Source organism: Ursus americanus, chromosome 8, assembly GCF_024610735.1.
Source record: "Ursus americanus isolate L20-20 chromosome 8, mUrsAme1.1.p, whole genome shotgun sequence".
NCBI classification, from domain to species: domain Eukaryota; kingdom Metazoa; phylum Chordata; class Mammalia; order Carnivora; family Ursidae; genus Ursus; species Ursus americanus.
Window position 1 is genome coordinate 67,282,116 of NC_142134.1, and position 72,089 is coordinate 67,354,204.

The window sequence follows — 72,089 nt, forward strand, 5'->3', positions numbered from 1 at the left end:
TCTTTGAATATGATGAGATATAATTCCTGTGATTATATTACATGTTACAGCTGACCTTAAAATAAGGAGATTTTCTGCGTGGATCTAATCTAATCACATGATTCTTTGAAAGTATAGCGCTTTCCCTAACTGATGGCGTAAAAAACATACCAGAGAGATTCAAAGCATGAAAAGAACTCAATATACTGTTGACAGTTTGAAGATGGAGAGCCTCATGAAGAAAGGACTGGGGGACAGACAGCCTATAGAAGACAGCAGCCCGAGAAGAGATACAGCCAACAAAGAAATGAGGACCTAGGACCTGTAACGACAAGGTACTGGGTCCTACCAGTAACCTGAATGAACTTGGATGTGGATTAGTCCCTAGAATTTCTAGATAAGAGTCCAGGCAGCTGATACTTGGGTTTCAGCTTTGTGGGATCCTCAGTAGACAATGGAGTCTAGCCTGCCCAGACTTCTGACTACAGAATTGTGAAATAGTACATGGATAATGTTTTCAGCCACTACGATTTTGGTAGTTTATTATTCAGAGTTATAAAATGAATACAATATCTTAAAACTTTTATATGTGTGTATGTGTGTGTATCTATTTATCACTATGTCAGTGACACCCTCTTCATATGTTAAAGCTGACACATTAGCTCTGACAAATCATACATAGACTTTGCTAGATCGCTATTTTTAGACTGACCTTGGAGTTTACTTAAGTCAAGTAATCTTACCCTTGTACAGAAGCAGATGTAGAGTTTGTGGGATCTGGAGCTTTTATACAGTTTTAGGATTCCCTTTAAGAAAAAGATGATATGGGTAAAATATAAAACTAAGTACAAAGTAGTGAAATTTATTTAGGATGAAAAATTACAGATTTCAAAGTTATAAATTTTAGAAAGCTGACTAATGACATAAATATAAAAAAAAACTAAAACAGGAACATTTTAAATATATTACCTGCCTTCTTCATCTGTGTGATATTTTTCTTAATGTTTGCTTGTATACTATTTGATAATTTTGTAATATTTTTATAGAGAGAATACAAAGACAACTCAGGTTTATAGCAGAGTTGATAGAAATTTATTTTTTATCATAATCAGGAAATTTCACTTTTACTTAGCAACTCATGTATAATAGTATATAAATTTTCAGATCATTGTCAAATATGAGATAATAGCTATTGATTTTCTTCTGTAAGTTGTAAGATTTCATGATATTTCAAACTTTGTTGTGCATTAATATTAAATCATCATTGAAGTGACAGTATTTATTAACAAGTTTTTCACTGGTATTCTCAGGTTAGTCATGTATTAAGAGTTACCTTTATCAATATCAGTAATTTCTGTCATTTTAATGTGAAATTTAATTATTTTTTCCAGTGTATTCATTTGATGCATAATTCATTCCTCTTCATTACTTGACTTATCAATCCAAGAGCCCACACATTACTTTTAGTCAAAATATATCTCTTCTACTAATGACCACTCCTTTTGTGTAGTCTAATTTTTTGGTATTTTCTTCATGTCAACATAATTTCTAAATTGATAGTTTCACTTTTCGTTTTTATCACTTTTTTACTGTGTATAATTTGCCCTTAATTTATTTTTATCGAGATATAATTGGCAAATAACATTGTATTAGTTTTAGGTGTACAACATATTGATTTAATTAATGTGTATATTGGGAAATGATGACCATAATAAGTTTAGTTAACGTTCATCCTATTATATTATTTTGTTTTAATTTATTTGAAAGAGAGAGAGTGTGGGAGGAGGAGCAGGGAGAAAATCTTCAGGCCGACTCCCTGCTGAGTGGGGAGCCTGATGTAGAGTTCAATCCCACAGTCCATGAGATCATGACCTAAGCTGAAACCAAGAATGTGATGCTCAACCACCCAGGCATCCCTCATATTGTATTATTTTTATCTAATTTTCTTCCATTTCTTTAATATGTCATTCTATAAATGACAACAAAAATAATTTCATATACATACTAATCAACACATATAACTTCTTGCTGTTTCATTGAAATGTGCTACAACATGTTTTCAAATTGCAATTAGAGTGGCATTTTGGAATTTCTCATGCTTTTGAATATTTTACAAGCTTGTTTTTTAAGTTTTTCTTGCAAGTATTTAGAAATATATTTTTGATACCTAAAATATCTCTGAACCCAACTTGTAAATTAAGTCTGAAACAGCTTTGTAATGACAGTCCATCTAGTATCCATATTCTTCCAGCACTGGGGACTGCCAGAGATGTTCATATCACCTTTGGGTCACCTTTATATCAAGACATCAAATGAGTTCACACATTGGGTGGTAGTCAGCTTTGAGGAAGCCATTTTTACCCTAGGAGAGTCATCTGTAACTTAACTACACATAAAGAGTGATCATAAACCACACAAATAAACCTAAGGTTCCCCTTAGCTGGATTCTAAAAATGATCATGGTTGCCCCCAGGTCTGAGAGATGTAGGAGAAAGTGTGCCATACAAAAGTTGGAGTGGAAGGGGTCAACAGTGTTAGCTAATTCCAATTAAACCATCTTGCCTTCTACATATCAGAAAATTATATGACTGCATGAACATGTTACTAGAACCCATGGATGGGGTGAACCATGTGAGGGAGGGGCCTGAAGCCTACGTTTCATTGGCTCCACTGTAAATTTAACTCTTCAGGTAGGTGTAGTATTTGTTAAATATTGCTTCTTGATTTTTTTGTTTTTTTCTAACAGTGAACTCTTTCCTCCTATCACCACCACCCTCTTTGTAGACAGGTTACGGATGGAGGCTTATATTTGGGAGTAGAGTAGATGTTTTCTCAGGGAAAGGGAAGAGTAGGAAGGAAAGAGGTAAAAAGTTCAGCAGTGGAGAAACCCCAATAAATCAGAATAAAGCAAAGCACAACTAATCACAGGGTGGAAAAGCTATCAGATTGTGGCACAAGTCAGGATGGTATGATAGTTAAGTGTCTTTGAAATATTTGAATATTAGACCAGAATCCTTTAATATCTTTCTTGGTGGTCATGAGTGATGTTCTAAAATACTCTAATAGTGGCCTCAACAGAAGGATTGCAAAAACCCCTCAAGACCTACAGCAGAGCCTTTGAAACATTGTCCACTGAATGTTTGTGTCTTGTGAGGTGATAATATGTATTCTTTAAAAGTCAGATCCATAGTTTTGTTTGGTAAATAATGGATTAAACAAGGTTAGACTAGTTTTTCTTTTTACAGGCCTTAATTTGAACCTTTAGGAAGCTATTAGGATTTGCAAATGTCTAAGAGTAGGATAAAGTAGTGTTAGTTATTATTTGCAGTAGTTATGTTCTGTAAAGTCATGGCAAACACTGAATTAGCCAACACTGAGCTGTTGCTCTCAGAGGATAGAAAGGGTTAGGTTCTTATGAGCCTCTGGTCACAAACTTTTTATCAACTGATCAATATATAGTCTTGTTCTATGTGTGTTTCTCTAAGGAACATTTTTAAAATAAATACTATTCATCACAGACAACAGCACTATACCTCGTGTTTGAATCAAGTTTATCTAACAAACCTGTTTTCTCCATTAGGCACATTGCTTTCTTACGCTGGGGCCATTTTAAGCAGCAGGGTCACCAACAAAACCTTTTGAAATGTGAAAAACCTGGTCTGAATATACCATAAAGAGGGCTCTTGTTTACATTATGAGAGCTGAGATAAAAAGGTAAAATGTCACCTCCACACTGGCTAGGAATGTGCTCATTGGATGACTCAAAATTTTTGGTGCTTGTTGCGTGCACAAGTCCATAAATAACCACAACAATACCCGAAATATTGATTTGGATAATGCATGTAAATTTTAGCAAGGAGGTTTATTTGCAAATATAGAATCTTTGAATAATGAGAATGAACTGTATAACTTAATTGCATTTATGTATTCACTTATTCATCCAACCACTCAATGAATATTTATCAAGAGCCTCCCATGTGTCAGGAATTGCCGAAGTTCTGGGACTCGGGAGTTAAGAAAGAAACATCATCCTTTGTGTTCATGAAGTGGACAATTTTTATACCATTTTAGTGTTTTATTTCAGATGTAGGAAGTACATGCTGTGTACAGAACAGTGGCTTTGCGTTAGACAGACCTTCACAACTCACCTCTTTCAGGATCTTCATGAACTTGGTTGATTCTCTTAGTGTCTGGGAATCTCACTTCCCTTTTCTGTAAAATGGGGGGATAATATTACCTTCCTCATCAAGCTGTCTTAATGGTTTTTTTTTTTTTCATTTGAGTATAGTTGACACATTATGCTACGTTAGTTTCAGGTATACAGCGTAGTGATTGCACAAGTTTATACATTATGTTGTGCTCACCACAAGGGTATCCACCATCTGTTCCCATACAACACCATTACAGTATCATTGACTATGTTCCTTATGTGGTGCCCTTTATTCCTATGTGTCTGTTGGCCATCTGTCTTCTTTGGAAAAATGTCTATTCAATTCCTCTGCCCATTTTTTAAAATCAGTTTGGGGGCTTTTTTGGATTTGAGTTGTATACGTTCTTTATATGTTTTGGATATTAACCCTTTATCAGATATATCACTTACAGATATATTCTACCATTCAGTAGATTGCCTTTTTGTTTTGTTGATGGCTTCTTTCACCGTGCAAAAGCTTTTTATTTTGATGTAACCCCAATAGTTTACTTTTGCTTTTGTTTCCCTTGCCTGAAGAGACATCTAGAAAAATGTTACTATTGCTCATGTTAGAGAAATTATTGCCTGTGATTTCTTCTAGGATTTTTATGGGTTCAGGTCTCACATTTAGGTCTTTAATCCATTTTGAGTTTGTTTTTGTGTAATTTGTTAAAAGGTGCTGCAGTTTCATTATTTATATATAACTGTCCAGTTTTCCCAGCACTATTTATTGAAGAGACTGTCTTTTCCCCCATTATATTCTTGACTCCTTTGTCATAGATTAATTGATCGTATAAGTGTCGGTTTATTTCTGGGCTCTCTGTTCTGTTGATCTATGTGTCTGTTTTTTTGTGGGTGCCATATTGTTTCGAATACTATAGCTTTGTAGTATATCTTGAAATCTGGGATTGTGATACCTGCAGCTTTGCTTTCTTTCTGAAGATTGCTTTGGCTATCTGGGGTCTTTTGTCATTCCATACAAAGTTTAGTATCATTTGTTCTAGTTTTATGAAAAATGCTGTTGGTATTGTATTAGGGATTGCATTGAATCTGTAGGTTGCTTTAGGTAGTATGGACATTTTAACAATATTATTTATGAAGTGGACAATTTAACACAGATTAGAGGTAGGATGACTTAAAATCCTTTTCTGTTTCCTTGACAAAGTGCATTTTGGACCCACATGTAAATAATTTTGTACTTGGAAGTTTGTTGATTCAAGAATGTAAAAATATTTTCTTCACAGTTTTGAGGTGAATTATCACTCTTAGCTAAGCTTACCCCTATGAGCAGAGCTATTCAGTATTCTTCATTATTAGATGGTTTTACCTTAGATCAGTGTTATCCAAATATAACCCTGTACCCAAGTGTGTCTTTTCACCAGAGATGTTAATCAGTGTTAAATGGGTGGTGGGGGTGTGGCATTGGGAGACAGAATCTTTGCCTGAATTACTTTTGGAAACCGTGAGTTTAACATCTGCCTTTAATGCATGGTTTTTCAAGAGTCTTTAACATGCCAAAGCACATCATAAATTTCCTACAGTGATAGAGAATGCAGTTCCTAAAATTTATTTGACCACAATAACTTCGTGGGGAGTCAGGTGTGCAAAACGAACTTCTGAAGACTTAGACACCCAAAGATTTTCTTGGAGCACTCTTTGGGTTTGGCAGGTCTGTGACTGTCATCCTGTTCCTGTCCAGACACCTCTCAGGTATCCTGTTCTGGAACACACTAGCTCCAGGGTCTCCACGCTCACTGACTCCTGTGTTCCAAGCTACTCTTTTGATGTTGAACTTTTTGTTTGCATCACATTTACATCAGAAGGTCCTTGATTTCTAGGGGAAGCCTCTGATAGGTGCTATAGCTTCTTTCCATACTCTTTGACTTCTGATTATCCCTAATGAGAGAGCAGCCACTTCCTAGCACATATTCACCTGATGTGAGCCTTGATGTCAAAGTATCAATACTCACAACTTTAGCTGTGTCTCATTGTTGGAAAACTGCAGCTTAATTGCTGTGTATGTGTGAAGTTGTCTATTTTTGTTATTTAAGGTTGTCATGCGGCAGTGTGATTTTATACTATAAACTGTAAGACTTCTTTTCTTATTTATTTGGCCATGTGCCTGTTCTGTAAGAGTAAAAAAAAGACTCCTCTCGTGATAACATGTGCCCTAGGCGTTGTGTGAAAATGTATTTGGGGAAGGCCACATGGTTTGGTGCAAAGAACATTTGGAATTTCAAATCTGAAGGCCCAACATCTCTATTTATTGTAATAGTGTATGGCTCTATACAAATTATTAATACTTTGTGCACCTTGATTTCATCTTGTGTATCTGAGCAAAATCACCAACAAGATTCTTATAAAGCATATAGGAATGTTTCTGGAGCAGTGTCTGAAATGGCATAGACACTCACAAATGTTAGCTCAATCTGAATATTAATGTTTCAGTTCAATCTCATTTTCTATAAGGTCTGATATGGATATAAACACAGTCATTGGACATTATGTACAATTAAAATGTTTCATTAATGGATAACACCAAGGAAACCGATGTTTGGAATCTGAAGAATCCTTGAAATTCACTCTTTATCAATTTTTTCTCTCTTTTCCCATTTGTCCATCCTTCCTTCCTTCCTCTAAATGGGGCACTTTCTGGTGGTTCTTTTAATTTTAGAAGCTGCTTAATCCTATAAAAAGTGGTCCCAGAGTTTGAGAGGAAATGACTCTTCAGTTGATGTGATGAAACAGGTCAAACTGGAAAACATGGAAGGCCCGTGGTATGTGTGACAGTCCAAATGCTGTTTTTATGCGTTGGATGATTTGAGAGCTATTTGTTTTCAGATGTACTTAGTATGTGTGTTTTTTTTAATTGGTTTATTCGTTTTTTATGTAGGCTCCATGCCCCATGTACAGCCCAATGTGGGACTTGAACTCAAGACCCTGAGATCAAGACCTGAGCTAAGATCAAGGGTCAGATGCTTAACTGACTGAGCCACCCAGGATCCCCCCTACCCCCTTTTTTTAATAATAATTTTGGATCTTTAGTTCTGCCACATTCATGCTGGGCACACACCTGCATTACAGAAGCTTGAGTGAGACTGCCCATAACTCAGGTCCTGGGACACAAGGCTTGATAAAACCAGCAGGTAATATGGTGCTCCATGTGGCGCATGTGTTTCTACCTCGTGCTATTTTATTCTGTTGCAGGAAAAACGCAGTTGTAAGGCATGAAATGTTGTAAATAGAAGGAAATCCTAGGAACTCCACTGGGTAAGCTGTAGTTTGTGAGCCAAGGAATAATGAGGAAGAGGAATAAAAGGAACAATGGCTTGTGGCTCTTTAGAAGTAACACGCTAGAACTAAAAGGGAGAAGCACAATTTGTGTCTTCCTCTCCTACACCTGCAGGTGCTGATGTGTCTCTCAGATGCCAGGCTTGTATTTCTACTGCTCTATATTCTCAACATTGAACATGGAACCTTGCATATCATAGGTGGTATTTATAGAAAATGTCTCAGTTTCCTAGAGGTATATAACAAAGTACTATCATCGGGGTGGCTTGAAATTTATTGTCTTAACAGTTCTGGAAGCTGAAAGTCCAAAATCAGCATGTTGGTAGGGCCATATTATCTCTGAAGGCTCTGTGGAAGATTCCTTGTCTCTTCTAGCTTCTGGTGGTTGCTGGCAAATCTTGGCATTCTTTGGCCTGTAAATGCATCACCCCAGACTCTGTCTTTGTCTTCTCTTGGCCATCTTTTCTGTGTCTCTGTTTCAGTGTCCAAACTTCCCTCTTCCTATAAGGACTCCAATCATATTGGAGTTGGGGCCCACTCTCATCCAGTCTGATCTCATCTTAACCGGATCCAAACTGCGAAGACCCTATTTCCAAATAAGGTCATACTCATAGGTTCTGTCTGAGTGGACATGAATTTTTAGGGGACACTCTCCAACCCAGTACAGATGGTGATTCTCATTTGTTTGACTGTTTTGGCAGTATGCCAAGAGCTGTGCCAAACACACACGGGTTGATAAGCTTCTGTACTTTAGGATATAAAGTTTAAAATACCCTACTTCTCTTTTAGTACCATGGACTTTAATGCATAAACAATGCTTAATGATGTGCAGCAATGTGATGTGGCACCATTATCCGTAGCTGCTGTTTGATAACCTGTTAGAAGCAACCTTCAGCAGGATTCTGTCCAATCAACTTTGATGTACAAAATACAAGTTTGTGGGGCACCTCGGTGGCTCAGTAGGTGAAGCACCTGACTCTTGATTTCAGCTCAGGTCATGATCTCATCAGGGTCGTGAGATCGAGCCCCGCATCAGACTCTGTGTTGGGCATGGAGCCTGCTTGAGATTAAAAATATATGTATATATACAAGTTTGAAAGTGACAAGAAAATGTTAAGTAGTTTTTACACTAGCCAGAATCTCGATTGGCAGTAAAGTTGGGGCAAAATAAAGGATTATTTGAATCATCTGTGCCCATTTCATCCTCAAGGAGTGGCACTCAGGGCAGACCCTGATTCTTCACTGAGTGGACAGACCCTGTGACCACAAGGAAATGAGACTGTTGTGTGACCTTGTCAAAATTTTCTGTCATTACGATGTGGCCTCAGTGTAATTTTATAGTTGTTTTCTTTAGATGATAAGTAGTTGAGGGGAAGAAATGGAAGCAACCTCATGTACCAGGGAAAACACACGGATTCATTCACTCATTCATTCATTCATTCACTCATTCAGGTATTTATTTTACTTTGGTTGTAACAGGACTCAAGATCCAGTGCTGAGATGTATTGACCTTGAATAAATTACTTAACCTCTTTTTGCTTTGATTTTTTTTAAATATAGGGATTAACAATATCCTTTTCTCAGAACACTGTACCAATTAAATGATGTAATAACAAATGTAATCATAGTAGATGCAGAGAGGGTGTTCCATTTTCTTTCTATCTCTTGGTTACTTGTCATTTGTTGCAATCCAATTTAAGATACAAAGGAAAACAAACAAAACAATACTAAGAAAACAGAATGAGCAAATGCAGATATGCAGTAGTGAATGACAGTTTCCTTTTCTGGTATCACAATCTATAGAACATGTGTGATAATATATAACATGCATAATATTGCCTAATATTGCCTAGCTTGCGAAATCTCAAATACCCAGCCTCAGCAGGACACCAACCAGGCCCATGGTTATTAGCATTTATGTTCTGTTGGCCAGTTGTTTTCTTTTCTTCTTTTTTTTTTTTTTTAAAGATTTTTATTTATTTGACACAGAGAGAGACAGCCAGCGAGAGAGGGAACACAAGCAGGGGGAGCAGGAGAGGAAGAAGCAGGCTACCAGTGAAGGAGCCTGATGCGGGGCTTGATCCCAGAACGCTGGGATCACGCCCTGAGCCGAAGGCAGACGCTTAATGACTGCGCCACCCAGGCGCCCCATGGCCAGTTGTTTTCTTCTTGACTTTTCAGAATTAATGAAGCATTTACCAGTCAATGACTCTCCCACACCTGAGCCTTCTTTGCTCTCACAGTGCCTGATCTGTGAGAGCTGATTTAGCTGAGAGCACCAAGAAGTCTCTGTCAGGCAGGTAAAAAAAGCTCCTGGCACCATCCCTGGGTTTCATCACTACTGCAGTGGATTGCAAACGCTGGAGAGCACGAGTCACTGAGAGAGATGATTTGGAGACTCTGGGGTACCAGCTCCAAAGATTCGGGTTCTTAGGAATGGGGTAGGATTCATGAATAGACATTTAAAAAGCACCCCTGAGATTGCTAATTTAGATAATACACAGACTTATTGTTGAAAACCTCTAGAATTGAAGCGAAGATACTATGTAGTCAGAGCAGTGAGAGACCCGAAGATTGGAACACATCCCCCAAAGTAAGGAACAGCATCAATCATTGAGCTCGTTTTGTTTCTTCAGTCAATTCATATGGAAGGATGGTTTGTAAATCTAGGGTTAGGAAAACTCTTGGGGGGGGGGGCGCCTGGGTGGCACAGCGGTTAAGCGTCTGCCTTCGGCTCAGGGCATGATCCTGGCGTTGTGGGATCGAGCCCCACATCAGGCTCCTCTTCTATGAGCCTGCTTCTTCCTCTCCCACTCCCCCTGCTTGTGTTCCCTCTCTCGCTGGCTGTCTCTATCTCTGTCGAATAAATAAATAAAATCTTTAAAAAAAAAAAAAAAGAAAACTCTTGGGGTTTCTCAAATCTCTATTAACATCAAAGAGGATGTTACAGAAAAGTAGAAAATGCTTACAAATGATATGATGATGTTTGCACTCCATTTGTCCTAAATAACTGAGGTCATGGTAATTTACAGAAAGGAGGAATTGGCAAAAATTACTGAAAAACCTGATCCATAATAAAATCTAGCAGTGTTGCTGTCATACCTTCAGGAGAAAAGAGAACTCCTACTTGAGATTACAGACCTGGGGTCTTAGTTTGGAGTCTCACTAGCCTAGCAAAATACCCCCTTCTAGTTTTCATGGTTCCCTGGAAATGTACTCTGAAAACATCTTTTTTTCCTCATGAATGAAGTCCTCAAGAATGAAGTCTTTTGAGTAGATTTTACCTAGTAATAAGAGGAACCCTGTGACCAAGTCTGGTTTTAGAACCAGGAGTCTTTATTTTCTCCTATACTCCATTTCGCAAATTGAAATATGTTATGAATTACTAAATTAGTTTTTGGCCTTGTAAACCTATCTGTGAAATGAAGCTTGGTCAGCCTGAGAGCTCCTTGAGAGCAAATTCTAATTGTATTCATTTTTGTAGCAGCAGTTGCTTCTTAGAGATTTGCGTGGGGTAAGTGGTCAATAAGCCTGAATGGAAGGGATTGGAATGGAGTGGAGGGGTGTGGAATGGACTGGAATATAAAAGAATAGAATGGAATGGGAGGGAAAGGTTGAAATGGATGGAATGTGGAATGGAATGAAATGGAATAGAGTCAGTGGACGGGCGTAGTTAGGGTTGGATGTGTCAGAGTTTTGACTTGATCAATCCTGGATGAATCAATGGCATCATGTTTCAGGGCCATACAAGTGAAGAGCTGACTCTGAGCAATGGGTACTTCATCAAACTTCTGCCCTCATTTGCAACCCTGCCTGCAGGTGCACCACCATTCCTGGCGGCCCAGGGCCATCTCTGAGGTTTCAGATGGGATGTTGCTCCGCGTCCCCACGGTCCTCCGGCTCTGTGCTCTGTCAGGGAAGAGGCTTTGGGATGATGCACTTGCTGGCTGTCACTTAGCCGTCACTTTCATGGACCAGAAACTTTAGGAAGCACTCTGACCAGCCTCCAGTTACAGTTGTCACCACTCTAGACCCGTCCCACATTATTCCTTAAAAAGTCACCGTAATGTCATTGTCAGGAGTGTGGGCTTCACACCAGATAGCGTGGTTTTCAGTGTAGACTCTACCACTATAGCTGTAAATTCAGGCAAGTTATTAAAGTTCCCTTAACCTCTCTTTCCTCAGCTGCGAAATGGAGATAAGAGTACCTACATCAAAATGTTGTTGACATTAAATGAAAATAACATTGACGTAAAAAGCCCTTAGCATAAGCCCTTTCATGGTCAATGCTATATTAATGTTAGTAATTATTTAAAGGACAAGATGTTACTAAGAGGACTTTCTAATGCACACTGGTGTTTCTAAAGACAACATGGAACTCTCTGTATGTGTTTGCACTACAAGACACAGCGATCTGTTTGTCTTCACAGAAATCGTTAGAGCTAACATTCTTGATTATTGTAAACACAGGTCTATGCATAGTGCTTTATGTGTACTTAGGCATTAAATTGTCACAGATTCTATGCAATGGGTCCTATTCCCATTTTACGGAGAGAAAACTCAGTGCAGAGATGGTAAATAACTTACCCGGAGTCACGTATTTAGCGTGTAGTAAAGTCGTAATTCATAAACTCAGCAGCCTAGACTCAAAGATCATACTCAACTGCTATTCTATACCCCTGTCATCATCGTTTGAGGGGCTTTGGCTTTTCAGCTACCATGAAGTTTGCTACAGGAGTCATCCATGCTATGTCTGCTCGATCTGCTTCCAGGACTTTCCAAAGCTCCATGGCTACTCAAGGGCATTTGCTTTATTATGAGTTTTTTTTTTTTCCTTGTAATTTCCTAATGCTTTGTAGAATTTGTTCCAACTTTCATTCCTTTTGCATCATTTTTGTCTTCCCAGCTTCAGCTGAGTGGTAAATGGGTTTTATAGGATTCCCTGAGGAATAATGCAGTACCTAGCTCATCCACGCCTGTAATAAATGAGGCACATTTCAGAATGTTTTTCTGCTTTCTCCTTATTATCCAACCGTACTAAACCCCAAATCAATTTTAGTCAATTTAAAATCAACATGATTTTCTGGTCTCCAGAAAGTCATAATTGATTATGATATCTTCTCATTGGTTATTAAATTTGTGCTTGGATAGAACAGATGAAAATGATCTAAAATGAAGTAGGACTATTAAGCCAGTTAGTGGGCTAGACAAGCTACTGGTCCTGGGCCACTTTTTGATGTCATCCTCTGTTTACCTTTTTTTTTTATTCTTTAAAAATTAGTCGATCAAATAAGTGATTTGTTTTCAAATTAGTAATACTTTAATAAAAGAGGAAGACTTAGAAAAGCAAACAGGGCAGGAAAGAGTAATGTAAGCATTCGGCAGCCACCTGATATAATAAGACAAGCATAACTAAGCATGACTTTGGAGTCAGATACACTTGAGTTTGGATCCAGGATCTCTTTTTTTGCTGATTTGAGACTTTTTTTTTTTAAAGATTTTATTTATTTATTTGACAGAGTAAGAGAGAGCACACACAAGCGGGGGAGGGGGGCAGCAGGCAGAGGGAGAGGGAGAAGCAGGCTTCTCTCTGAGCAAGGAGCCCATGCAGGGCTCGATCCCAGGACCCAGGGATCATGACCTGGGCTGAAGGCAGTTGCTTAACTGACTGAGCCAGCCAGGCGCCCTTGCTTTGAGACTTTGTACAAGTTACTGTTTGCTAGGTCCGGTTCATCAGAAAAGGGGAAGACAGGAGAGGAAGATCAGTGTGTATTGGTGTGCTTGGTGATATTCCTGGTTTTACTAGGGGACATCCGACCCACCAGGAAACTCTTCAGTGTCAGACAAACAGGGATGGTTGGTCACCTTGCAGAACTGTTACGTGGATTTAGTGAGATGACAGTGTGAAATGCCTATAAACTGGGCTTTGAGCAATTCTAAGTATTATATTAATTACTTTGGCATGGAAACCTTATGTTTCGAGTTAAGTTTTGCCAAATCAAAGCCTGAGCTGGGGATTCTGGTGCAGTCATTTATTGTGAGTATGCTGAGGTGAAGCCATGCGGGAGGGAGGGAAGCCGAGTAGGTCAGGACTGGGCAAAGGGGACAGCTCAGCTGAAGTTCAGCCTCAGCCTGGTGCTGTGGAAAATTCTGGCTTGTGAATGGTGCCACAGAGTTGTCCTACTTTGTGACAAGAGGTACCCCACATCATTCAGCCACTGGCTGTAGGCTTTGCCGGTAGGGTATTTTTAACCAAGGGAAATTCTTAGGAAGGGAGCACGGCTATGCACTGTTAAGACCAACGCTATGCTCTAGAGAATGGGTGTGCCAGCCTGTGAAGGAGCTCTGGGAAGGGGCCACCAGTAGCTGCTACAACTGCTGAGGAGTTTTCTCAAAGAACATTCTAGCAGTTAGTTTAAGTGAAGGAACCCACATTCGTAACATGCCACTACTTCCGTGCTTTCCATTTTGATATTTAGCTATCTTACCACCTCCCTGATTTACAGACACTTTCAGCATTTATGATTGGTCATCTAAAAAGGGATTTTCAACTCCTTTGGAAGAAGATACTACACAGTTATAAACAATGTTGTTGTTTCAGGCATGTGTAGAAGAGGATACCTTTTTTTTTTCTTTAGTTCATTAGCTTCCAATGAGAAATCTAACAAATGTGAGATACAAATTACAAAATAAATGAAAGATGATTTAAAAATCTAGGATAATATGATATAGCAGATTCCTGTAAATTAAAACAAACGCCAAGGTTAAATAGAATGTATCTTCTCCAGAGATCCATATAATTTGGAAAATGTTTCAATTAGTCAGCAGGCTTAACATTGCTGATTGCCCATCAGCAACTGGGGAAAAAGACAAAACAAAACAAAACAAAAAACCTTAAAGGCAAAGGCAAAGTGGTAAATTTGTTCATCAGCAAGTTGATACACATAGATTGATTTTAACCTCCTCAGATTTAGAGATTTTCCAAAAAGAAAATGATATCAAGTATTGATAAATTTTTCTTAGGAAAGTATATGCTGACTTGTGAGAATAGAGTTTTGGTCGTATATCTGATATCCAGTTTATATTTCTAATATTTCCCCCCACCCTACATATTTTCCGCTTCAATTTTTTTTTAAGATTTATTTATTAATTTGAGAGAGGGAGAGAGTGCATGGGAGCAGTGGTTGGGGCAGAGGGAGAGGAGAGAGAGAATCCCAGGCCAACTCCTTGCTGAGCGCAGAGCCCAATACGGGGCTCCATCTCAGGACCCTGAGATCATGACCTGAGCTGAAATCAAGAGTTGGACTCTCAACTGACTGAACCACCCAGGCACCCCTAAAATAACATATTTTAAGTAATGTATTTCTTTACAGATTTATTTTATTTGAGAGACAGAGTGCTCTCAAATAGGGGTGAGGGAAAGGGAGAGAATTTTCAAGCAGACTCCCTGCTGAGCTTGGAGGCTGATGCGGGGTTCATTCTCAGGACCCTGAGATTATGACCCAAGAGTTGGACGCTTAATTGACTGAGCCACCCAGGTACCCATCAATAATGTATTTTTGATATAACATTTAGAAACAGGAGACAGACAAAAAATCCCATCCCACACAATAACTGTCTTTTTTATTTTTTGCTGCATTTGCCATCATTATTTTTTTCAAAGGCAGGAGTCCCACTGCCTCCTAACCTTTGGGTAATGACAAGCTAAAGAAACTGCAGTTTTCAAAACCACTTTCCAGTTTCCTCTCTCTTCCCTCGAATTCTAGCTAAGGCAAAACAAGCAGGTCAGTCAACATTCACTTGGAAGCCTAGGGTAAGAGAGTGGATTAAGGCTCCAGACTCTGTCAGAACAATTTGACTATCCCTCTTCTGCTCATGGTCACGGTCCTTATGCTGGCTCAGAGCAGTGTGCCTTGACATGAGCCCTCAAATCATAGTTTGCAGGGATTTCAGTCCCGACCTGTAACCTCTGGACCCGAATGTACAACTACTTCGCAGCCTCTGGGAAACTGTCTCTGGAGTTTTTGCCTCCATCCAGACCAAATAACCCACTTTCTTCCCTATGAGTGTAACTCTTGCCTTTGCTTACCTCTGGTGACCGGTAGTGTTGCCTTCAATTTGCTGAACACGGGCACAGCTCCTGATGGTATGTAAGCACTAAGAAATAGATTTAGTGGCTGTCCTGTGAAAAATTATCAATACATATTTATTGAATGAATAAATGAATGAATCTACTCATTTTATTGTGATCTTTTAATTGCCTTAGAGGCTTTTGATAACCCTTTACTCAATGATCTAGAATCATGAGTCCTGTGACTCTTTTAAGACATTTACAAAGAGTTGAGAGAGCTCATGTTCCATGTACTCCCTCCCCCATGCATTAATTTATTATCATACCAATAATTATTTAACCAAATTGTCACAAAATGGTTGCTAATACTTCAAATATTATTGGGATAAGTTATGCTATATTTATACAGACTGAAGCTATCTAACCCTATCGATATATCATAATATATAAAGCTAAGACAAGTATTTAAAGAATAGAAATTTTAAAAATCGTTACTAACCAAAACTGAATTGTAAAGAAAATATTTTAAAGAATAATGCCATCACGTTGGTGACATTTATTTACTCTTACTTTCAGGTTTGTGTAAGACTCAGAGTGGCACATAGGACTGCATGACCTCAGTGCCCAAGGTACATTATATATTTGCCAGCAGATTTTTGTCCGACCAAAATTACACTGAGAAAAATGCTGGCTCCAGAATATTCTTTGAGATCTATCAGTGCCTCATCTAAATGGAGGCTTAGAGAGGTCAAGGAACTTGTCCTTTGTCACCTAAGATTCTGTTTGAAAGATGAAGGTAGTAATGACATCTCATATTGGAGTTGCAAGGATCAAATGAGCTCAAGTGTAGGCACAGCATCACATGGGGCCAGATACTTCATCAGTGATCAGTGTGTATTGGCTATTAATTATTACGTGGTGGATTGATACCTAGAAGAGAAGACTTCTGAATTTTCTGACAGTTGTGAATTGCAGCGATTAGACCGAATAAAAGCTCAGTCGTCTCTGTTCACAGAGCACAACCAAAGTGCAAGTTTCCGGGACATGTCAAGAGGCATTTAATGTGTAGTAAGACCAGATAGCCTCAGATTCACAAAGCTGTAGCCCTCTTGTCTTGTATCTCCTAACACCTAGGATCATACATCAGAGACAGTAATGTGAATGCTAATGCCTCTCTTGATGGTCATTCCCATCTCTTTCCACTTAGCACCCTGCAAACCAGTCTCAGGATTTATTACTGACCAGGTGACATTAAAAAGTGTAATGAGCCTGGAAGGACACCTGAGAATATTTCATTATAATAAACCTTCTTTGAGAGAAAATAGGAGATGAAAAAACCAGAAAGATTGATTCCTGTAAAATCACAGAGCGCATTCCATTAGTCCTGGCTTTCAGTCACCCCTCTCTTCTCAAAACAGAGTTCCCTCAGCTCTGCTGGAGGCTTTTCCGGTTCCTGAACTGAATTGAGGAAACGTGCTTCAACCCCTTTCTTAAACTTACAAAAATTCTTCTTGCTTTTCATCCTGTCTCTGAGTCAGCTGTGAATGCTGGGGTTCTAGGAAGTTGTAATGTCTTTTGCACCCTTTTCCCCTCACTCTGTTTGCACAGTTTTTGAAGATCATTTCTCTTCCCATTCCGGGACAGATTGTGACCTGAACCCGACTCATTTGTCTACAGTATGTTCAGCAGACAGAAACTGTGGGGCTCTAACCCTGTCTTCATTCTGTCCCAGGCTTCAGTTTTCATCCTCACAATCCCAAGAGAGCTCCTGTATCCTGCTTTCCAGGATCTAGCAGGAGGCAGGAACAGAAGCAATATGGTGGAAGTGGCAAAGCCTAGGAAAGGACAGAACACATGTTTACAGAAATCCAACAGAGGCTCCTACTTCTCATTGGCCAGAGCATGTCAGGTGGCCACTTGCAAGGGCAGCTGGAACAAACACGTAGTGTAGCTGGGCACCTTTGCCATATCCCCAAAATCGAGCTCTTATTTCCATGGAGGGAAGCAAAACATGGATTTTGAGTAGTCAGCAAGGACTGTGTAATCATTAAACAAACAAACACACTAAACCAAATTATTGTATTTGAGCTACAGATGAATTTCAAAAGTAAGACTTGAATTAAAGCAATGCAAGGGGAGAAAAAAGAGGGAGAGAGAGAAAAGAAAGGAAAAAATAGAGTAGGCATGCAGAGCTGACTAGTCTAAAGAACCATCGATCCGGGATCAGTGAAAGCAACGATCTTGAATAGCTAGGGACAGCAGAGAGTACCATCCAATTAAATACTCCCATTCATTATTTACAAAATTAATCCTTAGTACTTGATGATAATGTATTAAAATTAAGTGCTGATTAGGCCTGACCCCATAGCAGTTTCTTCAGAAAGTTTAAAAAAAAAAGATTGTTTTCAGGCAATCTTTTGACCCCCTTGATGGGAGAATACCTAGGATGATACCTCTAGGGAACAGAAACATAAATAGAAGCAGACGATGGCTGGGCCCTGTGGTACAGGGGTTAACAGATGCAATGTAGCCTCACTAAGGTAGACTAATTAGAGAGAAATGCAGATTGACTTTGAGAAGTCTGATTGTGTAATGCCTCAAGTGAGTGTCCTGCTTTTATATTTGATCATTATACAAGTATGGTTTGTACATCTTATGTCGTAGAAATTTCAAAAGCATTCTGAATGATTTCTGTTTTATCTGTTACAATTTTCCTCTAAAACTGATATGATATAGAAGTAATTCAATAATTTTGAGCACCTACTGTGTGCCCATTGCTATGGTAGGCTCTTTACGTCCATCACGTACTTCACGTTCATAGTTATCCTGGGAGATAGGTTTTATCTAGGTCTTACTGGTTGAAAAACAGAACATTATAGGGTAACCCTATAATGGAAATATTGGGGCCAGGATTTGAAATCTTATGCTGCACCACCTTCAACGAGTATGTAATATGTAATGTATGTCAAGGGCTCCATGGCTCTGTATGGTAGGAAGGATTACCTCTTTTGTCCCTCTCACATTGTTTATTTAAATATATATTTTAGGATGAGGAGGTGAAAGATAGAGGAAAATCAGAGTGACTGAGGGACTATCTTAGAAAGTTCTTTTCAGCTTTGTATTTATTTGTGTATGTTCCATATACCAACTTAAACATGTCCATCATGACCTTAGGAAGTGCACATTCATTAACTACCATTGATGGCAACTTTTCCTGGAAGGAAACTGCAGCCTAGGCAATTTAGGAGTACCACAGCCCTTGAAAGAAAGACGTCTTACTAAATGAGATTCAAAATGCTGTAGTTCAAATTCTACCCTTTTAGGTACACAGATCTATGTAAGAAAAGCCTAAAGTGACATTGTCAGCTTAAGTGCAGAGCTAGTCTTGTCCCCTGAAGACACTTAAAAAAAAATCCTTTGTGATTTGTTATGGGTTATAACCCATAAGGAAAAAGCATCTCCCCAAATTGCTCAGTCATTTCACTGAAATGCATCTGATAGTGGAAGAATGAGTTGCTAACATTTTGTTGGCAGCTGGGAATCCTCTTTACATCCTTTAGTAACATGTCTGAAAAGGTTGATGTTTGCTTGTGGAAAATCCATAGAGTTGAAAACCAGGCTATAAGCTTAGTTTCTGTAAATATGACCTCCATTATGCTAGAATCTGAGCCCCCAGATCTCATAGAAGTCTTATTCATATCTCTGTCTCATGTAGCATGGTGTTAGGGGTACTGAATGATTCAGGACTGTTAAAATGAACTCAAATCATGTGTTCAATCAAGGAAAGGCACATACTTCAGTTTTCTTGCATATAGATGAGAACGTTATTAGATGCTTATTTATATATTTTTCTGTGTATCCTTCCTTCCATACATTCGTCTATCTACTCATATATCCATCCATCGAGAAAACGTACCAGTAAAAAATAATTGGCTAATTTCTTGCTTTAGGAAGATGAAAAGTGCTTTATTTTTCTTTGTACAAATATCATTTATAAGAGTAATATAATTGAATTTTCAAAACAAGAACAACTCTTTCCTGATTACTAATGATCGTAAGGATTAGACAGGAAATAATTACTGCTGATTTACTAAAATATGTCACAATAACTTAAGGATTGAATTGCTATTAATTAATTCAATTGTATATAAAGTTCTCTCCACTTAAGAAGCAAAGAATCATGTTCTGTGATTCCTTGCTACATTTCCAAATCCCCAATTTAGGGCAACCACAAGCATAGGAACACACATTTCATAATGATAACTATTACCCTGGGGATAACACTATTGTATTTGTATTGTGTAAAGAAAAGAAGAAAAAATACCTTCTGGAAAATGAGGGGTCTCCATATCAAAGACTAACTACCTAGGGTACTGGTTATTTTGTGAGGCATCCTTCCTTTTTCTATGTTTATGAGGATTTAGGAAGTGGTTGGGTATTTTCCCTGAAGTTAAAAATTAAGCCTCCCTACTCTTCTTTCACATTTGAGTTTATAAGTAGGACAGCATACGTAGTTTACTTCTTTTATATTATATCCAGTGTCTAAGATAATAGTATACATAATATAAGAGCTTAAAAGGTAATTCAGCAGCTATCTATGGATTATCTATAAATTATCTAACTATTACTAGGCATTTTAAAGAATACAAAGATTAAGTTAGAACTTTTAACTTTCAGAATCTTTCTGTATCATTGGAAAGATGGACTACACAAAACCGTATAATGGCAGGAGTGTTTTTTCATGTGTTATGCAAGATTTACACATAGCTGTAAAATTTGGCATAGAAATCTGCTTTTGAGATATTTGGGGTTATATTGCTCCTGTTATAAATAAATAGTTCATTGCTGATAGTCTCTTTGCTAGTTATTTGTCAGACGGGGCATGGGAATTTATAAAGCTGATGGAAGGAAAAGATGGCTCTCTGATGGTTTCAAGCTGGGCTGCTTGCTACTGGGTATATTGGAAAACAGTCTCTCAGAGGGCAAGGGCACATAAATAACTTAGCAAAGTACCTTCTTTGTGCACAGTATCTGATAAAATATGAACTCTTGTTTAGTTCACTTAAGACAGAAGTCAGTCATGGATTCAACAAGGATGTGTTGACTTCATTATGTGTCAGGCACTGTGGGTGGGGCTGGTTTGGTCAGGCAAACCAGCAGTGTCTTCCCTTTCATGGAGCTTATAGACAGGAAATGGTTCAAAAAATAAGTGACAGAAAAAAATGAGATACTGTGAGAGAGAATAGGAGGGGGCTTAACTGAGAAGGTTTCTCTGAAGAGTTGATATTTAAAATAAAACCTAAAGAAGGAAAAAGTGTTAAGTACGTGAAGAATGGAAAGACAGAGGAATAGCAGTCATAAAAGCCAGAAATGGAAAGGAATTTGAATTGTTTACAGAATTATGAGATGGAGGAGGAGGGAAAGGGGGAGAAGGAGGAGGGGAAAAAAAGGCATAGTAACTATAACATATATAAGAAAGGAGCATAAAGTACAATTTAAGAGCAGTCACGTGCAAGTGTATTTTACAGTCATGTGAAAATTTCGAGGAGAGTCTCCAAGAGGTTACTCAGTCAATAGCACCTCATCCCTGTCTGAATCTGGCCGAAGTGAGAAAATCTGAGGACAAACATGGAAGCCAAAACATCTGCTTGGTGTGAGAGCCACATGGGTGCATGCCTGGAACACAAAAGTGATAGATGTTGCCAGCCCGTTCATCAGAAGGAGCAGACCAAGGCGAGCCTAGCTGAGGGCCAGGGGAAAAGGGGACCAAGCACAGCAGAGCATGCTCTTCCCCTCACACTCACCAGTTCCCCTCACACTCAGCAGTCAGATACGTCTCACCACCTTCCCAGGGGTGCAACAAAATTAAGGAGCAGTGGAGGGCCAGGCTCATACCAAACCCTAGTCCTTCACAGGAAGGAAACATCATGTTGGCAAAGAAACATGACAGGGGTATTATTACAACTTGGATATTGTTGTAAATCCACTTTAAGGTTTTAAGGAAGGGGTACATGATCCAATATATGCCGTTAAAAGAGTACCTCAGGGGCTTGATGTAAGGACAAACATCATGAATATTTAAGACAAAATCATACCAAACCACCATTATTATCAATACAATTTCATAGTTAATATAGCAGGTATAAACATAGAAAGCCAACATCATTTGCTATGTGCTAGGCAATGTTCTCGGTGCTTTACAAATATTAACTCATTTCATGCACTTAACTTAATGAGGTAGGAATTAGGATTTTTCATTCCCACTTTATAGATAAAGACCTCAACCATTAGAATATTTGAAAGTATAGCCTGAGGTCAAACAGGTAGTAACTAGTAGAGGTAGGAACTGATTTTAACCCCTCTGCTACAGATGCATGGGGTAGGCGTGGGAGAACTTAGGCACCGGTTTGCATTTTCTTTGTCTTATATTTTGTTTCACTGCTTTGCGTAGAGATCAGTCATGTCTGGAATATGCTGTGACAGGTGAAAATCTATTTTTGCTTTATTCATAAGTGCTTAAAAATATATCACAATATTATTGTTTTAGAAAGCATTCATAAAGAGGTTTAAGAATGCAATGCCAAATATTATTTCTTTCCTGGAGTCTCTGTAGGGTTAAGTGCAACTCCTTAGTCAGTTGGCTTGGAACATGATAATGTGTAGACTGAGGTAAAATATCCTAATGCATATTATATTAAAACAGTCTTTTATTTTGCAATCACCTGTCAACTCATTTACTTCTATTAATGCAGTGTTAACTATGATAGACACAGGTGAATTAATTAGTGTTTAAAATGTCTCTCAAAAGTGTGTTATATTTCCCCATCATCCCCTGGAGGAGGCAGACATGTTGAGACAGTGTCTTGAAAGACAGCAGGGCTTCTAAGAGGTATTTAAATGGGCCACTTTTTTGTAATGTTCATCACAGGTGAGTGTGATTTTTCAATTTGCACGTTTGCCAGATTGTCTGGAATCTCTGAAAAAGACACATACATCATTGAAACAACTTCCATCCACTTCATGAGAAATTACTCTGGCTGCTGTGAGAAGAAAGGTGGAAGGTGGTTAAGAATGGAAGTGGAGAGTGATGACTGGGTGACTCCGTCAGTTAAGTGTCTGACTTCGGGTCAGGTCATGATCTCGGGGTCCACGTGGGGCTCCGTGCTCAGTAGGGAGTCTGCTTCTCCCTCTCCCTCTTCCCCTCCCCTGCCCCACTCCTGCTTTCTCTCTCTCTCATATAAATACATAAAATCTTTAAAAAAAAGAATGAAAGTGGAGAGAGTGTTACGTAAACTCTCTCAGTGATCTAGACTAGAGAGATTGGTGCCTAGGACAGTGAGTAGAATCAAGATGCAGTTTTGAGATAAGCATTCTGAGACTTGTTGATAGATTGGGAATGCAAAAAAGGAAGAATTAGAAGAATCCCACATTCAGGTTCCTGATATGAGGTTGATGATGATGATGATGTCATTCCTGAGTAAGTAAAGACAGGAGTAGGGGTCATGGCGAACAGTCTTGGGGAAACGGGATGACTTCAGTTTTAAACACATTCATTTTGAGATTCTTGTGAGACTTCTAAGTAAAAAACTCAAAAAGAATAATAAGAGCTACCGCTGCATGAAATATACTATATTCTAATATGTTCACACAGTTTAAATCGCAAATTCATTGAACCCTTAGAGCCACCCTGTGTGGTCATCAGCGGGACTATTATCATCCCCATTTCATACATGAAGGCAGTTGTACGTATGATGAGATCGTCTAGGTTGAAGTCTGCAGATCAGTGCTAGGGACTAAGAAAGTACTCATAAAAATGTATCCGTTAAATTTCCTGCTTAGAGTACTCACTGATAATACTTTGAATGCTGTTAGATGCCCTGTTGGACGCTGGCTGGTTGAAAAAGTGCTGTATTTCAAATGTGGGTACCGCAGTAGACGGTAATTAGAGGCGCATCGTAGCTCACGTAGCTAGGGACAAACGCGTGGAAGAAGATGCTGCAGTTTTGACAAAAGTACTGGCTGACAAATTCTGTGCTCCAGCAAGTTCACGATTCGACTTCACAAAATTATAATAGAGGGCAATTTAATTAAAAGATAATGGAATAAATTAAGAATGCTCCAGTGTCTTTGTATGCCTTAAGAGCATACATTTTCACCTCATAAAAGTCAACCCAGGAATGTTTCTTACCCAAATTGAAGCAGTCTATAAATATCACACATTTAGGTTGAACTATATTGAAACAAAGCTGGTGGAAATATTTGCTTAAGTATTTTCTCAAGTAGGCATACAGCACTTTTTTTTCATTTAAAAATGAACTGTCTGAGTTAAAGGGAAAAGCATGAACAAATTGTCTTGTAAAATTTTTACTTCCTTCTTAACACATTATTTACTGAGTGCCAATCATTGTGCTGAGACATCAAGCCAACCTTTGAATTCATCTCTTAATAGATATCCCCAACACTACATCAAAAAAATAATGACGTACTGTATGCTGGCTAATTGAACCTAATAATAAAATAAATAAATAAAATAAAATTCATAGAAGAAAAAAATAGATATTCCCACAGAAGATAAAGATTCCGTGAATTCTAAACAGGATCTGTGAAAGCAGAGATCTTGTAATCTTCGCCTAACATGAGCATTAGGAGCAAGGGCTTGAGGAGCCTGGGTTCAAATCTCAATTCTACTAATTCATAGCTGTGTGACCTAGGGCACATTCTTCAACCTTTGTGTCCTTTCGTTTGCTCAGTTGGTTAAATGAATTAAAAAATGGCATTTCCTCATAGTTTTATATATTGAGTCAATAAGTATGTAAAGTGCTTTGAACAGAACGTGGTCCGTAAGAGGCACTCTATCACCCTTAGCCACTATTAAGTCTAACCCTGATTTGGGACAGCATTCATATTCTCTCTTCTTGGGCTCCAGGCCAATAGGTGGTTGTTTGGTATCTGTTTTAGTGTCCCCAAATATGCCCTGGCTGTTAGGCCACTTGGACTTGGCCGGACTTCTCCAACCACATGGACAATTTAGAGAAGATTCTATTGTGTAATTTCAGATTCAAGCCTAGTAGAACCTCATTTCTGACCTAGAGATAAAACCCCTGCACTATCTGTACTACAGAATCTTTGCAGCTCCTATAAGGCTTCTGAGAATCACTTCTTGGGGGTAAAGAAATGCTGTCATTAGCTGGCATATCCTGGTCCTTTGCCAAACTTCATTCCTAAGGACCGGTGACCTAGCCATCTCATGAGAAATAGGACCACTGCCAAGTGTTAGAGAACCTGGTCGTGCACACCGCTGATGGGCCTGTTGAAAAGGCTGTTCCACTGCAGGTCGCTTCTATGGCCTATCTTCTCCACCCATAGGTGGAACGCTCCATCTTCTTGAGTGACGGCTCATCTTTTCCGTCTTTTCAGGAGGCCTCCCTGAGTAGAGGGATTGAGAACTGAACATGAATTGAGAGGTGCAGGGTTCAATCAAGTGATTCCTTTGCTCTGTTCTTTTCTCCCCTCTCCCCTACTTGCTGCCACTGCTCTTCTGGGCCTCCCATCGGATGGCTGCTGTTCCACCTCTGTGTATACCCATGATGATTAGGGAGGGTTAAGTTCTCCTCCCATTGAAATAAAAATGCAACCATTTACCTTGGGTGTCTTAGAATTGATTGCCAAGAAATGATAGATAAATGCTGGATAGCATTTTCCTTTAACTCCTCAGAGTGATGTGGGATTTGAGTCATAGATGCTCACACTTGCTTATGCACTTGCCCAAGCCAGTTACTTGGTTCCATGGAAAGACAAGGAATGTATGATGGAATGAGTGGGTGTGTTTTATTTGCTTATATTCAAAATTCAGAGAAGAGGCACTGTGGGACATGTGGGAGAGTGGAATAGGCATAGAATTTGCAGTCAAAGAGATCTGTGGGAAATCCTATGTTCATACCTTATTAGCTCTGTGACTTTGGGCCAGGCTCCCAGGTTCTCAAAGTTGTAGTTTTTGTATATATGAGATGGAAATAGTAGTGCCAGGTCATAGGACTTTTTTGTGGAATAAATGGAGAGTGTCGTTGTAAAGCAAAGTACGCTAGTGGTGGCATTGTATCTGCATGGCAGAATGTTTCCTGAGCCTCAGGTTAAGGGAAATTTGAATTATGTGCACAGTATTCTCCATTTCAACAAGTACTTGCTAAATTTCAATCAATATGTCAGCAACAGGGTTAAGCACTATAAAGAAATTAGCAAGACAAAAATCCTTGACCCTGAAGGAGGAAAGGAACATAATAACTCATATTGGGTAAGATAAAAATCAGTGATAAATAGAAACATAACATTTATTGAAAAACCTCAATTCATTAGAGCATAAACATAAAATGATTTTATTTCTCTCCATAACTGCCTCATTTTTAATATATCCCCCCATCTTGTTCCTTAATGTCATCTTGAGAGTCTTCCAGAACTTTCTGACCAATGTCCGGTATCAAAGTTTAGTATTTTGAAACTCCTTATCACATTTATTCAAAATTCCCTACCTCCCCTCCCCTTTCGTGTATGACCTAGCTCCTCTAGTATGTGAGGCAGGGTGAGGGAGAGATGAATATACTTCATTTCTGCGTTTATGCTTGTTAATGGCAAGGAAGTCCCTGATCCCACTTTGGTGTAGTTTCTGAATGTGTGCTACTCATGGTTGTCCTGGGTGTTGATATTCAAATTCCATGGTCCTACCTTCATGGAGAACCTTTTATCTATATTGGACTTGTCAGCTCTTTAGGCTGCCTCACAACCTCCATGATCCTTCACATGAAGGTGTGAACACCACTGGGGTCTTCTGTAACATCCTGTGGGTGTCCCATGGACTTTGGATAGTTGTAACCATTTTTCCTAGGCATGCTATCCAATATCCTCTGCACATATGGGCTGCCCTTTCAGTTCTTTGATCTTTATCATTCTCCAGACGATAATTGAGCACCAGTCTGTATGATCACGCATGCTGTTAAACTCCAGCTCTTCACGGCCTGACTCACCAGCCTCTTCTCTGCCTTGTTGGCCATCCTAAGGTAGACCTATGTGCTCTGCAGCAACGCAGCCTATAGCAGAATAAATAGTTTCAAGCTCTTCCTTCTCGCAGGCACCCCAGATATTGACTAGTGAGTCATGGGTGTCATCAACCGGTTTAGTTTGGGGGTTATGAGAGAGAAAAGGGAAGAAATTCCACCAGTCTTCTCTCTGTTATTTTCCCCAAGTCCTGTTATCAGTTTTTAGCGGATAGAAGGGAAAGAGGGATTGTTGTTGGCAGGACCTATTCTGCTCTTTTGCTACGCACTTTGATGGTGTCTGGCCTCAGTTATAGGTGACTCATTAGAGTGGAATTACTTAGCACTTGACTCAGCTTTGAGCCACAAGAAGAGAACGTCTCCACATCATAGAGCAGGTACAAGTATCTTTCTTTATGGCAATGCAGGGGGTGCGGACTAAGTTTTCTGAAGATATTTATGAAAGCTCCTCAATCCCTCCCTCACTTATTCCCTTGTTTCACATGGCACCTTATTCAAAGTTAAAGCCTATTGTAGGTTTTTTGCCTGATGTTTTTCATTTACTGACCACTCTTTTGATTTGTTTCTTTATTCTTATATGCAACAACCATATATCAAGCTATTGCTTGGTGCATCTGGTCTGCAGGAAGATGACAACACACAGAAGAGAAGACAGATAAAGCCCTTCGAGGGAGACACTTACAAAGTTCAATGAATAGGATACTAGAGAGGTAGAGAGTTCTTGCAGGGTGGGAGCACTTATCCCTGAGACCCAATCTGGTCCAAGAGCTTATGGAAAACTTTAGCGAAGAGATGCTTAGGCAAGAACCTGAAGGATACATGGAAGCTAATGAGGCAAAGAAGGCAATGGTAGTTTCTAGATCAAAGAAGGGGCTTATTCAAGCCACTGAAAGAAATTTAGAATGGTTGTAGTATAGTGTTATATGCTATTGAAAAGTATGTAAATCACACAGACCTCATGGGTCATGTTTAGAATGTAGATAAGAATGAATGAATGAATGAATGAATGAATGAATGAAAAATGAATGAACAGTCTTCTTTCAGGGACACATCTCCCCTGAAAGGATGGATAGGTGAGGTTTAGAGAGTGATGCTTTCAGTGGGGAGAAGTCACCAGCCTACATCCTTCACCATTTTCCCCGAGGGATGTGAGTGTCTACATTTGGGAATAAATGAATGAAAAGGCTCTGATGGGGAGACAGTCTTCCCTTCACCTGGGTTTTTTCAGTGATAATTTAATAGCTCCTTTCTATTTCTATCCCTTCTTTTTCTTTAATATTCCTTTCTCTTTTTCTTTGTGTCTCATCTCTTCTCTAACCCTCCAGTGACCCTGTCCTGATTATGTTTGCTTATCCATCAATGTACTTTCAATTCTTTTGAGGAAAGAAAAGCCATAGTCATATAGTTACTGTTTTTCCCATAGGGCTGTCTTTGTAGGCTCCATGTTCTCTGTGGAAACATACACTCTGCTTGAAGTGGTTATATTTTATTGTGTGAATATCAATAATCTGATGATGTCTTTTCTAAAATATCTGCCCTTTTCCTTTGTGTACCATGGAGAAAAAACATTAGGCGTGTAGCGATCCAATTGCCTTGAGTTAGTGACAACAGGCTTTTCTCTACTGAACTGAAAATGTTTTTACCTTGGGAAATATAACTGAAGACATCATGTTACTGTGCCGTGTTTGAAGGCATAAGTACAACTGAGAAACAACGTCAGTACATGCAGATCACTCCGGTGCCTTATTTCGGAGGTTCTATTGGGGAAACTGTGTCTCTAAAGGGTCAGGACGCATCTTACAGTTAAGATTCCTTAACTTTCAGGGCTCTGACAGTCCCCCCTTAGAAATATTGGGTGACAACACGAGGCTAATATCTTCACTTTTCTCAGAGGCTTTCTTATTCCCTGTGATTTATGAAGCACCTTGCTGAGAGGACCTACATCTATTTCATGAAAGGAAACCAGGCTTGGATCTGTTTATGATTCTTAGCCTGCTTTCTTATAGATGAGATGCCACTTTTGCACCTCTGTTAACAACTTATTAATAAATCAAGTTCTCCTAAATCTTTCTCTTACCTCCAGGTCTCACAGATAGATAGACCTGGCAAAGTAGACTAAGATTTTTTTCTGTATTATTGTTCTAGCCAAAGATTTGGCTTCTTTTCATTTCTTTTATGGTTATCTAAATGAGATCTAACTAAAAACAGCCACGCGGCGAAGTCGAAAAAGTAGCTATCAGGGAGTAACAATGAAGACGATAATAAAAAATGTATTGGCCATTTGGTATATGCCATGTAAAAAGGCTAAATGGTCTGCCCGTATGATCCTGTTTAATGTTCACAACAAGCCCCCCTGGGAAGATACTATTGGTGGATGAAGAAATGTGTTCAAAATTGCTTAATAAATTGAATAAAATCCCACAGATATTAAGAGAAAGATCCAGATTTCAAATGCTTGTTTTTCTGATTCTATTATACCAGCAAAGAAAGGTTCATAGGTGTATTACATGGTCCCTTTAATTTTTTTTCATTTAAAACAGGTTTATATTTTACTTAAGTTTCAAAAAATGGATTATGCTATAATGCTTCTTACAAAACAAAATTGTCACCCCAATCTTTTCCCTACTTGCTATGTGGTATTGGAGATTGCACAAACTCCCAGAATCTTCCTTCCTCATCAAGGGCTTGAATGTCTCTTTTCAAAATAAATGACTCTTTAAAAAAATAACCTTATTAGTCATTAAGTGTATTTATACAACAATTTGTTTCATTAGTGTGAGGTTGATTACTCTTGTAATTACAAAGTTAACTACAGAATTGGTTTCATAATGATGTCTTCAATGTGATATCATTTATCTTATTACAGGATTTGAGTATGAGATATCTATTCTAATGAGAAAAGCCCAAAATGTTAAAATGCGTCCATATATCTGAAAATATGGACATTTCAAGGAAAATTAATTCATCCTCATATATGTTCCTTCTCTGTCCAATGTCACCTCCCTAAATATCACCAGCATAAGCTGTTGAGGAGGCAAGGATAAGTTTGTCATATGCCTTGGTATGGAAGAAAACTGCCTTGGGAGAGTTTCAACAGGGTCTCTGAAGAGGGATTCAAGGTCAGATTTTATTGAGAATTTCATATTTGGTTTAAGGCTGGTTTTTCAACGAGAGGCCTTGATTAGGATTGAGTAAGGATCAGGATATCACTGTCCAGATGGTGGAAACAGCAAAGCAGGATTTTGAGGTGAAGAGTTTGTATGGTCTCAGGGTATAAACTGTTGGCCGAAGCTTCCTAGTGGGGAGTTGATGGGTGTTTCAGGAAGTTCCTTTAATGAATTATAGAGTTATTTGCTTGGACAAGAGTCTCCTAGAATACAAGGACGTGCTAATGTAGATAGCAGCACAGTAAATTCTCATTAATGAAGACAGTATGTGAGGGGTGGGAGGTAAGTAGTTTCCGTGCTCAATGTTCAACCTGCGTGTGGAGATAGATGATTTTGCTTTCATATCACATAGTGAGAAGGTTATTGAATTACATGCTTGTCTCTACTGTTGGAGAATGAACTCTTCCAACAACAGGGCTGCCCTACCAATCATTTTTGTTTCTTCACAAATGACTTGCATTTCTCCACTGGAACAGAGTAGTTACCAGGATAGCAGAGTCGGGGTGGTGACAGGAGCAGTGGGATAAATGGTAATACTATAATCGCTTTATCTACTGCGCATGCCCTACTTGACCGAGGACCTACTATGTACTTCCTGGTGAATTATCTCATCTACGCTATAACAACCACATGGGATTGCTTCTATTTTCATTTCACAGATCTGTCATAAAGAGAGACTGTTTTCATTGTTGAATGGAGGGTTGTTACAACTAATTGGGCATACTTTCAATAGATTTATATCATGTAAATCAGTCTACGGTGTTTACCTTTATTCATTCCAACACAAATATTAGCATTTCCAACAGATTTGCATATTAAAAGCTAAGAGGGAACTTCAGCCAGTAGTAAAATCAGTGAGTATCTTACACTGAATGTGAGAAACTCATTAACCAATATTTTCTTTTGTCAGAGCTTTAACCACAGAAAAATCAATTGCCGTCTGATTCCCATGTATATCCTTAATGAGAATAAGTATCTCTATGATCTGGGTCTCCCTGAATCAGACCGTTGAATGAATTCCTCCCGCAGTGGTGGCTCTTCCAACTTTTTAAGTCTCTGCTGCCACACTGTGGGGAAACATGAAATAAAACATTAGTTTCTTAGATATTTGTGTGTGTGTGTGTGTGTGTGTGTGTGTGTGTGTGTGTGTGTGTGTCTTTTTTATTTTGTTATTAAGGAGCAATCGTCATTTACAATATCTCAAATTCAATTAACAAACAAGTAACAATAAAGTAAAAAGCTTTCAGACAAGGATGGTGTTAAGTGAAGTCACTACAAATTGAAGGAGTGATGGTACTATTATTAATAGGGTTGCTTTATTGTCTACTTGGGTACTGAGCTCAATTCAAAATGTGGTCACTTCAAGGGAGGTAGCCTGATATAGTGAAGCAAATATAAGCTTTTAATTCTTATTATATCAAAGAGACGGACTTCCTTCCTCACTTCCTTGCTTTTTTATTTTCTTCTTTCCATTCTTCTTTTCCATTCTTCCACTAAAACTGAGTATCTACTACTTTGTGCCAGACATTATGGTGAATGGTATTAATACAGAATCAAATTAGGCTATAGCTTGACTCTCAACAGGGATATTCTTTAGTGATAAAGGTATATAAAGTGAAAATTAGAATGTAAAGCAGGCTTGAGAGAATTTTGCACATGATATCATGGGACAGTAAAAGAGCAGCTTCCAAAGCCCCAATATCAATTATTTGAAGTAAATTTTGATACTTTCTTTTCTGAGAGTCGGAAATCCTGTCATCAATGACTGTGACAGCAACTATATGCAGAAGGCACGAGCTCAAGTATCTTACTTACAATGAGAGTGATTGTTGTCATCTTTGGTTGAAGGCGATTGAAAGGCATAGGTATTAGGGAAAGTGATTATTAAACAGAGCCTCTCTCTATAACTTGATTAGTGTATTTCAAAGTAATTGAAAGAGGTTTAGTTAGAAAGGTGGAGATCTTTTCAATCTTCTTTAGAAATATGCCTCTTTTGGGGGAGCCTAGGTGGCTCAGTTGGTTAAGCATCCAACTCTTGATTTTGGCTCAGGTTGTGATCTCAGGGTTGTGAGATCCCACCTCTTATCGGGGTCTGCACTGGGGGTGGAGCCTGCTTAAGATTTTCTCTGTCCGTCTCCCTCTGCTCCTACTCCCCTCCCCCATCCCTCTTTAAATAAAGTATTGCTTCAAAGAGCATATGAAATTATATTATAATATTCAACCTCTACTATTCCTTTAAGTCATAAAAGTGGCAGCTATTGCCTAAAAATGAGCTTTATTTATTGTTTCTTTAATATACTGTTTCCCAATCTCAAGAGCCTAGAAATAGCCATAGTATTTCAAGGCTGAGCAAACCTGGGGAACAAGATGAAAACCCTCATGTTAGCTGGGGAGATTCAATGAAGGAAGGATGTGAATTAGTATTTATTGAGTGTACATTATGCACAAGCATGTGTCAGACAATTTAGATTCATTAGCTTGTTTAAACCCCTTGAAAATTTAAAAAAAGGTCAGTATATTAGCCCCATTTCAGAGATGAAGAAACAGGTTGTAAGAGGAAAGGCAACACGTTCAAAGTCTCATAACTTATAGGTGGCAGGATTTGCATAAAATAAGACCCATCATGTCCATTCCGCCATCGGAACCAAAAGGAAACATTTAAATATCTACATCCAAATGAAAATGTACATTATTTAAATCTGCCTGTGTTTATTTTTTAAGAGGCACATGGTATCAGTGCTGTCAGGAGGATGAGTACAGAGGCCTTGTTTTAAATCATATGAAAATGTATTTGCTTATCTTTGAAGTACACACTTTTTTATTAAGTACATTTTAAATTAAGCCTTCTTGGAGGTAAAGGAAAGCCATAAGCTAATTTTTAAAGTCAGGAATCTGAGTTCTTTTGAAGTACAAGTTTTCAGAGCCAGAATTCATTACCATCAATTCAACGGGAAAAATCAAGTCAAATAGTTTAATGCTGAATCCTTTTATGAGGTGAAGCAGATGGTTGCCATTCTTAAATCCAAGGGAGATTTACAGTCTGGTGGCAATGGAAAAAAACCAAACAGAAAGCAGAAGGTGGGGAGAGTCTAGTTTGGCAGCTTGATTTGTGCTCAAGGACAAAAAACTTAGCCTCCTAGGAGCAAAGGGTGGGAATATGCAATGCAGCTTGTTAAGGAGGGAACAGCCTGATGAGGGGATGAGGCTGGTGGATTTTCCATGGACCAAACCTTGCTTTCTTCATCGGTAATGGGGGTAACATTTGTCCCGGGCCACAGGATGACTGTGAGGATTGAACACACCAACGAATGTACAGATCTTCATTCAGCGAAAGCTGAGTAGTACCTGCTTTTTTGGGTTTTTTTAAAGATTTTATTTATTTATTTGACAGAGAGAGAGAGACAGCCAGCGAGAGAGGGAACACAAGCAAGGGGAGTGGGAGAGGAAGAAGCAGGCTCCCAGCGGAGCAGAGAGCCCAATGCGGGGACTTGATCCCAGGACCCTGGGATCATGACCTGAGCTGAAGGTAGACGCTTAATGACTGAGCCACCCAGGTGCCCCCACAGCATACCTGCTTGACAGATGTTCATCTTTATTATTCCTGCAGGCAATGGAATGAAGCAGACCTGGCACAAGTCACGTTATTGCCGTATCCCCTCTCCAGGAACGGGTTTATATCATCATGGGTGCGCGACCTTCTAGAGTAACTTAATCTCACTGAGGTTCAAATTCCATACTTGTAAAAAGGGAATATTAAATACCTTCTGCGCATAGCTGTTGTGGGGTCAGATGAAAGGGTCGTCGTGAAAGGCCTTTGTAAAATGTATTCAAATACCAGTTATTATTATTATCGCTTCCTGTTTCTTCCTAGTTTTCATAGAAATCTCATCTTTAAATTCATTAGTGAGTCAGATTAATTCATCAGTGAGTCAGTAATAATCATCTTAACAATATAACACTAACAGAAACATGTTTACTAGCTGGGATTTACTCTTCTAGATCTCTGCCGTGAATACTGAGCTATGAGGGGAGATGTCTCTGAGATTAGCCAGGTGACAACATAGAACTCTGAGGTAAACACATACGGACTCATCCTGACTGGAGGGAAGGGAAATGGAAGCTAAGGAACAGAAGCGGGGCCGGTGCATATGTTAGGAATCTAGCTACAAGTAACATAGCATTCAATGAACAGTGACTTAAAGTAATGAGCTAATGCTTTCTTGTTTAACAAGTTTACAGGAAGGTGGTTTCCTGGTCTTGAATCTGCTCATGACCGTGCCGAGACCCAGGGTCTCTCTGTTCCATTGCTTGTAGCTTTCGTCCCCGTGCTTGGTGTCTTGCGGCAGCAGACAGCTGTCACAGCTCCATGATCCATGTGTAAGGCAGGAGGAAGGCAGAAGAATGGTACCAGCCATTTCCGTCCCTTAGGAAGAGAGCCAAAGCTTTCCCAAGATCCCCTAACAAACTTGTTATTATATCCCAGGGATGCCGGGGTGGGGGGCAGGGGTGGGTGGGTGGGGGTGGTGCTCAGTCAGTTAAGCGTCCAGCTCTTGATTTAGCTCAGGTCCTGATCTCAGGCTTGTGGAAGGAATCAAGCCCACTCGGGCTCCGTGGTCACCGGGGAGATCAGAGAGTCTGCTTCTCTTCCTCTCTGTCTGCCCTTCCCCCTGCTCATGCTCTCTCTCTCTCTTCCTAACATAAATAAATAAATCTTAACAACAGCAACAATAAAGAGTGGTACCCTCCACTTCTGTCACTTACAAAGAGAACAAAAGCTTTCCCAAGATTCCCTGGCAAACTTGTTATGATCTCTCAAAGGCCCGATGATGTCAGATGGTTATTCCTGGCTGCAACCATCACTGGGCAAATGAATATTTATTTAATTAGGCACGTGGCACGTGTGAGCACTGAGTTTTATTAACATGGAGTATGGAAGAATGAATGGGTAAGGGGCATGAGACAGCTAGCAGTGCCTGCCACAGTGCAGGTCTCAGAGCTGGTGGAGAAGGGGTCATTCCCTATTAGAGGGGAAGAGTTCCCACACAGGAAGCATGATGGCATTTCCAATGGGCTTGGAACCTTGAGTTATTCATGTATGTGTTTGGGGGCTGAGAGATGTAGAACATGTGGAGATTGAGAGAATTTTGAATTAAAGGAATGGAGTGAGAAATATGCTTTAAGTATCTGTTCCCTTATAAATTATTTCTGTTGTAATTGATGGAAAAATAATATGTGTACTTTTCAAGCACTGTATCTTTAAGCGAAAATATCACATTTTGCCTAATCCAAGTTTTTTGCTGGCAAAATAAATGCTATCTTCTCTGGCTTTTCAGGATATTTGTCGTAGTGTTTAGATACTGTGTTCAGTGTTGTTCAAGACTGTAACTAAAAAAGAAAATTGCCTAACGAAGCTTTTGCTGTAAATAAATAATTTAAACACCCTGAGCTTATAGGGATAAAAAGAGATTTCATGAGATGCAAGCTGTCTGGTGAAATTCAACATATTATAGAAATTTTGAATGGCAACCAATGTGTGTTGTTTCTGAGAAATGTTAAAACCTCAGGGCCTTGCACGTAAAATGGGGGTGGCAAACTTCAGAATATCTTTTTGAGGAGAATTGAGATTTACCTAATTTTTGTGCTCTTCATTTCTTAAGGTGGTGCTTTTTATCCCATTAATTGATTATATTTGTTTTAGTAGAATTTGGCATCGGAAGAGCAAAGAGACATTGTACTCAACTGCAACATTTTAACAACTTTTATTTAAGAACAGTATTTGGTTCCAGCACCACCCAGTGACAAATCTAAAAACTGCACGTTATTGAGTTGGGTTGGCATCTTGGTCTTACAAATACATTGTCTAATATGCAGGCTCTTGGCTGTGTGTAGCCAGTGAGTGCTTATAACTGGCTAGTTCTGAGATTTGCTGTGAGTAAAATACACATTGGATACCATTAAGAATTTTTTTTTGGTTGCATATTAGGATGATAATGTTTAGATATATTTGGTTAAAGTAAATCTGTTCAAATTCATTACACTTTTATATTTTTAAATTATTTCTAAGGTGCCTGTTAGAACATTTTAAATTACATACCTAGCTAGCATTATATTCCTTGACTACAGTGCTAACTTAGAGACTTAATTGGGTAGTTTTGTCCAGGTAGGTCATTTAGTAAAAGTATGTGGGTAAAGAAGCTGATTAAACCATCTAAATGTATGCCAAAGATCATCTGTAGAGGTAGCAAGAGTGAATATATCCAGGTTTTCTTTCTACCTAAACTTCTGATCATAGGGAATTAAAAATGTTAGCAGATTTATTTCCTACTGAAGTGGCTGTATTGCGAATTCACTAGGTACCAAGCATTTTTTAAAGAACTCTGCAAGCATTTACTCACTTAATCCCCACAAAGATTCTATGAGGCGATTACTGTTATTTTCTTAATTTCACACAAAAGAGTGAAGCAGAGAGCTGAAGCCTTGTCCAAGATCACATGACTATCAAAAGGTTATAGTGAGGATTTAAGACAGTCTGTCTCTGGAATTTATACTCCTTAACTCTGTTGCTGTCCTCCTACTGAAGAGAAACTGTGGATGAAAAATAAAAACCAGGGGCACCTGGGTGGCTCAGTCTCTTAAGCATCTGACTCTTGATTTCAGCTCATGTCATGATCTCAGGGTCATAGGATCAAGCGCCACCTTGGGCTCTGCCCTCAGCAAGAGCCTCTCTAGGATTTTCTCTCCTCCCTTTCCTCCATCCCTTCGCAGATGCTCTCCAAAGAAAGAAAGAAAGAAAAGAAGAAAAGATGAAAAAGAAAACCACACCGCCCATAAGAAAACCATTCTCAGCATGTCTTAACCCTGAAGTAGTCAGAGAGGGGCACCTGGGTGGCTCAGTTGGTTAAGCATCTGCTTTTAGCTCAGGTCACAATCTCAGGATTTTGGGATTGAGTCCCGCATCGGCTCCCTGCTCAGCAGGGATTCTGCCTCTCCTTCTCCATCCACCTTTCCCCCCAGCTCATGCCAGAGTAAAAACTAAAAAACCTGAAAAAAAAGACATAGTCATAGATTGTTGCAAATTTTTAGCTATCACATCCTTATTAGTGGGATTCAAATAGATTTAGATAGTAATGTCATTTTTAAATACTATGTTCCAGGTTGACCTTTTAGTATCCATCGCAGTGAGGAAACACTGTCAGTCCCAAAATGAATAAGATACAAGTTTCCTTCCAGGTATTCAGGAATTGGACCTATAAATAGATAATCTATGCATATGAAATATGCAGAAGGATGGCCCCCGGAGGAGATGGCATTTAATCAAAATTTTGGAGGAAAAATAGGATTTGCCTGGCAGAAACGGGAAAAATTGAGAACGGACAAGCTGGGTAAAGTCACGTGATCATGAAACAGGCGCATGCAGAACACGAGAAACAGATCAATATCGCTTGAGTTTAAGATTGTGGGGAGAGGTGAGGGTGTTCGTCTAATGAGACAGTCATGAAGGTCTTTAAAGCCCCATACTGAACTCAGAAAGGTACCGGTCTGACGACCTGAGTAAGAGGATGATTTTGAATGGTAGGTGATAAGTCCTGAGTTCAGTTTGATCTTTTTCTCCTTTTTTGCTTTAATATTGCAATTTTATGTGATGAGATGAATGCCCTGGGGAAAGAAATCTATGAACCCACAGTCACAGAAGTAGTTCAAGAACTTGTCTCGCTAAACTTTGAATGCCTCATGAAGATCAAATGAATCCATATGTATGACACTGCTTTGAAAACAGCGCAGTGCCGCGTAAGATGTGGGTTAGATGATTGTAGTCAGCTTGGAGCTGAATCAATCAGGTCATGTAAAGGTCTAGCGCATAGTTATTAAAAAAAAAAAAAAGAAACTTTTGGATGCCCTTTTTATTCATTGTTACTATAAGAATATTTTTAGGAGTTTGATTGACTACATTACAACACAGGTGATAGTTCATTTCCCATGAGGATTTTTGAGGTCATGACAAACTAGTACATTGATTTTGACTAAAGTGAATGGAAGATTTGGGAAAATGGTCAAAATGCATATCTTTATACACAGACTGAGACAAATTGAAAAATAATCACAGTTGGGTCTGGTTCATGACTCCTTTTAAAAGACCTCCATAAATATCATAGGTATCATCTAACAATTTCGTATGAGACTTCCCTGGTCATTTTTTTTTTAAAGATTTTATTTATTTTTCTGTCAGAGAGTGAGAGAGTGAGAGAGTGAGCGCACACAAGCAGGGGGGGCGGCAGGCAGAGGGAGAAGCAGGCTCATACAGCTTCTCCCTTAGCAAACTCTAAGACGTGGCTAGCATGAAATCTGAAGCATAGCTCGACCAATGTTGTCCATTTAGTCTGATTTCATCAGCCTCAGCATCTGAGGGAATTAAAGGGAAATCGTCTCCCTACTGACTTGCTCCATGGCCATTTGGCAAATCTTTTCATCCGTCGCTTCCCTGACATAAAGGGGAAAAAAAAAGTGTTAAGAGAGTAGACCTTAAAAGTTCTTATCACAAGAAACAAAAATTATAACTATGTGTGGTGATGGATGTTAACTAGATTTCTTTCAGTGGATCATTTCACAATTTTATATATATATAAAATAATTAAGGGTGTATATCTGAAACTAATGGCAATGTTATATGTCAACTATATCTCAGTAAAACAAAAAACAAAAACAAAAAAAAGGAAGAAAAAGAAAGAAAAAGAGGCTTTCTCTTCTTCCGTGGAGAAATGCCAATCATTTAATATATATTCTGGAAAGAAAAAAAAAAGATTTCAGAAGTTTTAAATAAATAATTCAATTAAGTATTATTGGATCAAATACTTAAATTTTCCCCCTTATCTCCATAATAGTTATTAGGATGATTGAAGTATATGATGACAGTGTCGTTCGCATATTTACCTCAAAGAATTACTGGTGATATAACATGTGTGTTTGTCTTGAATGCCCCCCCACTACACCCCCACAAGAGCAAATTGGTATGACCGCTCTATACAAAGAGAAAGGAATATTAAGGAGGATGTGGCTAAAAGAGCAACATTTTGGCAAGAAAATATTGGAAGGACCTCTTCTTGAGTAAAAGGTTGGGTATGAAGTTAAGCTCAGTTTACATTTTGCCTTAATTTTCTTGCCCATCAAATATAATATTCTTTAAAGAAATGGGATACAGAAGCAGCATACTTTTTAAAAATGTCAGATTAAACCCAAATTAAGACAGTGGACTGGAATGTTATCACATTAACTAAGCCCCAGTTCTTCCAACCACATTAATTCCGTGCCTGCATAACGAGACAACTGGTAGACATGATTGTAAAATCACTTTCAATAATAAAAGATGTTTATCCAAAGAACTGGTAAATATAGATTCCACAAATTCTAGGTACACATTTCTTACAAAAAATTAGAATGCATCAGCAACTATGTGATTTTACTTGGGGACCCGAAGAACCTCTTAGGACAAGCTAAGGATTATAGTTATGTCCTCTTGTGTGTGCAAAATGTAGTTGGATTTGCACATGTTAGTCTAAATTGTGCCAGCTTTCAAAGCTTTTCCATAAGAAAAATGACTTTCCTAATTATTAAAAGTAAAACTCACATTTCTTTTTATTTATTTATTTATTTTATAATAATTTCTTTGCAGATTCTTTAAACTGTGATTTGCTCAAGTTAGGGCAAGGGTGTGTGTGTGTGTGTGTGTGTGTGTGTGTGTGTGTGTGTGTGTATGGGTGTGTGTGAGTGAATCAGAGCAAGAGGGATCTGAGAATAAATCAGCCCACCAATAGTGATTTAAGGCAGTGAGGCTGTTGTCAAACTAAATATCTTTCATACTTAAATATTATCACTGGCTCTGACAGAATTTCATGATTAACTGTAGAAGTCTAACATCTCAGGAAGGCAAGAGAACATGAGGTTGTGTGGCAAGAATGTAAAGAATCAAAATTATATTAAATGTAAAAGATTCCGAAGTTCAAGATGAGAGGTCTTACCTAAATGTTATGCTAGTTTTCATATTTTTGTGCCTGAAGACTTTTCTGTACTTGGATCTATATTAACAAAGCTTTGGACACCAGAATGTAGAAAATGAAGCCAAGAAAAATGAGAATCATTGTGTATGATGAGAATAGGGCCAAAGATGTGACTAGTGTCATCATCATCAGGAAGTCATGATATAATTTTTGACTATACACAGTCAACAATTTTGATCTGTGTTCTGTGCACTTAACAAGGTTTTAAATTTGACAAGGTCCCAAGTGAAATTTTAAACCTAAATAATTAGCTCAGATGAAGACTTGCAGGCATTTTACAAAGGATTCATTATAGTAATTTTACTGTTGAGTTTGAGATAAAAGAAACACTAATACACTCTTTATTTCCTAGATTTCTTCTCCATACATTAAGACAGGATTTAATACTGTGATAAACTTATAAATCTCTATTAAGTCAGTGCCCTTATATTTGCATGCACTTCGTAGTAACCAAAGAGTAATGATTGAGTTTTTTATCTGCTCCATATACTATGTCTAATTTAATCCTTCTGGGGCAAGGAGCATTGTTAATGTTTTTGTTTGTTGTGTTTGTTTAATGAATGTGAAATGTTGAGTTGATTGCCCTGCGTAGTTTGAAAATGCACATCAGTGCAATTCCGTGGGGCTGGGTCCGGGTTGGTAAAACACAAATCACATCCCAGTTTACAATCCCATTTGCCCCCTAAGCTGATGTCCTCCCTGGCTTGTGAATTCCGGCCACTTCTTAAAAAGGGGCAGGGGAGATTAGGTCAGATCAGCAACAGGTGCATTTCTTGATGACCCCAGGGAGAATGTGCTGCTAGAGAACTTCAGGACAGCCTCCCTGTCCAATCGAGTAGCAGATGCTGCTCTGTCTTTGAGTTAAGAAAGGTTAGATGATCCTTTTCCCCATAGGGTTGACTATCTTATTTGAACCATTTAACTCTCAAAGCATACTGGAGATTGCAAGTCTGTGTCTAGGCAGCTAAGTAGAAGGAATTATACAAAGGAGCCCCTCTCTAGAAGTGAGGAAGCTAATAGCTTTCAAGAGGTATGTTGCTCTTCTCTCTCTCTCTCTCTCTCTCTCTCTCTCTCTCTCTCTCTCTCTGTCTCAGTAACTGAGTAAGGCTCAGGGAAGTTCTTTAACATGAAGTTGCCGAACATCCAATAAAAGAAGCTAAATAAAAGAAACTAACACCCAGGCTGTTTGCCTCCCCAACCAGTTTGCTCTCCTATACACACATCAAATTAAGGTGATAAAACTTAAAAATTAAGTGAAATTGTGTCTTGGTAGTTTCCATTTATGGAAACTCATCATAGCACGTTGTTTCCAATACGAACATAAAGGAATTAAGCTCTTTAGAAACATTGGTAGCATGGAAATTGACCACTTAAATACCTTTCGGTTGGTTTTATTTGCTGCTATAGTTGTAACTGTTGTGGTTTGATTCTTACAAGTTGGGGTTTATAAAGGAACCCAGTATTAGCGACCTTGTATATATATGCCCTTGAATTTCTGATTTTCTCAAATTTTACAAAGTTGAAATTTACCATCTGTGTTCCTGGATACTTTATTTTCCAAAAATTTGAGACCAAAATCTATTTTGTGAACATTCATTCCTATGTGTGTGCGTACATGTGAGAGAGAAAGAAATTGGGACTTGGAAGATAAATCAGCTTTTACATTTATAAACTCAGAAATCAGAGTGTTTCTGCATACATTATTATGTTCTATTTCAAAGTGACTGTATAATCATCAAAATGAAACAGCTCCGTTACGCTGTCCATATGGTCTATATGAATCCCTCTATACCCAGAGATAGGATTCCTTATACTATATCTAAGTTATTTTCCACCTTATATAAATTTATATCTCCTGTACTTGTCAAATAAATATAATACTAAGAGACGTCTATGAAGGAAAAAAAAAGGAAAGTACTTTGAGTTATTTTTTCTCAACAATTTGATCTTTATCTCACTTGTGCTATCACATCGTTTTATTAGCTTTGAATTATTATCAATGCTTTTGCAGTATTTTTCAAGACTTTTAAATGATATATGTGGAAGAAATTTAATTTTTTTAAATTATATTATGTTAGTCACCATACAGTACATCCCTGGTTTTTGATGTAAAGTTCGATGATTCATTAGTTGCGTATAACACCCAGTGCACCACGCAATACGTGCCCTCCTTACTACCCATCGCCAGCCTATCCCATTCCCCCACCTCCCTCCCCTCCGAAGCCCTCAGTTTGTTTCTCAGAGTCCATAGTCTCTCATGCTTCATTCCCCCTTCTGATTACCCCGCCTTTCTTTATCCCTTTCTTCCCCTACCGATCTTCCTATTTCTTATGTTCCATAGATGAGAGAAACCATATGATAATTGTCTTTCTCTGCTTGACTTATTTCACTTAGCATTATCTCCTCCAGTGCCATCCATGTTGCTGCAAATGTTGAGAACTCGTTCTTTCTGATAGCTGAGTAATATTCCATTGTATATATGGACCACAACTTCTTAATCCAGTCATCTGTTGAAGGGCATCTCGGCTCCTTCCACAAGTTAGCCACTGTGTACAATGCTGCTATGAACATTGGGGTGCATATGGCCCTTCTTTTCACTACGTCTGTATCTTTGGGGTAGATACCCAGTAGTGCAATGGCTGGATCATAGGGTAGCTCAATTTTTAACTTTTTAAGGGACCTCCACACTGTTTTCCAGAGTGGCTGTACCAACTTGCATTCCCACCAACAATGTAGGAGGGAATCCCCTTTCTCCACATCCTTTCCAACAATTGTTGTTTCTTGCCTTGTCAATTTTTGCCATTCTAACTGGCATAAGGTGGTATCTTAATGTGGTTTTGATTTGAATTTCCCTGATGGCTAATGATTTTGAACATTTTTTCATGTGTCTGTTAGCCATTTGTATGTCTTCCTTGGAAAAGTGTCTGTTCATATCTTCTGCCCATTTTATGATTTGTTTATTTGTTTCTTGTGTATTGAGTTTGAGAAGTTCTTTGTAGATCTTGGATACTAGTCTTTTATCTGTAGTGTCATTTGCAAATATCTTCTCCCATTCCGTGGGCTGCCTCTTAGTTTTTTTGACTGTTTCCTTGGCTGCGCAGAAGATTTTTATCTTGATGAAGTCCCACAAGTTCATCTTTTCTTTTGTTTTTCTTGCCTTTGGAGATGTGTCATGAAAAAGATTGCTGTGGCCAATGTCGTAGAGGTTGCTGCCTATGTTCTCCTCTAGGATTTGATGGATTCCTGTCTCACATCGAGCTCTTTCATCCATTTGGAGTTTATCTTTGTGTATGGTGTGAGAGAGTGGTCAAGTTTCGTTCTTCTATATATAGCTGTTCAATTGGTACAAAAACAGACACATAGACCAATGGAACAGAATAGAGAACCCAGAAATGGACCCTTGGCTCTTTGGGCAACTAATCTTTGATAAAGCAGGAAAAAACATCCAGTGGAAAAAAGACAGTCTCTTCAATAAATGGTTCTGGGAAAATTGGACAGCTACATGCAAAAGAATGAAATTTGACCACTCTCTCACACCATACACAAAGGAAGAAATTTTAATACGGAAAATTATAATATGATGTAACTTCATAAATAAGCCAGTCCCCCATAGAAGCAGTGACTTTATTGCTTAAATAGTAATGAAAATTGAGTCCTTCTTTCTTGGCTTGGAGTTTGTCAACTCGGTTTTGGTATCTGTTTTCTTGTGAATCAGAGTAACTGTCTGACTTTTTGTCATTGAACGTGCTGTTAGCCCAAAATTGTCAGGAGACAGTAATTAAGCAAAAGTATGTGTTTGGGATCAAAGAATTGCAACTTGGGGTACACAGATTTGCATTGCAACCCAAATACTGTCCCATCGGGGAGCCAAAGTCAGGGCTTTTTAAAGACAAAAAGGAATGTTTGTATAAGTTGTTTACAAAGAGTGTTGATTGGTCTTGGTTTCCAGAAAACTAATCTTGGCTAGATAGAACTGGTTGCTGAGGCTGGCACTAAGCAAAAATCTATGACTATGGCACTTTGCAGGAGCGCCTACAGAGTGCTTGGTGTATTTGTGGCTTGGCCCAGTTCAAGAGTTCATGGTTCCTCCTGGTGAGGAGGTGCCTGCCTCCTTACTGGCTTCCCAAATGCATCTTAAACCCCCCAACATAAGTGACTGTGTTTTATTTCCCCTTGCACAGCACTTTGTGCTGCTTGGCGAGACAGTGGTGTGTGATTCACTACACCAGCCCGGCCGCCCCCCACTCCGGCATCTCCCATCTGTGTGCGCAGTTGTCATTCCTGAGAAGTGAAATCCCAAGTGTTGATTAAACTGGTTTTGCTGTCAGTAGCTGTGCCTTCAAATTGTTGTCATAAGCGATTGAGAGGTGGAATAAGTGCTATCCACTGAGGGGCTTTTTCATTTCCATCTTGCCCCATTTCCTGTCTCTTAACTAACTCCCCCCTCCCCAGCTGAATTGCCTAAATGTATCAGCGTATCGCACTACTAATCAAGACCTTCCTTCTTTATCCATCCATCCATTGATTTATTTGGCTGTTTATTAACATAATTATTTATATATCTGGGACAATAGAAATCTTAGATCAATTGTTTTAAAAACCCAGAAGTTAAAATGATAAGCTATCACCTAAAGAAGGGGCAAGAGGAAATTCAAAAGTGAGGCAACACTAACAGAAAAAGAATGTGTAGAGAGTACAATGGAAGGACTTGAGCTATTCTTAACGCTGAGATTTACTACTGCTGAGACATACATTTGCCTCGGATATATCTACTGGCCAAACACAATTTCATAGTTCTTAATATCCAGTAGAAAAAAAGTAGTAGTTCCTTGGAGGTAATCAAAAATTTTCCCAGTAGTTAATTTAAAGAATATCTTTCACGTTACCTTCATTCCAGCCTGTTAACTTCAGTTCCAGATTTTGAAAATTCTTTTTTTTTTTTAAGATTTTATTTATTTATTTGACAGAGAGAAAGACAGCCAGCGAGAGAGGGAACACAAGCAGGGGGAGTGGAAGAGGAAGAAGCAGACTCCCAGTGGAGGAGCCTGATGCAGGGCTTGATCCCAGGGATCCGGGATCACGCCCGAGCGGAAGGCAGACGCTTAACAACTGAGCCACCCAGGCGCCCCCAGATTTGAAAATTCTGTTTCCATGGACAAATGATATTCAGGAGAATTTTTTTTTTCCTGCAAAATCTCACGCTGCTAGTCAATTGTTAGATTTGTAAAGATCTACAGCTTCCTTCTCCCTTTTAAAGGCAGGATTTGAATTTAGGACTTTCTGAAAGATTGTGGCAATTTGAGAATCATTTGTTGAGATTGCCAACATCATCATGCCCAACATTAAATAATAAGTGCTGCGGATATTATTATAGATTTTTCCACACCCAGAGTTTTTATATATCAATATAGAATTTCCCACCAGAGTGCTGGTATCAGATGAATTAGCTGGTAGATGAACAAGGATTTTTGTTGTTGTTATAGTGTAATTATTATTCATTTTTTGAGTAATATGTACTAACTAATTTATAATAGTTATATAAAGTTCCCTTTGAAATGAATTTACGTAAGTGAAATTGTGAGTTGATTTCAGGAAAAGTAGTCAATGACAGTAAAGGTTTAGGAGGATGTGTCATCAGCTTTGAAGCTGGTACAACTAATGGCACGGTTTGGGACATACTATTCTCATAGGAGACTATAAACACGAATGACTAATGTCAGTAGAGAGGGTTTACTGTAACAATAGTGTCTTGGACTGGATGTAGCTTTAATGAAAGGGTGGGTATAAAATTGGGTGGAATCAGGGAAGGCCACAGAGGGGAAACATCGGAGCCAGGGCTTGAGGGATGTTTAGGAGTTCATCATATGAGGAAGGGAGGGCTTTGGACTGAGAGATCATGGTGCTGGAGCCTGAGGTATGAAACAGCATCTTTAAGAACGCGTAACTCGATGAGGGCGGATAAAGAGTCACAGAGAGAAATGAGAGCAGGGTAATCATCATCATAGTGCGCTCTTACTGAAGGCTGACCATGCACCAAGCACTATTGTACATACTCCCATGAGCTCAACTAGGGAACCTTCTTGACAGTCCCATGAGGTACGTATCTTTAGCTGCTTCATTGCCCTGCTCCAGGGCGTACTTTTCACATCGTTGCTCATATTGATGGTGCCCCAGAGAATTTAAGTTTGCTGTTTTATAGATGAGAAAACTTTAGCACAAGGAAGTTAAATAACTTGCCCAGTATCGCACAGTTGCGAGTATGAAGGCTGGATTTGAACCTGACGAGTCTACTTTAGATAAATGAGAAGTAACCTATTCCTCCTTTAGAGGAAGAGCGGACATTATCCTCTGGGCAGTGGGAAACTACTGAAATATTATGCGATAGGGAGTACAATAATCAGATTGGCACTTAGAAAATCAATCTGGCTCCACTGTGTTGAGAAGATTGAAGGAGGTTGAGCCTGGAGGCAGGAAAACCAGTCACAATGAATCAGTCAAGAGCTGATATAGCCCGAACCAAGATCAAATGGTGTATCGGGTTTGGAGAAGGCTGGGTCTCTGCCTTATTGCCAGAGTTGGGCTGGGCCCTTTTTCCCCCTCAGTGCTTGAGACACTCTTGTATCCCTTGACAGACCTGTCCCACTGGACTTGGCAATAAGAACAGGAAGTACAGGCTTCTTTTCACAAGCTCCTGCTTTGGTCCTAGGTTTTTCTTTTTGATTCTCAGCAACATGGGTCAGCCAGTCCCCAGCACCAAGACATCCCTTCTTTTATTCTCTGATTACCTGTAGTCTCATTCCTGGTCCCCTGAGCTCCTTCTATAGGTTTAAGCTTCCAAATCAGTTGAATCCAAAGTTCTTAGATGTCATGGTAATACAAAAGGCACCTTTTTAGGGTGCCTGGGTGGCTCAGTCAGTTAAGCACCTGCCTTTGGTGTACGTCATGATCCCAGGGGCCTAGAATCAAGGCCTGCGTCACCGTGCTCAGTGGGGAGTCTGCTTCTCCTTCTTCCTCTGCCCCTCCCCCCAACCCCCGCTCAGGCTCTCTCTCTCAAATAAATAAATAAAATCTTAAATAAAAAAAGACAGCTTTTCTTACTTATTCTTTTTTAGTTATGTTTTGATAATATGTTTTAATACTTTTGTTTTCCCTAGTAACATATGAAACCATGTATTTATCTTAGAAGTGTCTCTCAAAAACTGGCCCTTGGGAAATACAAAGGGGATGTTGACTTTGAATTGTTAGGGATCCAGTCCACACCAGAAAAGAAAGAGAGAGAAGAAAGGTCAGTGTTTAGCGGTGTTACTACTCAGAATGCTCATCACAGAATCCTGGAGCCCTGCGCAGTTCATCGTCATTTGGGGTCTTATCGCCCCAAGCTTGTTTCCGTCATCTGCTCAGATCCAGTATCCCGCTCTCCTCCAACCTCACATCGTCTTCCACTATGTCCGCTGGATTGGCATAACCCCTTAAGTTCACAATGGTCTTTCAGCTTCTCCCTCAGTCTTGTCAAACGCTGCTGTGCTCCACTCCTCTTCACCGATATCACAGAACCAGTAGGTGGGGTGTTTTCCCTCACTTTGCTTTCTGCTTTCAAATTTTGTCCCTTTTCCCTTCCACAAAGCCTCCTCTGCTTTGGGCTTCTTAATTAGCTGTCTCTCCCCAAGTGTAGAGATCCTGACCTTGGGCAAGAGGGCGTGGCCGTGACTCTAGGGTAAGCAGTCCATGAGCAGGTGTCTTCCTAGAGGCTTTCTACTGCAGAACACCCTGAAGAAAGAGTACCGGAGAGAGCTGCTGGCTGCTGTTGGGATTTTTTTTTTTTTAATAGAAGATTTTCAGATATCTAGTTAGGGCTACTCCTAAATTCTTTGAATCTTATTATTAATATTGCTGGTGATAAAGTTTTGCTTTAGATATTTCCCCATTGTATTTTCTATTTTATTGTCATTGGTATTTAGAAGATCATTAATTTTTTCAAGTCAACCTCTTACAACTTTTCTTATATTTCTAATTAATTATCCTAGATCTTTAAGGCCAGCACTCCTACCAATGAAAAAGGATTTGTATCTCCTATTTGCCTTCTTATGAATCTTTTAACATTGAGGCTGTTAAGAGAATGGCATTACTACACTGTGGGGCAGGGTCCCAGCTCAGCCACTTACAAGGTGCTTGATGATCTGGACCAATGTACGAACTTGTTATCTCATCAGCTCTGACATTGGGGAATGGTCCTCTCTGCTTCATAAAATTGTTATAAGATTAAGGGAGATAATGATTGTAAAATTCTTCATTCTGAGCACATAAATGTTCTCCTTAAATATATATAATAGGAAGTAGAATTAACCTTTTTCTGGTATCTTTGTATGTGGGCTCTAGCCCCAGAGCACAGTGCTAGAGCTGCCAGACAGAAGACTTGCCCACAGAGCTTGCTGCGAGCTTGTCTGAGCGATCGTTTGAACTCCCATCTACCCTATTAAACAGAAGCCAGAAGTCTTTGGGAAATGGAATTTGTTACTATGATGGTGGGTCTACGGTCTGCTGAACAGAACTTGGATTTCTCCTATCCTCTGTAGGTGGGGAGGGTATGCTTCATTCAAGCGAACGAAGGCCTTTCAAGAGATCATCTCAAAGATAAGCTAGCTAGGCAGACAGGACTTTTACTGCCTTGTTAGAAGCTTGCTGAGGTAGCAGAAACGCAAAAGCCAATCTAGTGTACTAGAATGGACTGCAAGGATACAGTTCTTAGGAGGACTTAAAAATGTCCTCTGGACTTAGTGGCGTGCATGCACGCAAGCATGGACTGGTGTTGCTTTGTCCTGGGAGAACTGTGGAGGTGGATGAATCTCTTGAGTTTCCTGTGGTGGGAGATCAGGATAAGCAGAGAATGTAGTGGGTGAAGCTGTCTGCCGCTGGTGCCCCAGGGATTTATTGGCTTCCCACTGGCCCAGCGGATGCCTTAGAAGATAGTCACAACCATCTAAGGGGACCCCAACTGAGAGGGCTGGCTAAGAAGGTCAGGCAAAGAAGCATCAGTGTTTAGAGGCTATGGGGTAGATTTGGATGGATAGGCACAGGGGGTGTCTAGAGGTCAGTCAGTGACTGTACCACCCATGTCTGAGAAAGCTACCCTACAGGTGGCCTGCTGGGGATGCCATTGATGTCCCAAAGGAGAGCCAGTATTTGGAGTTCTCACCCAAAGAGGAAAGCCAGGAGAGAACTCTAAGCAGCTCCATGTAACTAAAACACCTGTTGCTTCTTCATTCTTCCCTCAACAACTCTCCGGCTCAGACTTTGGAGGAAACTGAAGCAGCAGAATGAGTGGGATGAAGAGGTGAAAGGAAAAGAATAAGGAAGAAAGTGGGTTGTTCTGCTCTACTGTAGATCTTCAAAGCAGGAACACACCCTTGGTGGGAGCTGCAGGGGAGAATTTTGCACTGGAGAGTGAAGTGTTTATCTGACTGGATTGAGGTTGTTCATACAGGAAATTGAGTCTTAGATACCAAAATGAGACTCTTCCTTAAAATGTTATGTGATGAGAGCTTGGTATAATCTCTGGATATTCTCCAAGGATGGGGAAGATATATCCTATAGAACATTTTAAAGCCAGTAGTTAAAGAAAAATAAACTTCTCTCCTGTTAAACTTCAAGAAATTAGGACCATTCAGTTAACCAGGCACACATGTATTCACTCAAGTGCTATAAATTCACAAAATGAAATACTGGCAGAAGAACCAGTCATATATCACCAACAAGGATATTTGTAGATATGCTCAAGGAAATCCTTGAGTAATTAACAAAATGGCATGTCAATGGATACATTCTATTTACTGATATTTACATTTCAGTCTTTTTTGTTTGAAATGGTCATCCACATATGATGGAAATGCTAGGAATCAGAATTCCTCAAGCAAACTTTCTATGAGATGCTCTCGCTCAAAGTCACAATTAGTGGCCCGTGGATATAGAAGGAAATCTATTCTTGGAAGTAAAATGTCCACTTCTAAGATTGTGTGCAGGGGATTGAAAAAAATTAACTTTGATCTAGTGAGTCCGCAATTGTCCCGAGGTACATAATACCTGTTCTTTTCACTTACCCAGTTATTCTGCATCTACTATTCCTCCCTGGACTTTAAATTTTGGAGATGCTGGCAGTTTCACTTTGAATATGTTATTTTTAAAAATCATCCACCCTATAACGAAATGAGTCTTAGTACATTAGTGAAGGCAACACTGATATAACAAACAAATCCCAAAACGTAGGTGGCTTGTCAGAACACGGATTTATTTCTAGCCCTTTGTAAAGTCCCAGTGGGTGTTTCTGACAGAGCTCTGTTTTGTATGCCATTTCCGGGGCCCCGTGTGCTCCTATCTCGTGGCTCCTCGGTCTGTGAGGCGTCGCTTCCACAGCTGTTGCCTCCGGGGACAAAGCATGGAGGATCATGCTGGGAGGTTTTTATGGTCCACACTTGGCTTCCATCAGTTCCATCTGAGTCCACTGGTCAGCATTTATTCACAAGGCCATCCCTGGCTGCAAGGGTGCCTGAGAAATGTTTTGACTTGACCTGTGCCCGTGTGGAGGAGCAGAGAAAATTGGTCAACAGCTAGCCATACTGCCATATGGCACTTTCTATCTACATTCATACTGAGTTTCCTACAATCACGCTTTTTTATTTTATGAGCCTTGTTTTACTTTAAATTGGGGAATGATGGGGAGATTTATTCTTTCTACTTGCAGGCCTTTGCATGTGCTATTCTTTTTGTTTTGAACTATCTTCCCATGGAAACTTTGGTTTCAACTGCATGGTCACTTCTTCAGAGAGACCTTCTCTTAAAATTCCAAGTTGAGCAACTTTCCCACCCACTGGGCTGCACCAACACACACCCGACTTTTCCTTCATCCTAAATGTACATATAAAGCACGTAGGACATGGGAAGTCCATGATAAATACTAGTCCCTTCCATTTCCCTTAGCCTGTAAACTGACATTTATTTCTGGCCAAACTAAAATACATACTATATATATATGTGTGTGTGTGTGTGTGTGTGTGTGTGTGTGTGTGTGTGTGTGTTTGGTTAAGTAAAAGTATTTTCTTACAAAAAAACTTTTTAGACCTTAAATGGAGAATGTATACATATTTAATTATTATGGTTTTTCAGGATGACTTTTCAAGTGAATTTATCTCTTAGGAATTCTGGTTCCTGGATGAAATATAATGTGAGTATAGGCTGATTCATGTTTCCAATGTTTCCTAGTACAATCTTGTTTTGTTTGGTTTTCCCTGCAGCCTTATTGCCTTGGAAGTATTTGTAAGTCTTTATTAAGAGAGAAAAGTCTTTCTGGATGTGTGTTTGGAGGGAGAGATGGAGGGCGATTGGCAGAAGGCAAGCAACAGAGACTTCTGTGTTCCAGGAAAATAAATACATGTGTTTCATTAGCTTATTTCTCTCCTATCAAATTCAAGTACTAGAAGGGATCTCAGCTGCTAGTCAGATCTTTCTTTCTTCAGATAAGGAAGAGTCAAGTTAATGCTGCCCCCCTTTTACAGATGAGCTGGCAGAAGCCCAGGGATCTCAATGACTTTCCTACTGTTACCAACCCAAACCTGTAAATGTATGAGAATGGGGACATTTCAACAAAAGTTCTCTTTTAAGAACATTAAATACCTACATAAAATTAAAAGTATCTTTCAAAGCAAAAAAATCCCCCAAAACAAAAGACCTCTTTCTATGTATCCTGCGCCCTCAAATATTTCATATAGAATTAGGCAAAACTTAAATTAACTGTTTGAAAAATAAACTGTAGTCAGCCAAGAAATTGAAAGTCTCCCAAAACTTATCAAAGTTCAGTTTTTCTCCCAATCAAAGAACATTGGGATGTCATATTTTTCTTCATCCAGTCTGGAAGGATATGTCAAAATCTCAATGTTTATACAGTTCAGTTCATTCTATGAACAGTTTGGGAATAAAAGCTCCAGGTGATAAAAGTTGACCATGTTCTGAGTGTACAGAAAACTAGTGACATCTTTTAATTAGAGGGCAAACTCAGAATATCTACCCTCCGGTCCTTTGCATCACCAAAGCAATTTCCGAAGATGGAATTGTCTGCAGAAAAGTATAACACAGTTGAATGTGTTCATGATACATTGAGCAGAAATTAGAGAGCAGCAGAAATGCTTGATAATAGAATTCTTTAGCTATACCTCCCTTGGAAAATAAAGATGGAAGATGCTAGTGAGCTCCTTGTTCATGGGATTGTAGAATAGTAGGATTAATTAAATGCCATAATATAATTTGTTTTCATCATAGATTTCAGTCCTTGCAGATAGATTGCTCAATTAGTTATGATTGCAGCAATTAAGGTTTAAAGAAAAAAAAAAACCTTGGAAAAACCAACATGCCAAAGGCCCACCTTCTTAACCAACTGGAAGGGCATTGATTTAGTGCTTATTTTATTTTTTATTTTTATTTTTTTAAAATTCCGTTCATCCACCCTCAGTGTCTGGGATTCTCTCTTTTCCTTTGTTCTATTTATGTACATGTACCAAGTTGCTACTTATTGCCAAGCATAGTGCCAAGTATTGATGATCAAAAGGAACTTGTCGTGGTCCTTGTCCCACAGACCTCACTCTCTTGCTTGCAAACATAGAAGCAAATAATTACAGGAATGATGAGAACATTATATTGTGAGATTTGGATGAGGAACCGGTGCCTTGGGCCTCAGAAGGCTCCTGGGGAAAGACAGCTTTATGTTGGCTCCTGAGGGACATTACTCATTGCATAAGTTGAGCCAAATGCTCCTAATTTCTAATTCACTAAGATTAATTAATACTTAGACTTTTCCTCACAGGTTCTATGTAAAATCCCTAAGATAAAGTACTGACAAGACCCTGTACCAAGATAGCATCAATTCTTTCCTTGTCATCAAGATATTTAGATCCTGCAATCCCAACTCTTTGGCCCTCCTAACTTTATTTTCATTACCTTCATTACCTTCATTACTTAACTGATTGTTAGATTCCTTTGCTTTTCTCCTCTTTCTGGAACCTGTATTCTCTTGGTATGGGTTTACTTACCCACGACCGACCACTCATGCTCTTTGAACTCCTGCTTTCTACGTGACTGATGATTTGGTTTTATTTTACTGTTAAAATTTACCTAACCAAAATAATGTTAATTAAAGTACCTTCTTCCATGTTCTTTGTTGGGTTTCCTGGATCTCTACCTGACTTAGTGTGGAGCTTCTTTACTGTAGCCATATTCTTGTGTTCTATTTCATTTAGCTTGTGTTGACATCATCTCTCCTTTTCAAAATCTTTCCCTGCAGTTTTTTTCCAGATTCAAGGAAATCCAAAGTTAGAAATGAAATGTAGTTTGGGAAATAAATAAACTGTTTCTCATAGGTATGGGTTAACATTCTGGGTACTGTTACACATATATACTGGAATTGACCAATTACGTAAATAGATAGTAGGTAGGAGAGCCAGGTTATTCACTTTTGAGTGAGAAGTTATAGATAAGTGAAGGGAGGAGGCTAGACTATTTCATGTGGTAATGGATTAGAGCTTTACATATCAGTATGGATTCATGTTTAGCTCAATATAGATAAAGGTAGTTAAATATAGAAATATCTATCTGTTGATAGATAGATACACAGTTTAGTACATAGACATATATTCTGTTGCTCTGTCAGCTGAGAGGACCTAGAATCAACAACACCCTAGTAACAATGAGCACACTTAAGCCCAGATTTGGGTAATTAGCACCAATGTTCAGTAAAAGGAACCAGGGCTCCTTAGAGAAATAGCTGATTCTAGGGCTGAGACAGAACATACACAAGATGAGTTTGAAAGTAAGGAAATACTAAATTAAAAACACAAACCAAAACCTACAGTGATGTCAAAGGGACACAGAAACCAACTGAGTTAATTTCCCATGGCCAAAGCTGGAATTATTGGAGCAGAAAAATAAGGTGGTAGTTTTGTTACAAGCCCAAATATAAAATAAATATCCATGATTTCATGCTCAAATACATAAATGATTGAATAAATAAATTAAGGAGGGATAACAGGCAAATCTACATGTGGAAAATTCCATATAATTTTTGTAGATACTTTGCTGTCACGGATATGGACCATAACTTCCTAGTCCTTAAGTATGGGCTGATTATAGTGACTTCTTTCTAAAGAGCAGAGTATGGAAAAAGAGAAAAAAAAAAAAAGAATAACTTTACCCTGAAGAAGACTGCCAGACACTCCCTTAGGTGGGTGATCGAGGTTGTCGTCAACAGTGATAGGTTATGTTGACACAGTATGCATCCTTGGTATGATATGATGAAAATGGCGCTTTACCTCGGTGGTCTTCCTGCAGAGGAAAATATATAGCCCTGTCTAATCATGAGAAAAATGCATGACAAATCCCAGTTGAGAGGCATTGTACAAAATACCTGACCAGTGCTCTCAAAATAGACAAGGTATCAGAAACAAGGAAAGTCTGAGAAAGTGTCACAGCCAAGAGAAGCCTAAGCAGACATGACAACCAAATGTAATTTGGTCTCCTCAGTGGGACCCTGGCACCGAAGAGAACTCTAGAGAAGTAAAGAACTCTGAATAAAGTATGGACTTTACAAGCAAAGAAGACAACTGTCATATGATTTCACTCATATGTGAAACATAAGGAATAGCACAGAGGACCACAAGGAAAGGGAGGGAAAACTGAATGGGAAGAAATCAGAGAGGGAGACAAACCATGAGAGACTCTGGACTCCGGGAACCAAACTGGGTTCCAGAAGGGAAGCATGATGGGTTTTAAGGAGGGCATGTGTTGTGATGAGCACTGGGTGTTACATGCAATAATGAATTCTCCAAATTAGGTAGAACTAGAATTACAGAAAATATGAACATGAGCAGAACTCATAGTTCCACTGATTGTTCTTGAGATGAGTCCTTCCATTTCCTTTGATCTTGGGGGATAGGGAGATAAAACTCTAAAACTACCTAAAATACATTACTTATTTCTTATCTCCTATGTTCAGAGCACCTCTTAATATATAAATTCTGCTTTTATCTTGGAAGTTGCTTTTGAGTTGTGAAATTATTTAACCTGTACCCTAATCCAAGCCCAAAGCATAACTTCTGAGTCCCTAAACGGCCCACAGCTGCCATCCGCAGCATTGCGAGAGGAAGTGAGTAATTCACTGTAAAAAAAGAGGAGACACCCTTCGGGTCATTGCACTTCAGTACCGTCCGGCAGATGCTTTGTACCGATCAAAAAGTACCAGATCTAATAAAAAACAAAAAAGTAAGCAGATGCAACTCATTTCTGTGTCACTATGTTTCCAGGAAGCTGCCCTAAATTGACCAGCTGTGTGAAGCCTAGACGTAGGGAAAATAGAGAGAAATCGAGATGTTGATCTTCCTGGAATTCTTTCTATGAGTTTCCTTCCTATGCCACCAGGCAGAAATAATAAGGTGAAAACAAAATCCCATGCCGTGCCCTGTGGTACAAGGCAGCAGTGTACTTTTCTCAAAAGGGGATTTTTCTCCAAACCAGTGATTGGGAGCAGGCCTGAACCAGACTGTCCAATTTGCCTGGCATCACTCACTGGTTAAGTGGCGATTATGTGAATGCCATCACTGTGAGTCTTGGATACTGGGGATTCATGAATAAGCAAGACTCCACCATTTCTTTTGAAGAGGTGAAAGGTCAATGGGAAATGTGACAATTACAGATATCGTGATAAACACTGTTCAGTTGCATACTCTGGACCGTAAGTGTTGCAGACAAGGAGCCTGTGATTCTGCCGGGGTTGAGGAAGGGGATTCCACAGAGGACGGAATATAGCTTTTAAGCTGAGACTAAAAATATTAATAACAGCTTCAAATCTAGGAAAGTAGGAAGGGCAATTTTGGTTGAGGTTAACAAAATATGCCAAATCTTTTTTTTGGTAAGATTTTATTTATTTGACAGAAAGATTGAGAGAGAAAGCAAGCATAAGTAGGGGGAGCAGCAGGTAGAGGGAGAGGGAGAAGCAGACTCCCCACTGAGCAAGGAGCTAGACATGGGGCTCAATCTCGATCCCAGGACCCTGGGATCATGACCTGAGCTGAAGGTAGACGTGTAACCGACTGAGCCACCCAGGCATCCCCAGAATATGCCAAAATCTAAAGTCGAGAGATGATTCAAGGAACTGGAACTGTGAGTGGCAATTTCCAGTTGCAGAGTGTCTGAGTATATGGTGTATGCGTAACGGGGCATCCGTGGAAGTGGGAGTAGGCTGGGCTGGCAGATGAACTTAGAGAGATAGACGAGAGTCAAATTATAAATAGTGTTCTAGACCTTACTAAGAATTATGGACATTAGGCAGTGAGGAGTAATGGAGTGGTTGTAGATGAAGTAAGTGTTAACATTTAATAATTTAAAAGAGCACAGTGATATAATTATGTTCCTTGCTAACACTTTTATTTGCAGTGCCACAAAACTTAATGTTGCAGTATTTATCTATAATGTTTAATAGTAACTGCTGATAGGGGTGTTTTGCTAACTGTAAAGATTTTATAGCTGAGAACTGTCTCCTTGCTAATTAATGTGTGAAAAGACAACTACAAATGCTCTCAATTCTTCTGTGCCCTCCAGTAAATGTTTGATAATATCACCAAATGGGAGCAAAGAAAATCATATCTTGCAGATTGTCAACCAGTAGAGTCTCTCTGGGCCTTGTTATTTATTTATTCAACAAATAGATATTAAATACCTACTATGTATCAGACCCTATGGCAGGAACCATTTACGGGAAGATGATTAAGAAAAGTTTCTGGGCTCAAGCAGCTTGCAATCTGGTGGGGGAGCCAGATAAGTGAATCGAGAAGCAAGATGAAATTATTAATGTTGTAGACGGGTAGGTTATGGAAGGGACCATGGGAGGATGGAGAAGAAAGTGATCACTTTTACCTTGTTGCATGTGCCAGGATTGGGCCCGGAAAGACCTTTCAGAAGAAAGGGACTTCGGAATGAATCTTGAATGTTAAGTTCATGTTCACAAGGTAGATGGCGGAGGGCTTATTTGTGGGGGCTGTGGCATGTTCAGTATGGAGGTAGGGAACACTTTAATGAGTTTAGGAACTCTAGAAAACTGCTGAGTTCAGTTGCATAATTTGTGTGCAACAAGTCTGAGGGGCACAACTCACCTCGAAGTCTGTAGGAATGCCACCTCTCCCCTGATTCACACTCCAGTGAAGCTGTGCAGTATACAACCTATACAGCTTTCTATGGCAGTCCTGCAAATTGATTTAATGTAAGCACATTATGCAATCAGTTATATAATTAACTGTGAAATGGGAATAACAGTACCTGGTCTCATAAATTGGAGTGAGGATTGAATAAATCAATATATAGATAACCATTATTATCAATATCATAAACATCAGTTATTATTACTAAGACCCATATGGAACTTTAAACATTTTATATCGTCAAGTGCACCCATTTTTAAATATATGGCTTCTTGGTTTAGGCTTTTTCCTCTGATATTATAAATTTATTTTCCTATATTTATAACATTACTTTTATCTAAACTCTCCGAGATGTATGCATAAATACATAGGTACATGGAAAGAGTAAGGTGAGAATCTATTATATGCATGAGCCGAAGATGGTCCCTATATATTGGCACTAAGTTGTTTACTTTTTCATAGCAGTCTGGGACCCATTAGTTCAAAAGCCCACCAGTGCCAAACCTAAATTATTACGCATCCAGTTGTTTTAAACATAGCCCCAGTAAACGGATCTCCAGCCAGCTAGAGCCTACCTGCTTTGCATTCCTCACAAAACTACATCTACCTCTGTTAGACATAGAAAAGATACACTCTGGGGATATAAAAAAAAAAAACACCAAACCCAAGCTGAGCTTTCAGAAAACTCAGACCCCCAGCGTTGCTGAATGAAGTCATGTAGATGGATAATCCCCTCTCTTTCCCCCCTCTCCTCCTGGATTTCCCTTGCCCTCCTTTCCATTTCCGGTAGTGGTCCTGCACCACTGTTTCTGAAAGGTCTCCTGCTATAGGGGACTTCCTATTTCCTGCAAATGGACCTATCAAAGTAAAACCCCAAGAAAAACTCATTGTGACCCATTGTTACCACTGCCTCATCCCTCCTATCTTTTTTTTATTGATCTGTCCTGAATCCCTTGAACTCACCACAAGATCTGCTATTAGAAACTTTTATTTGAGTAGCCAGCTTTTCCTGTGACATTTATTGAGTAGTTTATACTTCCTACAGAAATTTTGATTTTCCAAATACCCATTGTTCTGCAGAACTTTCTAGTCTTTCCCAATGATCAGGATTTCTACATATGTATCAGTACCCCACTACTAGAAATATTGTTTTGATATCTGGTAGTACAGGTTTCCTCTCGTTATTCTGTTTAATATCTTTTGCTTTCTCCCTGCATTTATTCTGTCAGCCTTATAGTTAAATGAGACTGCCCAATGCAATAAAACAGATCCCTTGAGATTTTGTTTGGGGCTGTGAAATATTTATAAATTACTTAGTGGGGAGGTAACTCACATCTCTAACAATATTGAATGTCCCCAACTAGGAATATTTTATGTCTTTCCATTTATTAAGGTCTTCTTTTTCTGTTCTCCATTTATGCTGTATAGTTTTCTACATATAGGTTCTTTAATAATTTTAATTAGGCTTATTCCTGTATGTTTTATAGGTTTTGTTATTATTGTAAACTAGATCTTCTTATATGTTCCCCATTTGATGATTGCTGAGGTATACAACGTTACAGCTTTTTGAATAACTGTTTTGTACCTTACCGTTTTATTTAACTTTCTCATTAGTTCTGAGTTTTTCACTTGCTTGACCTGATGTGTGCAAGTATTCTGGTCACATTAGAGGGACTTACTGCTTCTAGTGAGTCATTGTTACAAAATGTGACATTTTGATGAAGTTCTTTTAATTATCCTTTATCAAGTTGAAGAAGATTCCTTAAGTAATAACCCAACTGAGATTTTTTTTAATTTTATTTAGGGGTTTATATCTATTGACAGAAGATTTGAGTTTATATTTGTTGCTGTTTTAACTAATCCGGTCTGGGTTTTTTGGCATTTTTTGATTGATTGATTGATTGATTGATTGATGGTCTCTGAATTAGGCTTAGTTTGTACAATTGAATGAATTGAGAAGTTGCTCCTCTCTCTATTGGTTAACTTAGGAAATAGCTGATTTTTGAAAATCGATTTCACTTTCCTGTAAAACCATGTACCCAAGTGCTTTTTTAGGATGCAGTAGGATGGGAACATGTGACTACATACTTTTAAAATTTCTTAGGTGGTTTTTAGCTTGTTTAGGTTTCCTAAAGTTTTGTGTCAGTTTTATTATATTTTCCATAAAACTATTCCTTCCATCTACCTTTTCAAGTTGAACCATTTAAATTTGTAGATTATTGTGCAATTTGAAAAATCTCTCTGGGTCCAAGTTCTGAATGCTTTCTTTTTTCTAATATTATTTATCTGGGTTTCTGTTTTGTTTTGTTATAGACAATTTTAAATATCTAGCTTGTTAAATTATTCAACTTTCCTGAGTTTGTTTTATTTTCTAGTTTATTAATTATTTTTTCATGATTTCCTTATATGTTCCTTATTTTGTAAATATTGTCTCTATATTATTAGCTTGAATACTTAGTTTATTTTCAATGTTATTTTTTTATGAATATATATGGAACCATATCTTTCATTGTGAATGAATCGTTTTACTCATTGTCCCAAAATAATGCTTTAATTTTGTAATATTTTTATTTTGTGTGATAATCGTGTTGAGGTAACATATAATTGTACATGAACATATATATGTATATGTATGTATATGCTTTGTGTGTATGTGTTTCAAAGACTAACCTTATGCTTGCAAACTCTTCCAAGAGTTTAAACCATCTTTCTTCATGGAGCCATCCCTGGTTCATGCGGTCTTCTCCTCCTAAAACCTGCAGTTTTTATAGTCATCCATGCTATCCACATTCAATCATATGTCCCCTTTAATATGTACTACTGATTTCATGTAAGTCTTCCTTTTTGAGGACAGGAAGCATGTCGAACACACCTGCCCTCCCACAGAGTTAAGCACATGGCCGGTGCTTAGCAACTTGTTTTTAATTTACCATCATTACCTACTATGTTCTGCCATATGAGCCTTATATGTATTTTTCCTATTTTACTTCATCTTTTGTTCCCCTGGGGCAGCAGCAGGCTGAGACTGGGGGTAATGTAAAGAGCCAGTGGTTGGTTAGAGTTAAGAGTGTCTTCTGGCTGACTTGTGCCCTGCAGAACTTGGGCTTGTCCACATTTCTCTTTCTTCTAAATCACAGAGGCTTATGGAAAGACTCAGGTCTAGTGCAAAGGGGAGTGCTGAGAGGCATAAAAGAACATCTACTACATGATGTAATTGGCATATTGTTGTCATTTTGTATCTGTGGAAATAATGAAGCAATCGGTGGACCCTCTGCCTTCCATTTTAACATGAGAAAGCTGAGTGAGATAGGTGGAAATGTTGACACTTGAACTCAAGTTACCTAACTCTGAAATCCAGTTCTCTTCTCTCTATGTGATATTGCCACTCGGGTAGTCTAATTCTGCTGAACCTACTAAAGGCTCATCTTCAGGAATGTCTAAGGGATTCACAGTGAATCTAAACGTCCTGTGATCAAGCTAGAGAAATCAGAAACTTCTCCTACAGCCACAATACTTCTCATTATTGCCTTCTTGCTTTATCTTGGATATTCCTATCCTCTGAGAGAAGATGAGAGAGGACCAGAATCAAGGCTATGCCCTGCATCCAGGGAAAAGCAGTGTCACAGGGGGCTAAGATAACTGTGGCATTTGGGATCTGAATGGTAGCCATTTGGGGGGGAACCTGATCTTTTTTCTCCTCCTCCTTCAACATTTGGAAAACATCCTTTAATTGCTAAACTTTGATGTGTTTTTGATTTGTTTTGCTTTGTTAGTATTCTCGCTATTAAGAAGAATCTTACTGTCTACAGATAATTGTTTTTCTACACAAGATAAATATTTAGATATTAAAACCATCAAAGGTGCTAAGGAAAATTGTACTTCTGGCATTAGGGAAACTAGCTTTATCACCCATTTTTTTTTTTTTTTTTTTTTTTATGTAGCAGCAAATAGGAAGTAGTTATTTAGGTCTTAGTTGGGATGGTGAAGCAAAAGCTATACTGAGATCCATCGATAGGAGGATGGCCTTTGAGATTTCAGCTCAAATTCTAAGTGAAAAAAGGACATGGAGTCTTTATTGAGAAAAATGCTGTCTAAGAAATAACAAAAGACCAAATGAACACAATAAAAACAACCTCAGACCCTCAGTCTTTCTTTTCTTTTTTTTTTAATTTTTAAATTTTATTTATTTATTTGACAGAGAGAGAAACAGCCAGCGAGAGAGGGAACACAAGCAGGGGGAGTGGGAGAGGAAGAAGCAGGCTCCCAGCAGAGTGGGGAGCCCAATGCGGGGCTTGATCCCAGGACCCTGGGATCACGCCCTGGGCCGAAGGCAGACGCTTAATGACTGAGCCACCCAGGTGCCCCAAGACCCTCAGTCTTTCAATGTTAGTATGGAATGTTTAAAAAATGGAAAGTTGTGGGGCGCCTGGGTGGCACAGCGGTTGGGCGTCTGCCTTCGGCTCAGGGCGTGATCCCGGTGTTATGGGATCGAGCCCCACATCAGGCTCCTCCACTATGAGCCTGCTTCTTCCTCTCCCACTCCCCCTGCTTGTGTTCCCTCTCTCGCTGGCTGTCTCTATCTCTGTCGAATAAATAAATAAAATCTTAAAAAAAAAAAAATGGAAAGTTAACTAGATATGAAACAACAACAACAAGACGCATCAATCAGAAGCAACAATAAAGGGAGAAAACTCAAATGCTGCTTAAAAAAATGAGAAAGGCAAAGTTTTTTCTAAGAAATAAGAATGGGGTATTTGTTAAATGATAACAGCGTATGTTGACAGGTTGATACTAAATGATTGGAGATGTTGAAGGCAGGCTTGGATTAAATGGTTTGTTTGATAACAACATTTCCTAGTGATGGGTAGTAAGGAGGGCACGTATTGCATGAAACACTGGGTGTCATAGGCAAACAATGAATCATGGAGCATTACATCAAAAACTAATGATGTACTGTATGGTGACTAACATATCATAATAAAAAAAAAATCAAAAAGGAAAAAAAATAAAATAAATTGTGAGAGACGATTATAATAAGTCACGCAGGAAAATACCTTTAGGTTTATATTCCTTTGGCTAAAGTACTCTATTATCACTGTAACTCTTAGGAGATACATCAGAGGGGCTTGGAGCCAGGAGAATGAGGTCCCAATGGGACTTACGCATCTTTTTTATGCTGTGCTCTCACAGGAAATTAATTATAACACATTTTGACTAATATTTTTGAGGAAACATCAGGAGAACTAACATAATGGTGCTTTAAAATAACAGTTTCTTGTTTCTATTTTAAATGAGCAGGTTTGGAGGGTCAAGTAAAGCCATATAAATGCTCACATTTGTCCACAGCAAGGCTACTGGTTTTGCCCCCATGACATGCTTCAGTAAACTGTGGAATCGCGGCCCCCCCCCATGATACATGAATTAATTGATATACTGTTAGCTGGGATGTTCTACCCAGAAAAGGGCTATTTTTAACTTCAGAATGCAAGAAAAGTCAATGTTATTCAATGGGAATTAGTCTTGGTCACTGGATTTAATATTTTCATCAAGATCCAGAGGAGAAACTATAAAATGAGCTCATTAAATTTGCTTCCGAAACTGAGCCAGGGGTGTCAAGCACAGTGCTGAGAAATAGCTTGGCAATGCAAAGTTGCCCTAGGGAGCTGCAGAAAGTTTAGGAGAGATAGTTGTTTGCAAAAGAAAAAAAAAAAAAGTAGATAAACTGAAAAATAACTGGCTCTAGAAGTATGGTCAAAATAAATTATAGGACTCTAATTCATTATATCCCAACCATGGATCAGAACTATAGGACTGAACTTTTAAACACGGACGATTTTTTAAAAATGTTTTCAACAAATATTTTTCAAGCAAGAAATTGCTGATGGTAAGCCCTCTGCTATTACATCCCTTGGGGCCAGGGACTGTATTCAGGGTACTGTTCCAGCCTCAGTACCTAGAGCAGTGCCTGGGGTAGAGTCCTGCCTGGCTTTGTTAAAGGAAGGAGTTGGGGGGGGGACACAAAGAAGAATAAAACTGCGCTACACTTTAAGGACAGAGTTCCCTCAGGGAGAGGGACAGACACACATCCTTGGTCCTAGAGTCTAAAAGAAAATGCATGAATATTGGAGTATAAGAGATAGGCAACTCAAGTTTGACCTTCAGCTTCTCCAGGTTCTAGCACATACGTCACACAAATTCCTCTCTGTGTTTTAGAGTCTTATTATTTAAAATAAAGCTAATAAATTCTACTTTAAACAATGTTATGAGAAGCTTGAGTAGATAGATGATAGATAGATAGATAGATAGATAGATAGATAGATAGATAGATAGATAGATGATAGATAGACAGATATTACTTTTCTTCTAGTGTTCCCTCTGCAAAATACAGAATTTAGTTGACTCTCAAGTGAAGATAGGAACACCTCCAATGAACCCTTCTTTTTGCTTTTGAGTTGGAGATGCTTATTAAGTATCAGATTTGAACTAAACTCCATTCATCTAGAAGGCAGGATCCTGGGTCTTCCTATGAAAAGCAATGAGAATATATATTTTTCTCTTTAGAGAACTTGTCTGTGAGAAGGCACTGCAGGACTAAGAATTTAATGGCATAGCATTGAAGAGAAAGATGCTTTTCATGAGAAAATGTTTTATGCATTTTAAAGTGAGGTTTGTGGAAATTAAAAATTAAATAACATGGATACACCACCTAGAAGATCTTTCATCTTCTAGAACTGGGAAAAAATATGAATGTAATTTTTACATGTCAAAATTAGAACTCACCAGTGAGATGGAGATTAATAGTTCTTTAGCTTTAATATCAGAGTTTCACAAAGCAGCCATCTCTGCAGCCGCAATATAGCTGAATTTTGCATTTCAAGAAATATACTGGAGTACAATTTTGTAAGCCCTGGAACCAAGAACTTGTTTTTCATTACCCAAAAAGGGTCTTTGAAAAGTGCACGAAGGGTGGTCAGTATTAAACTTATGGTCAGAGTACTTCTTGATCGTTGGAAAATTAGTTAAATGATGGTTGTTAATGATACCATTTTAAACCATTACTTGCATTTGTTAGGAAGTGCCAGTTAATAGAGTATTGAAACTTGTCAAGCTGTCAGTATTGGTTCCATGGGTAGGTCATGGCGTTTCCCATGCCCTATGCCTGTGAGCATGGTGGCCTGAGTTCCAGCTCACTTCTGTCCTGTCTTCTCCAAGCTCCATCTTATTTGTAAGATGAAGACAAGCATCAACCTGAATGCAACTCAGTGTGGCTTTGGGACTAAGTACATTTCTAATATGTAAACACTGGCACATTATAAAGCATGTTTAAATAAGAATAGAGAAGTATATATTCTCCAAAGTGTGCCTTTTAATACCATTTTAGAATAGATTGGCATGGTGTCAGTTAAGCCTCCAATAAAATATGGTATAGTGTAAAAGGAAAGCTATGGAAAACATAATGAATAAAGCATAGGGCAGAACTTTTTTTTAAAAAAATGTGCTTTCTTCCTCTTCACACAAAGGCTCTGCCCCCTTTCCTGTCCTGCTACTTCCTTCGCCCTAACTTGACCTAGGCCAGCCTCTGCATAGTTTGATCATTCTAGATGATGCTTTTGGGAAAAGGCATTCTTTTCAAGGAATCTTAGCAACTGTGGGAGGGAAGTGGAAAGACTTCCATAACATCTAGTTATAAAGTAACTCTTTGGTTTTGCAAAGAAAGTCGCATAAAGTAAGAACATAGCCTGTGGCATGCATTGCCCATATACTTGGAGTTCAATGAATATCTTCTGTGATTCACTGTGATTATATTAAAATCAGGATGAAAATATTGCTTTTTTCATCTACAGACTCTGCATTAATATGAGTGTGAAATTGCAAAATGCTAAGTATACTGTAGCAGCTTCCCTATCCACCACCTTCCAAAAAAAAATAATAATAATAATATTGGAAAAGTTTGAGTGATTGGCAAAAGTCTTGATGATACTCATTTTTTTTTAATCTTGCCTATTCTTCAGTAGAAATTCAGCTAAGTATTTCTCATATAATTCATGAAAGGAGATAATTAAAAGTAATGTTTTTATCCTGGGCTTCTCTCTGCCATTTGTCTGAGAAATTTAGAATTATTCTGCAAGGGTGTCAATTTTCTACCAAGTTCTGTTACTGCACAGCTCTGTTCAGAATTCTGAGCCTTTAGTATCCAAAATCTATAAAGAACTTAGCAAACTCAACACCTAAAGAGCAAATAATCCAGTCAAGAAATGGGCAGAAGACATGAACAGACATTTCTCCAAAGAAGACATACAAATGGTCAACAGACACATGAAAAAAATGCTCAACATCACATGGCATCAGGGAAATACAAATCAAAACCATAAAGCAATATCACCTCACACTGGTCAGAATGACTAAAATTTTAACAAGTCAGGAAACAAGAGATGTTAGTAAGGATGCAGAGAAAGGGGAACCCTCTTACACTGGTGGTGGGAATGCAAGCTGGTACAGCCACTCTGGAAAACAGTATGGAGATTCCTCAAAAAGTTGAAAATAAAGCTACCCTATAACCCAGCAATTGCACCACTAGGTATTTACACCAAAGGTACAAATGTACTGATCCAAAGGGGCACCTGCACTCCAATGTTTATAGCAGCAATGTCTACAATAACCAAACGGTGGAAAGAACCCAAATGTCCACCATCAGATAAATGAATAAAGAAGATGTGGTATGTATATATACAATAGTATATTATTCAGCCATCAAAAAATGAAATCTTGCCATTTGCAATAACGTGGATGGAACTAGAGGGTATTACGTTAAGCAAAATAAGACAATCAGAGGAAGACAGTTATATATGATCTCACTCATGGAATTTAAGAAAAAAAACAGAGGATCATAGGGGAAGGGAGGGAAAAATAAAACAAGATGAAATCAGAGGGAGAGACAAACCATAAGAGACACTTAATCATAGGAAACAAACTGAGGGTTGCCGGAGGGGAAGGGGGTAGGAGGATGGGGTAACTGGGTAATGGACATTAAGGAGGGCACTTGATGTAATGAACACTGGGTATTATATAATACTGATGAATCACTGAACTCTACCTCTGAAACTAATAGGACATTATATGTTAATTAACTGAAGTTAAATTAAAAAAAAAAAAAGAATTCTGAGTCTTCTGTCTTACCCTCCATATGACCTCCAAGTGCTGACTTTCCCTCATTGTAAAGTATGAAGTTCTTAACCAAGCTTTCATTTCTGCTCACTAAAGTTATATAGTCTAATAAAATGGTGTAAATTGAATTTCCACAAAGCCCTAATTTCTGTTTATTAAATGTAGACTTTCAAAGGACAGCATGGAAATCAGATCTCATATTCAGGTTTTTGTTTTGTTTTGTTTTGTTTTGTTTTTTGAACTCTTTTCAACTACCATCAGAAAATACTTCATTCTCTGTAAGTATCACAATTTCTTCTACAAGTGGGTCAGGATAAAGCCTACATTGTTTTTGTTAGTGGTCATTCATAGGAGGCAAGGAAGGAAGAAGAAGAAAAGTGCTAGACTTCCTGGTTCTTGGTGGAGAGTTAGACAATTTAAGAATTTTCCCATATTCTCTGGTTGAGAAATATGTATTTGATGCATTTGCCAGAAAACCTGTATTAAGCTACAGTAACAAATGCCCTTCCAAATATCCATCTGTGATGACAAAAATTTATGTCATTTGTCCCATTGCGGGGCAATTGTGGCTTTCATGTATGTCATCATCTGATTTTGGGATCCAGAGATATGGTGTGATTTCTAGTTAGAATACTCTCAGCCATCCTATCAGCTGATTTTTCAGCAGAAATTTTGCGGGCCAGAGGGAATGTCATAATATATACAAAGTGCTGAAAATAAAAAAGTTGCACCCAAGAATACTTTATTCAACAAAACTATCATTCAGAATTGAAGAAAGAAATAAAGTTTCCCAGACAAACAAAAGTTAAAGGAATTCACCAGCAGTAGACCAGTCTTACAAGAAATCTTAAAGGAAACTCTTTGAGTGGAAAGGAAAGACAATAGCAGGGGTAAGAAAAGTAGGAAGCACAAAAGCAGTAAAATTAAGTACATCCATAAAAATCAGTCAAGTGATTCACAGAATAAAAGGATATAAAGTATGACACCATATACCTAAAACCAGGGAGGGGGAGAGAAGTAAAAATTTAGGGCTTTTAAAATGAATTCAAGCTTAAGCGACCATCAATTTAATATAGAGTGCTATAAGCATAAGAGGTTATATATAAACCTAATGGTAACCGTAAATCAAAACCAATGATAGATATGCAAAAAGAGAGAGAGAAAGAAAAAAGGAGAGGAATCCAAGTATATGACTAAAGAAAGCTAGCAAACCATGAGAGAAGAGAGCAAAAGAAAAACAGAAAAGAACTACACAAACAGCCATAAAACAAGTAAGAAAAAGGCTATAACTACGTACCTATCAATAATTACTTTGAATATAAATGGACTCAACACTCCAATCAAAACACATAGAGTGATGGAATGGATAAAAAAGCAGACCCATCTATATGCTGCCTACAAAAGACTCATCTCAGACCTAAAGACAACTTCAGACTGAAAGTGAAGGTATGGAAAAGCATTTATCATGCAAATGGAAGTGGAAAGAAGGCCTGACTAGCAGTACTTATATTGGACAAAGTAGAATTTAAAACAAAAACTATAACAAGAGACAAGGAAGGACATGACATAATCATAAAAGGAACCACCCAACAGGAAGATACAATAAGTGTATCTATGCACCCAACATGGGAGCACACAAATACATAAAGCAGCCAATAACAAATGTAAAGGAAGTAACCAATAGTAATAAAATAATACTAGGGAGCTTTAAGACTGCACTTAAATCAATGGACAGAATGCCCAAACAGAAAATCAACAAGAAAACAATGGCTTTAAATGACATATTGGACCAGATGGATCTAACAGATATATTCAGAACATTCCATCCTAAAACAGTGGAATGTACATTCTTTTCAAATGCACAGGAACATTCTCCAGAATGGATGACATATTAGGCAACAAAACAAATCTCAACAAATTCAAAAAGATCAAAGTTACACCATGCATCTTTTCTTACCACAATGCTACAAAACTAGACATCAACCATAAGAAAAAAATCTGGAAGGAACACAAATACATGGAGGTTAAATAATAATGAATGGGTTAACCAAAAAATCAAAGAGGAAGTCAAAAATATATAGAGACAAATGAAAATAAAAACATGACAGTCCAAAATATTTGGGATACAGCAAAAGCTTATATAAGAGAGAAATTTATAGCAATTCAGGCCTACCTCAAGAAGCAAGAAAAATCTCAAATAAACAACCAAACTGTATACCTAAAGGAGTTAGAAAAAGAAGAACAAACAAAGCCCAAAACTAGTAGAAGGAAATGAGAAAGATTAGAGCAGAAATAAATGAAATAGAGACTGAGAAAACAGTAGGACAGATCAATGAAACCACAAGCTAGTTCTTTGAAAAGATCAACAAAATTGATAAACCTTTAGCCAGAATGATCATAAAAAAAAAAAAAAAAAAAAAGGATTCAGTTGAACACAACCAGAAATGAAAGTGGAAAAATAACAAGAAATAACAGAAATGCAAAGGATTATAAAGCAATGTTATGAAAAATTTATGCCAACAAATCAATAAATTGGACAATCCAGGGAAAATGGATAAATTCCTAGAAATATATAACCACCCAAAACTGAATCAGGAAGCAATAGAAAATTTGAGCTGGCCAATTACCATGAATCAAATTGAAGTAATAAAAAAAAAAACAAAAAAAAAACTCCCAACAAACAAAAGTCCAGAACCAGATGGTTTTACAGGTGAATTCTACCAAACATTTAAAGAAGAATTAATACCTATTCTTCTCAAACTATTCCAAAAAATAGAAGAGGAAGGGAAGCTCCCAAATTCATTCAATGAGACTAGCATTACCCTGATACCAAGTCCAGATTAAGACAGTACAAAAGAAGAGAACTACAGGCCAATATCTCTGATGAACATAGATGTAGAAATCCTCAACAAACATTAGCAAACCAAATCCAATAATACATTTAAAAAATCATTCACCACAATCAAGTGGGATTTATTCCTAGGATGCAGGGGTGGTTCAGTGTTCACAAATCAATGTAATACATCACATCTACAAGATAAAGGATAAAGAACATATTGTCATTTCAATCCATGCAGAAAAAGCATTTGACTAAGTACAACACCCATTCATGATAAAAACCCTCAACAAAGTAGGTTTGGAAGGAACATACATCAACATAATAAATTCATATATGAAAAACCCACAGGTAACATCATACTCAATGGTGAAACACTGAAAGCTTTTCCGCTAAGGTCTGGAATAAGACAAGGATGTCCACTCTCATCACTTTTATTCAATATAGTACTGGAAGTCCTAGCCACAGCAATCAAAGAAGAAAAAGAAATAAAAGGCATCCAAATTGGTCAAGAAGAAGTAAAACTTCCACTATTTGTGGATGACATGATACTATGTATATAGAAAACCCCAAAGACTCCAACAAAAACTACTAGAACTAATAAGTGAATCCAGTAGAGTTGGAGTATACAAAATTAATATACAGAAATCAATTGTATTTCTATACACTAATAATGAAGTAGCAAAAGGAGAAAGTAAGAAAACAAACACATTTATAATTGCACCAAAAATAATAAAATACCAAGGAATAAATTTAACCAAAGAGGTGAAAGACCTGTACTCTGAAAACTATAAAACAATGATGAAGGAAATTGAAGATGACACAAACACATGGAAAGATAGTCCATGTTCATGGAATAGGACAAATATAGTTAAAATGGCCATAATTCCAAAAGCAATTTATAGATTTAATGCAATTCTTAACAAAATACCCAACAATATTTTTCACAGAAGCAGGACAAATAATCCTCATTTATGTGGATAGACAAAAGACTTCAAAAAGCCAAAGCAATCTTAATAAAAAAATAAAACTGGAAGTATCACAAGCCCGGATTTCAAAGATATATTACAAAGCTGTAGCAATCAAAACACTATGGAACAGGTGAAAATATAGACACAGAGATTACTAGAACAGAATAGAGAGCCCATAAATAAATGCACAATTTTATGGTCAATTAATCTTTAGCAAAGGAGACACAAAGATGCAATGAGCAAAAGACAACCTTTTCCACAAATGGTGCTGGGAAAACTGGATAGCCACATGCAAAAGAATGAAACAGGATCATTTTCTTACACCATGCACAAAACTAAACTCAAAATGGATTAAAGATCTAAATGTGAGACCTGAAGCCATAAAAATCCTAGAAGAGAGCACAGGCAGTAATTTATCTAACATCAGCCACAGTGACCTTTTTCTAGATATCACTCCTGAGGCAAGGGAAACAAAAGCAAAAAAATAAATAAATAAAATTTTTAAAAAATGGGGGACTACATCAAAATAAAAAGCTTCTGCATAGCAAAAGAAAGCAGTCAACAAAACAAAAGACAACCTACTGAATGGAAGAAGATATTTGCAAATGACATTTCGAATAAGGGGTTAGTATCCAAAATATATAAAGGATGTATGCAAGTCAACACACACAAACAATCCAGTTAAGAAGTGGGCAAAAGACATGAATGGACATTTTTCCAAGGAAGACATACAGATGGCCAACAGACACTTGAAAAGACATTCGACATCACTGATCATCAAGATAATGCAGACCAAAAACCACAGTTCAATATCACCTCACACCTGTCTGAATGACTAAAATCAAAAACACAGGAAACAACAAATGTTGGTGAGGATGTGGAGAAAAAGGAGGCCTTGTGCACTTTTAGTGGGAATTGCAACTGGAGCAGCCACTGTGGAAAACAGTATGGAGGTTCCTCAAAAAATTAAAAATAGAAATGCCATATGATTTAGTAATTCTATTACTTGGTGTTTACCCAAAGAATGAAAAAACATCAATTTGAAAAGATATATGCACCCCTATGTTTATTGCAGCATTATTTACAATAGCTGGTAGAGGGGAGCAACCCAAGTGTCCATCAATAGATGAATGGGTAAAGATGTGGTATATAGACACAATGGATTATTACTCAGCCATAAAAAAAGAATGAAGTCTTGCCATTTGCAACATCGGTGGGTCTAGAGGGTATAATGCTAAGTGAAATAAGTCATAGAAAGACAAATACCATATGATTTCACTCAAATGTGGAACTTAAGAAACAAAACAAATGAACAAAGAAAATAAAAGACAAACAAAAAAGACTCTTAAATATTAGAGAGTAAACCAGCGAGGAGGTCAGCAGGGGGATGAATGAAATAGTGAAGGAGATTAAGAGTACACTCATCATTATGAGCACTGAGTAATGTATAGAATTGTTCAATCACTAATTGTACACCGAAAACTAATAAAATACTGTATGTTAAAAATACTGTCAGTCATCATGTCAGAAAGAAAAGAGATCACACCGTAACTTGCAAGTGAGACATCTTTTCCACTTGCATTTCATTAAACAAAGCAAGTCACATAACCAAACCCAGTGATAATGGAGCCATAAGGAACGTGTAATTCTTCCCTAGGAAATACCAGCAAATATTTTTGAAAGACGTTACCAAATGCTAATCCCAGCTATGAGCCAGGCACTGTACTAGGCATTTACAGATATTACTTCTGATCTTCATAATAATCTTAATCTTAAGAGTATGGGTATTTTTAACCTTTATTTTGCAGAAGAGGAGAAAAGCTCATCTCTGCCTATGCCCACACATCTGGAAATGGAAGAGTCTAGGACTAGATCTAGATCCGTCTGAGCTGTCTCTCAAGTAGTGTACTCACTGTAATCAGTATCCTTTTTGAAGAGAAACAAAAACCCATCAGGCTCCTCAAAATCGATGAGGGAAGAACCCAGTTTATGAGACTCTATAACCCATACTTTTCCAAACATGGAAATATCTCTCAATAAAATTATCATCTAAGAGAGGAAATTAAATTCATTAATTAGGGTGTTCGTACTT